The following is a 72,089-nucleotide window of genomic DNA, read 5'->3' as shown; positions in this document are numbered from 1 at the left end:
ACAGGCTAGGTATCACCAGGTGCACTGATTGCAAGAGTGCATAGGAACATGGGTTGATATTAATGGTCTTAACTCAAAATGTATATATCACACAGCTTAGATTTTTTTTGATTAAATCGGAGAGTGATGTAAAAAAAATCTGTAGTGTAAAAGTTGCACGTTCATGAAATGTCAATGTAGATAGTTTCTTGTGTCTTGGTAGCTCAATTGGAAGAGCTCTTGACTCTGAACCGCAAGGTTATGGGTTCAAATCCTGGCAAAAGCAACACAGCATATGAGTAATCTGGTTCCCTGGTGTATAAAACATTGTTACAGGTATAGACTCATTTGTTTGTTAATGTTGCTAGCCTTTAAATGGCCATGGCCAATAATGTGGTATTGGGCGCTTAAAGTTAAATATTTGAAAAACTAAACATCATTTCAAAGAAAAAGCCACCAGGCCACTAATGAGTTGTGAGTGAAGACAGGTGTGATTGGTAATGAGTGAAAGCAGGTGAGAGGGGTGGATCCAATCCATTAGAATAGAGAAGAAGTGAATATGCATTAATTAACAAAGTCATGATTTTTGTTCAGTAAACTATATTTGGACTGGTTAAATTGGGGTTTGAACCAGGGACCTAGAGACTTGCGGGTATAGACAGTGTAAAGGATAAGGATAATTCCTTTAACAGGTCCGTTCATGAAAGTCCTTGCGGTCTTGTTCCCAATGAGGGCCTGCGTGCAATTAGGGGTTTAAGAGTCTTGCTCAGGGACAAATTTCATTTCATCGACACATTTGCTGGCCTGGCCTGGAATCGTACCTTGGGCAACCAGGGCCTCTGGCTCCCTAGGCGGGCTCACTAACCACTCAGCTATGGCCACAGTACTGACTGAGCCATTCGATAGACAGAATTGGATTTCATATGTGGTAAGTTATCAATCAGCATGGGTTGCTTATTATATACATACAAGCTCATAACGCGTCACATTGTAGATCGGCTGTATGTGGTTACTGTAGGTGTTGTATTAATAATTACATCTGCAAAGTAACAAGTAACTAAAGCTGTCATCTGCTGTAATTGTAGTAGAGTAGAAGTAACAAAAATGGAAAGTAAAGTAAAAGTACCTAAACATTTTACTGTGCATTATAAGCAATGGTATTGGTACTTGAGTAAATGTACATAGTTACTTTTCACCACCATTGAGGAGCCAATGACTGACAGGCTAGGTATCACCAGGTGCACTGATTGCTAGAGTGCAGAGGAACATAGTTTGATATTAATGGTCTTAACTCAAAATGTATATATCACACAGCTTAGATTTGTTTTGATTAAATCGGAGAGTGATGTAAAAAAAACTCTATAGTGTAAAAGTTGCACGTTCAAGAAATGTCAATGTAGAAAGTTTCTTATGTCTGGGTAGCTCAGTTGGAAGAGCTCTTAACTCTGAACCGTAAGGTCATGGGATCGAATCCTGGCAAAGGCAACACTGCATATGAGTAATCTGGTTCCCTGGTGTATAGAGCATTGTTACAGGTATAGACTCATTTGTTTCTTAATGTTGCTACCCTTTAAATGGCCATGGCCAATAGTGTGGCATTGGACGTTTAAAGTTAATTATTTGAAAAACTAAACATTATTTCAAAGAAAAAGCCACCAGGCCACTAATGAGTTGTGAGTGAAGACAGGTGTGATTGGTGATGAGTGAGAGCAGGTGAGAGGGGTGGATCCAATCCATGGGAATAAGGATATCCTACTATATATATAATATAATAATATAATTACTATATAATTGGAGTAACCTCTGTCTGTCTGTCTGTCTTGGGTCGACCGGGTATGGGCTAGTATACCCGTCTTTCTGCACTGATTGCTAGAGTGCAGAGGAACAAAGTTTGATATTAATGGTCTTAACTCAAAACGTCGACACATTTGCTGGCTTGGCCTGGAATCGTACCTGGGGCAACCAGGGCCTCTGGCTCCCTAGGCGGGCTCACTAACAACTCAGCTATGGCCGCAGTACTGACTGAGGACATTGGAAAGACAGAATTGGATTTCATATGTGGTAAGTTATCATACAGCATGGGTTGCTTATTACATACAAGCTCATAACGCGTCACATTGTAGATCGGCTGTATGTGGTTACTGTAGGTGTTGTATTGATAATTACATCTGCAAAGTAACAAGTAACTAAAGCTGTCATCTGCTGTAATTGTAGTAGAGTAGAAGTAACAAAAATGGAAAGTAAAGTAAAAGTACCTAAACATTTTACTGTGCATTATAAGCAATGGTATTGGTACTTGAGTAAATGTACATAGTTACTTTTCACCACCATTGAGGAGCCAATGACTGACAGGCTAGGTATCACCAGGTGCACTGATTGCTAGAGTGCAGAGGAACATAGTTTGATATTAATGGGCCTCATGCAGCAACCATTCTTAAGAGGAAATTTCTTCTTAAACCCACTTAAGAAGTTTTTAAGAAGATTTTGGTATACTCCAATGTTTTCTTAGCTTTGATCTGTTCTTAGGTAAGAACAGAATCTACGCACACTTTCTTAAGAGGACATTTTTTCTTAGACCCACTTAAGAAGTTTTTAAGAAGATTTTGGTATACTCCAATGTTTTCTTAGCTGTGATCTGTTCTCAGGTAAGAACAGAATCTACACACACCGAAGAGCACTCTTAGGGTGGCCTTTTAGTTCTTAAGTGTGACATGTTTGTGCAAAAATAATTAATTCTCGAAGTTTCTTCAATTCTACAGTTGTATAATATAGGATTTAAATTACAATAATATTTTTATCATATCTTTAGAGCAGTGGTTCTCAAAGTGTGGTCTGGGGACCCCCAGGGGTCCTTGAGGGAGTTTCAGGGGGTCCACAGCAAACGAGGAACAGTTAATCACTTTAACCCTATTTTATACTTTGTTTGAAAATAGCCGATCTACAAGCTCACAACGCGTCCCATTACTGGCCATTTTGAGCTTGTAGATCGGCTATTTTCGAGACATTTTTGATAAATCTTGAAAAAATTTCCCTGGCAGAAAATATTTTCAGGTGGGGGTCTGCAGCCAAATGCATGTCAATTTGGGGGTCCTTGACATGAAAATGTTTGAGACGGGTCTGAAATTACAATCTAACCCAAACGGACCCGGTTGAGTTGAAGCCTAAGCCCCATACCCACCCCATAAACCCCCACCCTCATCGCCCCCCATACCCCCACCCCCATATCCCCGACATTCGCCACACCCCCATTTTCCAGTCCCCTTCCTACCTGAAAGCCCCCCTATACCCACCCGTCATACCCATCCCCATACCCCCCACACCCTATTTCCACCCCATTACATACCAAGAAGCTGCTACCTTAAAGACCCTCCATATCCACCCACCAGCTTTCAGTAATACCATATCCACTACTAACGCTACTCCTGAACATTTTTAACAGCTAATTTCAGCAAATGTACATTGATGTCTAGTGGTGATATGTTGACTGATGTGAGAGAAATAATACAATACATTCATTAATTAAATACAATAATTTGCTGTTTACTTCAGAAGTACCTCCACAGAACTATTAATGTATTTATTTTTATGTTTGAAGTCTGGTGTTCCACCATCTTTAGACTTATAGTTTAGGTATTCTTTACTTCATTCTCTCAATTTTATTTCTGTGTGTGATTTCATGTGATTTCTGTGTGCAGCAATCACACACAGGTGTGGCTGCAGGCAGAACCATGCAGTCATGCCTTATATGGGGATTGGTGGGGCGGCTCCCTATGGTAATTAGGATGAACTGGCACACCCCTTCAAGTTACGAGGATTGGGATTCATCATCATCAAGAACATAGTTACGAACAATTCTGCCTTTTAAGAACGTTTCATGAATCTGACTCAACTTCTCTTAGGAATTCACTTAGGAAGAAATGTAAGAGGAAACATTAGGAACTTATTGCTGCATGAGGCCCAATGTTCTTAACTCAAAATGTATATATCACACAGCTTAGATTTTTTTGATTAAATCGGAGAGTGATGTAAAAAAAATCTGTAGTGTAAAAGTTGCACGTTCAACAAAGTAGAAAGTTTCTTATGTCTGGGTAGCTCAGTTGGAAGAGTTCTTAAATCTGAACCGCAAGGTCATGGGTCGAATCCTGGCAAAGGCAACACTGCATTTGAGTAATCTGGTTCCCTGGTGTATAGAGCATTGTTACAGGTATAGACTCATTTGTTTGTTAATGTTGCTACCCTTTAAATGGCCATGGCCAATAGTGTGGCATTGGGCGTTTAAAGTTAAATATTTGAAAAACTAAACATTATTTCAAAGAAAAAGCCACTAATGAGTTGTGAGTGAGGACAGGTGTGATTGGTGATGAGTGAGAGGGGTGGATCCAATCCATGGGAATAAGGATAATTCCTTTAACAGGTCCGTTCATGAAAGTCCTTGCGGTCTTGTTCCCAATGAGGGCCTGCATGCAATTAGGGGTTAAGAGTCTTGCTCAGGGACAAATTTTATTTCATCGACACATTTGCTGGCCTGGCCTGGAATCGTACCTGGGGCAACCAGGGCCTCTGGCTCCCTAGGCGGGCTCACTAACAACTCAGCTATGGCCGCAGTACTGACTGAGCCATTGGATAGACAGAATTGGATTTCATATGTGTTAAGTTATCATACAGCATGGGTTGCTTATTATATACATACAAGCTCATAACGCGTCACATTTTAGATCGGCTGTATGTGGTTACTGTAGGTGTTGTATTAATAATTACATCTGCAAAGTAACAAGTAACTAAAGCTGCCATCTGCTGTAATTGTAGTAGAGTAGAAGTAACAAAAATGGAAAGTAAAGTAAAAGTACCTAAACATTTTACTGTGCATTATAAGCAATGGTATTGGTACTTGAGTAAATGTACATAGTTACTTTTCACCACCATTGAGGAGCCAATGACTGACAGGCTAGGTATCACCAGGTGCACTGATTGCTAGAGTGCAGAGGAACATAGTTTGATATTAATGGTCTTAACTCAAAATGTATATATCACACAGCTTAGATTGTGTTGATTAAATCGGAGAGTGATGTAAAAAAAATCTATAGTGTAAAAGTTGCACGTTCAACAAATGTCAATGTAGAAAGTTTCTTATGTCTGGGTAGCTCAATTGGAAGAGCTCTTAACTCTGAACCGCAAGGTCATGGGATCGAATCCTGGCAAAGGCAACACTGCATATGAGTAATCAGGTTCCCTGGTCTATAGAGCATTGTTACAGGTATAGACTCATTTGTTTGTTAATGTTGCTACCCTTTAAATGGCCATGGCCAATAGTGTGGCATTGGATGTTTAAAGTTAAATATTTGAAAAACTAAACATTATTTCAAAGAAAAAGCCACCAGGCCACTAATGAGTTGTGAGTGAAGACAGGTGTGATTGGTGATGAGTGAGAGCAGGTGAGAGGGGTGGATCCAATCCATGGGAATAAGGATATAAGGATAATTCCTTTAACAGGTCCGTTCATGAAAGTCCTTGCGGTCTTGTTCCCAATGAGGGCCTGCGTGCAATTAGGGGTTAAGAGTCTTGCTCAGGGACAAATTTCATTTCATCAACGAAGGTTGCTGACTAGATGACTCTTTTCTATACCAACCCTCACTAACCTTAACCTCAGTAAAACAACAACCTAACCTCAAGAAACACTATTTGTAATTTGAAGAATGAATGAAAGAAATGATGACCACTTCAACACATTGTTGGGGACAGGGATCGAACCAGCGACCTATGGATTCACAGGCTGCCTCTCTTCTCATTGAGCTAGAGATATGGCCTCCCTGATGGTGTCTGTTGATATCTGTATGTTTTTCCGTCCGTTATGGACCAAGCCTCTGTTTCGCTAACTACTGTAGATCACTGGTTCACAAAACATTTACCAATAAAGTTTTTTTTATGTCTCCTCGGAATGGAAACTAGTGAAAATAGTCGATCTACAAGCTCACAACACGTTGCTATCTGAAAAGTTGTTAGATTGTAGATCGGCTATTTTCACAAGAAAGTATGTCATACATAAAAAACAACTACTCTCAAAAAAGCATTTCACGTTATTGTTTAAACATTGCACATGTCTGAATTAACAGGGTCATGTTTTGTACAATGCAATTTAAATGTAAACCGTAATGAGTGGGGTTTGAACCGGGGACCTTAGGCACATGAGGCTCACACTCTACTGATCAAGCTATTCAATCCACAGCCACGGACAGTGAGAAAGGAGAATCCAACAAAACAAAACAAAAGGGCGAATGAAGTAAGTAATACATTGAAAATAACTACTCTCAAATAAGCGTTTCATTTAACAATTGCACGTTTATTCATTGATACAGTCATGATATGTGCAATGCCATTGAGATGAAGTCTGCATGAGGTGGGATTTGAACCGGCGACACGATGGTTTCAAGGCAGATGATTAAGCCATTGGACTAACAGACCTGAACTGGTGAAAAGGGAGTTCACACAGATGACACACTTTCACGCAAATTGCACAGAAATCCTGGGTTTAAATGTTTTTCAAACTGCTCAAAATTGCAGACAATCTAAGGGCGGAGCTTACTGGACAAAGTGATAGATGTGTTCCTCATGAGTCAAGGCACATGTGTAAGCATGTTTAATGGCTGTCGGCCAAACGAGGCATGACTTTTGCCTGTTTAAAGTTTGCATTTTAAAAAAATTGCTATAGCGCCCCCCTTTGACCAATTGGAGTAAGATTGGTTTCAGTGATACTTGGAATGACCCTCTACATTATTGCAAAGTTTCAAACAAATGTGAGTCTGCATGAACGTGTTAGGGGCAGACGAATAATTGTCTTAAAACTGCAATATTAATTGGCTCATAAAAGCTTAATGTTTTCACTTATGGAAAATCCGCTTGCTCACGTTTGTCGGCATAGGTCCAAAGTTCATGTGTAAAATGTTTCGTGCAGATTGCTCAAAGATCCCAGAAAGCTATAGATTTTTACTGTTTTTCATAGAATTGGAAATGGTGGGAGATCTAAAGGTCAGAGGTCAAAAGTCAGAGTGTGAAAGTTGTTAGGCATGAGGAGACGCATAAGTGTATCGAAGTGTCATGGATGTGGGTCAAACAGGGCATGAGTTGTACCTGTTCAAAGTCAATTGAGTAAAATAGCGCCACCCTTTGGCCGATAGTTGTGAGTTTCGTTTCTTCGCCGTTTGGCATAGCCCTCTACCATATTGCCGAGTTTCGTAAAAAGTGACCACGCGGTTAGGCCAGAACTGCCAAAAACGGCGGAAGAATAGTGAAAGGCAAGAGATGCAATAAGGCTTCGAGAGCCTGATAGGCCTCGAAACCTTAATGATATATCGCATCATGGTTGATGCGGTTGGATGGCATCATATGGCTGATGCGGTTGGGTGGCATCATACGGCTGATGCGGTTGGGTAGCATAAGAGTTGATGCGGTTGGGGGCATCAACTCTGAGCTTGCATCACGGTTGCATTAACACTTAGTCATGTTAAGTTTAAGTAGTATATTCCTCTATGTGGCATTAGAGGAATGGTTAAGTGCTGCCATGCCATGGCAGCTAAGGCCTTTTTAGTTCACATAAAGTTAGTATGTCCTAGCAGATTCCAGACGCCTGTCTCGGTGTGTTGGGGGAAAAGATGGGATATCGGCTTGGTCAATTGGGTTGAGGTAATCACCACTCACATAGTTTCTACCATCAGATAGGATATTCCTCTATGTGTTATTAGGGGAATGGTTAAGCTTTAGTTCACATAAAGTTAGTATGTCCTCGCTGATCCCAGACGCTGGTCTTCACTGTTTTGGGGGAAAGGATGGGATATCAGCTTGGTCAATTGGTATGGGTTTGAGGTTTCACCCCACACATAGTTTCCACATAGAAGTTCACATAATGTTAGAATATCCTAGCATGATGATCTGACAGAAATTATACGTAGCCTGCGAGTTAGTTCTGGCAGCATACACTCGAGAGAGATTCTATGGGGCTGTTACAGCATCATGCAGACCCATACAGTACGTCATACTCTGACGTGGCAGTCAGCTGTCCAATCGGGCGGCTTATTTAAGCTCACCTTCATCTGTGTTCTGTCTGCTTTGTGTTTCATAGGTGTTGTCATGCAGCATTTACTCCCACCACCACCCCAGCACCACCAGTGGGCTCTGCTATTGGTTCTGTTCCCCATGGGGGGTTGTTATGTATATATATCTCCCTGCTCTTAAAGGTTAATGATGGTTGTCTTAATTATGCTGAGCAGGGAGAAAAATGTAGCAGAGCCTGAACGCCAAAATAAAATATATTACATCCACTCTTGTATTCTCATTCTATAATATTGTTTCATATATTTGGTCTGTAATATTGGTTCAATCTATTCGTGAGTTATCTGACAGAACTAAGTACATTTACTCAAGTACTGTACTGTCTGAGGATTATTTACTTTACTGGAGTATTTCCAATTTCCAATACTTTAACTTCTACTCCATTACATCTCAGAAGTAAATATACTCCACTACAATTATTTGAACACTTTTAGTTACTAGTTAGTTTGTAGATTTGGTTCATTATTACAAAACATGCATTAACCACTTCATCCCTATATACTTTGGCTATTTGAACATAGCAGATCTACAAGCTCACAAGTTGTGAGCTTGTAGATCTGCTATTTTCAATAAACAAAAAATACATTTTGAAATGGGACAATCTGCAAAATGAGTACTTTTACTTTAAGTATATTTTGATGCCAATACTTGTGTACTTTTACTCAAGTCAATTTTTAATACTTTTACTTGTAACAGGGTAGGCCTATTCCTACATTGTGGTATTGATACTTTTACTTAAGTAAAAAATGTGAAAACATCATTGAAGAGCTCAGTGAAAACAATAACACATCATTTTCATTTCTAATTGACCATCTGTCTGGAGAGATTACATCATCACTAACATTAGCTGCTAACGTTAGCCACTTCCGTGAGCGACATGTGTGCTGTTCACCCAGCAGGTAAACTCTACCAAGCTCCATATAAACACATACAGAGACACTTAAATCATCAATAGACATATAATTTCACACTTAACAGTAGAAAGGGTTCCACAGCATTGTAACTATAGCTGGTTTTGAATGCTAGATATTTACAATGTACATTTATAGGCCAGTATTGTACCAAGTACAGTAAGTACAGTATGTACAACTAGCAACTTCCTCTACTGGTGATGTAAAGATTCTAAAGTTCCATTTTGCTACCCATAAGTCACCTTTTCAGCTGTTATGGAACTTATGGTGAACTTTTATCATTTGAAGTCATTTACATATCATTATTATTATATTCTTTAAAGCGACTGATATTGTTGTCTAGATATGGACTAGTTTGTAAATATGTCAAGGTGTACATTATTACCTTTAAATGGTTTCCAACATACTTTATGGTTGTCTTTAAATCCTCAGCCAGTCACAACAGCCTTAAAGGACCACTTCACCCATTTTCAACATTACCTTCATATAATTGGTCCTCTCTAATTTCAAGCAATATTTCAATGGCTTCTATTTCAGCATGCTAACTTTACAGGAATCAAAAGGTTGTAGTTTCTATTAGCTTGGAATTCCCATTGACAATGTCACTGTTAGGCAGGTTTCTGAACTGTCCATTGCCCACCTGTGAGACACAAAGTCTGTTGACAGAAATTGTGGCATTTTATTATGAGCATTAGTGAGGACCAATTATATGAAGATGAGTTTGAAAATGGGTGGAGTGCTACTTTAAACCTACATGCAGATTATTTAACAGCTTAGATGAAAGGCCTCTGTTAGTTTAAATAGGACAACTAGGACAAATACAGTAAGTTATAGCATAATAATGTCAATCCCCATTTACATGTTGTCATTGTTCTGTTTTAGTAAACACTAAATAAGTGAACCAGAAATCATCATAGACCAATTAGATATTTTACATTTCATGAATGTGTCTTTGAACTCTACTGTGGTCAAGTATGACTGACATGACACACACATCAATAAACAGACAGGCATCCGTTTTGCCATGCTCTAAGTCTATAATGTGATTAACAGTGTCTTGTTAAGATAGGTCACTGATTCACATGTAACACTGGGACAAAGCAGTGAATAATGTTGGATGTAAGGCTCATTACATCAGTAGGACATCAGGATGCGGTTCACACAAAAAACAAGAAGAACTAGAAAAAGTGCTCCTCGGAGCACAGGTCTCCGCCAGGTCAGGTAGGTTATTGTGGGGCAGCAATGTTCGGAATTAGCCAATCAGGATGGAATATGAAAAATTGGATGGAACCATCTTGATCACTTGACTATATGTGTACCGATTTGCATGATGTTTGAATTTGTAGGAGTAATATAAAAAAGAAAAGTGTTGCAAAATTGGCCTCATGGTGGCGCTATAATAGGGCAATGTTAAAAGGGTGGCATTTGTTCTTCAATGTAGTGCGAATGTGCGTGCAAAGTGTCGCAATCGGACGCTGCATTCATGATTTGTGGCATTTTGTTCAAAATGGGCCACTCCTGCAAACTTTAGATGTCAATGTTAGCCAATCAGGATGGAATATGAACATTTTAAAAGATCCATCGTGATCACATCATCGTGATCACATGACTATAGAGATCAAGTGTACCGATGTGCGTGAAATTTGGATAAATTCTGAAGGCTTAATATCAAAGAATGTGTTTTACATAAGTCGGCCTCCTGGTGGCGCTATGAAAGGCAAATGTGAAAAATGCAGGTCAGTTGTTTTTCCTTGGCCTCTAGGGAGTGTGCGTGCAAAGTTTCATGCAGATCGGTGCAGTTATAGGTAAAAACATAAATCGTCCATTTATAGCGCCACCATGAGGCTGATTTGAACATTTTCAAGTGGCATTTCTTCCTCGGCCTAGTGGGAATGTGCGTGTGAAATCTCACGGAAATCGCAAGCTGCGTTCATGATTTGAGGCATTTTGTTGAAAACGGAGCAATTCTGCAAACTTTGGAAGCCAACCTTAGCCAATCAGGATGAAATATGGAAAATTGGACAGATCCGTGTTGATCACATGACTATAGAGATACTGTGTACTGATTTGCGTGATGTTTGGATAAAATCTGTAGGAGTACTGTCAAGAAGTGTGTTTTGCAAAAAGCGGCCTCCTGGTGGCGCTATAAAAGGCTAATTTGAAAAATTTGGGGCAGAGGTTCTGCTCTGTCATGCAGGGAGTGTGTGTGCACAGTTTCGTTGCGATCAAGCCAACGGTGCCGGAGATTAGCTGTACACAAAATGACAGAATGACGGACACACGGACACACGGACGGACACACACACACACACGGACGGACGGACAGGGGGCAAAACATACTCTCTCGCCATGCCTTTCGGCCTGGCTGAGACAATAAAAACCAGAACAAAATAAGCTAGTGTAAATGTTTTAATACAATGTGTTTCCAGCTGAAGGACAGTACTTATGGAACACACTGCTGTAGCTGTATCCATAATGACCTGCTGAGCGTCCACCTGTTTATATAAACACTATTCTTTATACAGTGAAACCGTAATGATTATATATACAGGGATGGCTGATAATGCTGTAATCTAGTGCAGACTTAGTTGCAATATAGTTGAATATTATGTGTGTGTTGTTCGTTACACAAGTATCTGACACTTTTAACATTGAGTGGGATGCAAGTTTTTACTCTTATCCAAACAGAAAACACATTGAGTTGCTTACTCCTGACATGACCTACTCTCTCTACTCCTTCTAGATCTCACACTCCTCCCTGTGTGTAAAGAGGAGGTTTCCCCTGAACAGGAGGAGAGGAGTCCCAGTCTGGTCCAGGAGGAAGTAGAACCTCCTCAGATTAAAGAGGAACAGGAGGAGCCGATTCAAAGACCAGAGGAGGCTGATGACTCATCGTTGACATTACTAAATAGGAGGGCAAGCGGAGACACACTCTCAGGTAAACACAATCACTTCATTACTACTAATTGCAGTAACAGTTACTAATAATATGCCTGACTACGCCACCTCCTGCTTGTGGTGGGGGCAGGAGGAACCTTAGAATGTTGAACACTGTGTAATGTGACCAACTTCCCCTCAACAGGAACAATTTACAAGAGGCTTTTGTGCAAAAGTAAGCTTTGTTACAAATAGCGAGTCTTTATAACATACATGCATTTCCAAAGACTAAAATGTAAGAGCAATACGTCAGTAAAGCAATATTTATCTAATACAGACAAGTTACAATAGTGAAGTTACTCTACTCTTACTTGAACCTAACCTATTCTGGGGGAACATTTGCCCAAAATAGCAGATTTACAAGCTTAAAATGTGTCACATTGCTATTTTCTACCTCTTTAAAAGGGTATTTCACATTTTTTTTTCATTGTAATGTCTAATGTGTAATGACGACAATTCATTTTTCATTTTCAAAATATATATATAAATATTTTTATTGTTTTCAATTACAGCATTAGCAGGGCAAAATTAGACATTACCATGGCCCCAGAAGTGTTTTACAATGAAATAGCCCTTTAATAACTACATAAGCTAGGCATTTTGCAGTTAACTCTCATTGTATCTTCTGTCCAGTCTCCTTGCACCTCCCTGTGTGTGAAGAGGAGGTTTCCCCTGAACAGCAGGAGAGGAACTCCAGTCTAGTCAGAGAGGAACCACAACCTCCACAGATGAACACATTCCATGCCAGAGGTTAATATCATAATGTACTCACCAGTGCCAGCATTTTATTGTTGTTTTTTTTGTTTTTTTCATGTCGCCACAGACCTCGCTAAATAAGTTAAAAGTGCGCGTTCATTTGGTTCTAAACACACAGCGGATCTGTGAGAAACGGCCAGCGAAAACAGTTTCCAAATCCGAGCCGCCATCTTGAAGATACAGCGGATCAACGCTAAACAGTGATCAGCGAGGAGAAAAACAACAACCGAGAAAATCGAGTTTTAAACAGGATCCCAGACAGGAAGCGGATACGATCGAAAAAAACGGAACCCGAATAATAATAAAAATTCGGAAAGTGCACCTGGGGAAATTTCAATGGGAATCGGCGGTTCGCGTAGATCTACGCGATTGGCACGCTGCGGCTTTAAATAGGTTCGCGTAGATCTACGCGATTGGCATTCAATGTGTTAAAGAGGAACCAGAACCTCCTCAGATTAAAGAGAAACCACAATCTCCACAGATTAAAGAGAACCAGTGAAGCTACTTCAAATACCAGAGGAGGATCCTGGGTCAACGTTGACATTACTAGCAGTGAAAAGTGAAGATGATGATGAAAATAGAGAGACAGAGCCTCTAGCCAACACCTCAACTGAACACATGAAAACACAAACCGATGCAGAGGACTGTGGAGCATCACATCCAACTAGTGATGACCAGCTCCTCTCTTCATACTGTTCTGAATCTGACATCACTGAAGACAGTGATGAGTGGGAGGAGACCAGGGAAGATCAGTCAGCTTTAAACACACTGAAATCACACGTGTGAAAGGACAAAGATTGTCCTTGAGCAACAAGCTGTCCCAGGACTTGAAATCATCAAAACAAACTCCAGCCATGAGAAGTAACACAGGGAAGAAAAACTTGAGTTGTACAGTTTGTGGCAGAGGATTTGATCACATGAGTCATTTGAAGATACACATGATGACTCATACAGGAGAAAAACCCTTTACGTGCACAGTTTGTGAACAAAGATTCTGTCGAAAGTCTGATCTGAAGATACACATGAGGATTCATTCATACAGGGGAAAAACCCTTTACATGTGCAGTTTTTTTATGGACACATTTTTATTACGAATAAAAATCTTTTGCTTACAAATACAAAACTTTTTTTTACGAATACAAATCTTTGTTTTACGAATACAAATCTTTTATTTACGAGTACAAATTATTTTTACGAATACAAATATTTTTTTTTATAAATACAAAATGTGTTTACAAATACAAAATCTTTTTACAAGTACAAAATAATATTGGCACTAAATTGAGCCCATAGCAAAGATTCAGTCAAAAGGGTCATCTGAAGATGCACATGAGGACTCATACAGGGGAAAAACTTTTTACATGTACAGTTTGTGAACAAATATTCAGTCGAAAGTTTATTTTGCAGACACACATGCGGATTCACACAGGAGAAAAACCCTTTACGTGCACAGTTTGTGAACAAAGATTCAGTCGAAAGTCTGATCTGAAGATACACATGAAGATTCATACAGGAGAAAAACCCTTTACGTGCACAGTTTGTGAACAAAGATTCAGTCGAAAGTCTGATCTGAAGATACACATGAGGATTCATATAGGGGAAAAACCCTTTACATGTTCAGTTTGTGCGCAAAGATTCAGTCAAAAGGGTCATCTGAAGATGCACATGAGGACTCATACAGGGGAAAAACCCTTTACATGTACAGTTTGTGAACAAATATTCAGTCGAAAGTTTATTTTGCAGACACACATGAGGATTCATACAAGGGAAAACCCCTTTACATGTACAGTTTGTGAGCAAAGATTCAGTCAAAAGGGTCATCTGAAGATGCACATGACGACTCATACAGGGGAAAGGCCATTTACTTGTACAGTTTGTGACCAAAGATTCAGTCGAAAGCATAATATGAAGACACACATGAGGATTCATACAGCTGAGTAAAAGCTTTTTGTTGTCGGCTTGAAAATGCTTCGTTCAAAATGCAACTCTAAACGTCGATTTATACAGTGGATACAATGTTAGTTGAACAGTTAACATTCCTTTTCCATAGAAACTGTGCTGACAAAATTATATCATACAGATAAAACGTATAATTCAGAATCTTTGGAGCTTGCAGCTGTTTTTGCAGACTCTTCTCAAAGTATGTGTGCACCTTGTCTAATTACTAGATTCAGCTATGTCAGCCATTATATATGTTTTCGTTATGATAGTAACTGATTGTATTTGATGTTTTTATTTAAACAATATATATACTCAGAGGCCTCCCCAACATGTACATCATTTTTATAATATAGTAATATTATTTAAACAGTGTCACATTTCCATTATTGTTTTCCGTTATACAGAAGTCAGAAGGCTTTTACAAATAGAGTCACATTTGAATGCAGTGTGTTAGTTTATTCAATGTAAAAGCCAAATGTCCCGATTCACTAAGCGATTTACGACCATATTTTATACTTACCGGCATTTAAGACAAATCCTACACCTGCAGTCAGATTCATTAATGTTTTTTGGTCTGTGTTTTGAGCGTGAGGTGCGCACATTCTCAAGTCAGCTCCGAGGCTGTCTTACCTGGGATCAAATGTGCGTATGTCTTTAGAATGCTTTATTCTTCATGCCAAAATCAATTACAACAGTTAGTGGAGGTGCTAAGACCCCAAAATATGCCGTTAACTTCAAGTCATGATGCAAAGGTCCCCTTTGGTATGGAAGTACCATAGGGCCATAGGAAAACATTTATCCAAAGAGACGAGTTAGATCACCCTTCATTTCTGAAATATACACGTTTTTAAAAATGGCCGCCACCATTTACAGCAATACAGCAGAACCAATATCTTTGCTTCTGTTAAAGCTATAATAATAATATTGGTGTCAAAGTGTACATTTTTGGGGTCAAGTAATCCAATTCAATCGGTTTCCAGGCAAAAAACCCAATAATTTTCTTATTGCCATTGAAAACAGGGGTAAAATATGCACATTTTATTAGAAAAAAATGTTTTAACAGGGTAACTTTCCATTCATTTCCCCTCTAAAACTTTAATTTAGTTTTCCCTTTGGCTTGGAAGTACCTTAGGGCAATAGGAAATAAATTATCCAAAGACACAAACTAGATAAGACGTCATTTCTAAAGTATGTGCGTTTTAAAAAATGGCCGCCGCCATTTACAGCAATACAGCATAGCCCATATCTTTGCTTCTGTTAGAGCTATAATGATAATATTGGTGTCAAATGTACATTTCTGGGGCCAAGGAATACAATGAAATAGGTTCCAAGACTAAAAAACCCAATAGTTTTCTCATTACCCTCACAATGGGGGTAAAATATGCACATTTCATCAACAAAATAAGTGACAACAAGGTGACATTAAATGTTTCCCCCTATAAAAAACTTTAAGAAGTACAACCTCTTATGCAAATGCCATATGCTCTATGTGTGTCTGTCCAATCTAGGAACCCAGCCAAAAAAAGGAAAAAACAGCATCACATTCCTAACTATACACGTTGTATCAGGAGCTCCCGACAGATTTACTGTAGCTGCGGAGCTCTGAATCTGTCTTGAGAGATTAGTCTGTCTGACTGTATGTGTATATGTCTGACTGCCATCACCTGAGAGTTACACCTGTTGCTGCCACAAAACATAAATTCTGCACCAGGGACTGCGACAATTTGATCAGAGGTGACAGAAAATCTGAGACACTTTGAGGTTCAATTTGAGGTTTGTATTACTTTCTCTTTGAATACAGAACATTTTTTATGTTAGCTGTGCCATTAAAGATCAAAAAGTGGACAGAGCAAGAAGAAAACATGAAGAGTCTGTGAGCCCAGTAAAAACACAGTGCATGCATAGTGGTGGCAAGTTCACTGCACAGGTTATACTCTCATGCTCATCATCATCCTCATGTGAACAAACCACACCGTGTTTCTTCTGTGGTGAAGTTGGCAACAGAAAGGAACTAAGGAGGGCTTCCAACCTGGGATTGGATCGAAAAGTGAAATAATGTGCTCAGGTGCTGGGTGACAAGTGTCTGTTAGCTAAACAAGCTGCTGGTGACATGGTAGCTATGGAGGCAGTGCATCATTGTGCATGCCTGACTAGGCTCTATAGAAAAGCAGAAACCGCCGTTGTGACACGACAGAAAATAAGGCAACACAGGTCATCAGAGCACATGTCCTCAATGAATTGTTTGAGTCAATCAATTATTATGAAATGTAACACCACGCGCCTTGTGAGGATATTGACATCAGATCTGTGCGACTAGATCGTGGCTGGTCCCTGTTATGTTGTTTGATGATGACCTGGCATGAAAAGCAACACATCTACTGAGGTCTCCATCATCTTCAGAGCAGCTAAAATCCTCCGGGAAGAATATCTTCAGATTAAACAATAATTTACAGGTTCCTTCACAGCCTCCTGATTCAATCCCTCCCCTGCTGCGATTGTTCCTAAAGATGCTTCTGGATGAATAAGGTATTGACCAGCCAGCCCCTGAACCAGAGAAGTGCCAGGTTGATGCATCAATTGGGCAGCAAATCATTTACAACTCTGTGAAATGCAGATCCAAGAAATGTGGCAGTAGTGTTAGTTGTCACATAAGAGAAAGGGAAACATCAGCTTCACTGTATCTGGCAATGAATCTGCACCTGGATACTGGCAGTAAACACCAGGTGGATACCATGCATAAGCGAGGTATGTGTATGTTATATAGTGAAGTTTACTATTACTACTGCTAATTTGGGAAAGCAGCCAGTCCAGCAAGGGGCATTCACACACTGTCTGGGGGCTGGGGGTTGTCTTGGGCATGACGTAGACTAGTACCCCGGATGCGATGTTTTCGTTCAGTTGCATGCTACCAGCGGAATGTTGTGATTGTATCATGCTGAAGTTTACTTGAGTAGAAAGGATTATTTCACAACACCTGTGTGGTTATTCACAGTCACGATATAACAGTGTGTATCATATGATTGCTTGAAAACATTGAGTACAGTGATCAATCAGTGGGAGCAGATTGGTGTGGTGGTCCCACCTCAGGCAGTTAAGGGTGTCTTCACCAATGGTGGTTTTGACAATATTGACCACAACCCATCATCAACAACAGCCAAATCAGCCCTCCACGTGACATGCATTAGCATTCAGTAACATCCTAGTTACAGCTAATATGAGGAAGAACCTGTACAATCCTTGCCAGCTTTCTACACAACAATGGATCTGGATGTTTCACTCCAAACTGATGTTCCTGCCCTTAATACAAACAGTCATCCTCAGCAACATACTTGAAGAAGGCTCCCAGTGGTTGGAGAGAGTCAGACACCTTGTGGAGAAAGACAACCTTGAGGGTGAAGAATGGATCTCATGGGCTGCATATTATGCAAGCATTGCAGAGCGTTGTTCAGCCCCCCCCCCCCCCCATCCAGATCATACATACTGCCACTGTTCATAGTCTCCTACCAGTCCCATATGGCTTGGCTTGGCATGCAATGAATGTCCTCCTTCAAGCAATCAACTACCTAAATCCAGGTCAGACACCAGTCATGGTAGCTGATCAACCCCTATTCACACTTGCCAAAAAACTTCAGTGGAAGTTCCCCCAGACAGAGCTTGATGAGGACTCATTCCTAGTTACATTGGGGGCAATGCATACAAAGAAGATGCATCTGGAGACTGGCTGGATGGATGGCAGTGCATGGACTACAGCTCTTACCAATAGTGGTTGTACAAAATCCACCCCCTCTCAAGCTGAGAGTGGGTGGATTGGAGTTCACAAAATGATCATGTCACTTAGTGGTGGGCGGGGCCCAATCTGAGCCTTGTTTGGTTCAGCTGGGGTGGGCCTATATAGGCTCAGGTTGAACCAGCAGACAAACATTTTGTCTGAAGGGTAGAGATCCACTGCAGGAAACCCACGGCTATGTGAGCACTTCCGATGCATTATAAGTAAGTTTGTTTTCTGTTTATTAGACTTTATGTTCCTTGGTTTAATTTGCTTGATAAACATTTATGCCGGTCTGTTTATGCTTTCTGTCTGTTTAAGTTACTGATTGTTTCTGTCTTTCACTCCTATTTTAGTTAAATCATCACCACCACCATATCATCATCATCATCATATGTGTTGTACACAGACTGGCAATAAAACACCATTTCAACTCTCAATCCTGGTCTGGTCCAAATGTTCTCGTCGGCATACTGGTGTCGGGGTGTATAAGTTAGCCATGCAGTGAACTCTCTACCAAACCTAAAGACATTTTACATGGTCCTACGAACCGGACACCCCGCCACCAGATATGGACCAGACTAGCCAGAAGGAGAACGATGAGGCACCCCGCAAAGGAGGGAGGCAGAAGATAGCGCCAACATACCTGGGGGACTACGAACACTACCAGGCCATCGCCTGCCCCCTTACCTCAACACACGACAAGTCCATCTCACCCATGAGTGCGAGCGGTGCGTATGGGAGCGGCGTGTTCGAACTAGAGTCAGTCTCAATCCATCAGTCCCCAGCGCCTCCTCTACAGCCCCAACCCACGTCCCACTCATCACCTGCCCAGAGCCAGCCGGCACCATCACCTGGCCCTCTTCCCCAGTCGGTGTCAACACCTGGGCTTCCTTCCCAGCCGGCGCTACCACCCGGGCCTCCCCTCCAGTCGATGCCATCACCCGGCCCTCACCCGCAGCCGACACCACCACCTGGGCCCCATCCCCAGTCGGCGCCACCACCTGGACCCCCTCTCCAGCCGATGCTACCACTTGGGCCCCCTCCCCAGCAGGCGCCACCACCAGCACTGCAGCCCCCTATGCACCCAGTGCCGTACACTCAAGCGCACCTTGTGCCCCACACTCAGGTGCACTATGCACCCCTCCCAGCGCCCAACGCTCAGATGCACTATGCGCTGCCCCAAGCGTCGAATGCCCGGGCCCACCCATCCCCTCCTCAGCCACAGCCGTGGCCCCCAGTACTCTCCCCAGCGCCCCCTGCCTGTGCTCACCCAGCCCCTCAGCCACAGCCGTGGCCCCGGCACCTCCCCCAGAGCCCCCTGTCTGGGCCCACCCAGTCCCTCCTCAGCCGTGGCCCCCAGCACCTACTCCAGCGCCCCCTGCCTGGGCCCACCCAGTCCCTCCTCAGCCACAGCCGTGGCCCACAGCACCCCCCCAGAGCCCCCTGTCCGGGCCCAACCAGGCCCACCACAGCCGTGGCCCCCAGCACCTACCCCAGCGCCCCCTGCCTGGGCCCACCCAGCCCCTCCTCAGCCACAGCCGCGGCCCCCAGTACCTACTCCAGCGCCCCCCGCCTGGGCCAACCCAGCCCCCCCTCAGCCACAGTCGTGGGCCCACCCAGCCCCTCCTCAACCACAACCACGGCCTCCAGCACCTACTCCAGCGCACCCTGCTTGGGCCCACCCAGTCCCTCCTCAGCCACAGTTGTGGCCTGCAGCACCTCTTCCAGCGCCCCCTGCCTGTGCCCACCCCGCCCCTCCTCAGCCGCAGCCGCGGCCCCCCGCACCACCCCAGCAGCCCCCAGTGACCACCCCCTACCAGGTACCTCCCACTTCCTTTCCACCACAGCAGTGGACTTATTCAGTACCTCTCCCCACGCAATGGCCCCCCACTCCAATGCATAACCCACAAATGTACGCAGGCCCACCATTCGGGCACAAGTCCTCTAGGGTCGAGGGACCCACATTCCCGAACCTTAATAAAGAAGACCCTCACGAATACACAATGCTTAAGATGGCCCTGTCAAACCTACTGTCCCCCTGGGAAACCGAAACATACAAGTACCATATCCTGCTAGATCACCTCAAACTACCCTCAGCACTCCATATAGCGTTGGCTTATGCTCATGACCCCCAGCCTTATACCAAGGCCTTAGCCGCTCTAGACCAACAGTACGGCCAGCCTCACCACTTGGCCTTGAGAGAAATTACAGCTATATCTAGTCTCCCAAAGGTTCAACCCGGTGATTCCAAAGCCTTCCACGCCTTTGCAGTTAGGGTCCAGTCCTTGGTAGGAATGCTGCAGGCCATGGGCCAGAGCGAGGGCGCCGCCGAGCTCGCCTGTTCATCCCACGTGCAGCACCTTCTGAGTAAGCTCCTAGCCGACTTTGTAGCTAACTTCATTCGCCACACCCGTTCAACTCGACCAGGAGCCCATTACACACTGGTCGACTTTGCCGTGTGGCTCCAATGTGAGGCTGAATGCCAGTCAGTAGCCGTTCAAGTCCAGAATCTGACTACTGAAGCCCCTGTGCCACCCGGGAGATCAGCACAGAGGCCTCCCCCTTTTACAGCAACCATATTGCACGGTACCAGCCCTGACACCCCCCCATTACCCTCTACAAGTAAACAGAGAAAATCTAGAGCATGCCAGTACTGCAACTCCTCTGACCATTCGATAATTAATTGTAAAGAGTTTAAGGAGCTGAAGACGGAAGACGCAATCATATGGATAAAACAGGAAAGGAGGTGCTGGAGATGTGCTGGATCTCACATGGCTAAGAGCTGTAACCTGAGAACACCATGCCCCCTGTGTAACGGGAAACATCTAGGTACCCTGCACCACGTTAATAACAGGGGGACAGAATCCAAGGTCCTATACGTAAACCCCCAGCCCAGTTCCCCCCAGGTCCTTCTAAAGGTGGTTAAGGTCACACTACGAAATCAACATCACACCTTGGATACTTACGCTATCCTTGATGACGGTTCCCAGCTCCTACCAGCAGCATGTAAGCAACTTAAGCTTCAAGGAGACTTTGAACGGCTGCTCGTACGTACCATCAGACAACAAACTGAGGCATTAGATGGGGCTTCAGTTAGTTTTGAGATCTCACCTTCCTTTAATCCCCAGAAGACGTTCCCAATTATTAACGCATTCACCTCAGACAAGTTGTCACTGTCAGAGCAGAGCTACCCAGTAGATAAACTCAAGACACGCTATCGCCATCTACAGGGCCTTCCTCTCCAGCCCTTTTCCAATGCGCAGCCCCTTCTCTTGATTGGAGCAGACAATTCTCACCTAATAACCCCAACCAAGAAAGTCTGCCTAGGGCCACCAGGCACACCCGTAGCCCTCCATACCCAGCTAGGCTGGACCCTTCAAGGGCGAACCTTCTTCCAGGAGCATTCAGATGGCCCAGGCCTCAACTGGTGCCCCCTACGCAGAACTCAGTCGCCATGTCGAGAAATTATGGCAGTTGGACGTTCTCCCCTTTAAGAACGAGAAACTAATTACAAGATCAAAACAGGACAAAGAGGCCATGGATCTGCTGGAAACCAAAACCATCAGAGCGGAAGTTGATGGGCTTAAACGCTATGCAACACCCCTTATTCGTATCCCCAATGCTCCGAAGCTGCAATCCACCCAAGACTCTGTCATGCCCCTCTTGCGCCAGACCGAACGCCGCCTTGCCCGAAAACCAGAATTGGCCCAAATCTACTGTCAAGAAATAGATAAGTTGGTACAGGCGGGCTATGTAAAGAAACTGACCACTGAGCAAATCTCTAAATCCCTAGAGTCCTGGTACATCCCCCACCACATTGTGGAGCATAATGGTAAACACCGCATAGTCTTTAACTGTTCATTCCCCTATCAAGGCCAAGTTCTGAACGAACAACTCCTCCCCGGCCCAGTGTTGGGTCCTTCAATGCTGGGTGTATTGCTCCGCTTTCGACAGCACAAAGTGGCCATCAGCGGTGATATTAAGTCAATGTTCCATCAGATTAGACTTCTACCTGAAGATAGACCACTTTTAAGATTCCTGTGGCGTGACCTCAGAAGAGAGAGACCCCCCGATGTATACGAGTGGCAAGTCCTACCTTTTGGTACAACATGCAGCCCATGCTGTGCAATCCACGCTGTTCAGAGACATGCTCAATCCCACCAAGAGCCTAACAATGACATTGCAGCTACAGTCCTGGAATCTGTCTATGTAGACAATTGCCTACATTCACTCCCTTGCCCCCTAGAAGCCAAAGAACTGATCACAAAGTTGCGAGAGGTGCTATGCACTGGAGGCTTTGACCTCAGGCAGTGGGCCAGCAATACCCAATCTGTTGTGGACCACCTACCCCCAGAGGCTCGGGCCGACATTACTGAGTGTTGGCTGAGCCAGGACCGAACCGACCCTACAGAGGGCACTCTCGGCTTAAGCTGGCACTTTATCTCAGACACTCTAAGCTACAAGCATAGACCAGTGCTGTATGACACTTTGACAATGAGAAACGTATACAAAGTACTTGCCACACAGTACGATCCCCTTGGATTTATATCACCTTTCACGCTCGAGCCAAAGTCCTCCTCCAACAGCTCTGGATGAAAAAGAGAGAATGGGACGACCCGATATCCCCTGGAGAAATTCAGCAAGCATGGGTCGAGTGGGAGAACGAGCTCCATAATCTGGCCAATCTACACTACCCGAGATGGTATGAATTTAACGCCCCTTATCCTGTGAAGTTAAGACAACTACATATTTTCTGTGATGCCTCGGAAAGGGCGTATGGTTCTGTAGCCTATCTGAGGATGGAGGACGTGAAAGGGGGGGTTCATGTTTCATTCGTTATGGCCAGATCTCGAGTAGCTCCCAAACAACAGATCACCATTCCTCGCCTTGAACTGTCTGCGGCCCTCACTGGAGCTCAGATGGCTCAGCTCCTCCAGAGAGAGCTAACAATCCCTATTGACAAAACAGTGCTCTGGTCAGATTCCACTGTAGTCCTGACCTGGCTACAGTCAGTGTCATGCAGATACAAAGTCTTTGTTGCCAATCGCATCACTGAGATCCTAGAGCTCACCTCCCCCGACCAGTGGCATTATGTTGATTCAGGTAACAATCCTGCTGACGATATTACTCGGGGCAAACGACTTGATGAGCTGACCGGACCCAACCGATGGAACAGGGGTCCAGCATTTCTAGCTTTATCTTCCGATCAATGGCCTGCCTTACCATCTCACACCCCCGATCCAATCCCTGATTTACGCAAACCTCTGTTTTGTGGTCTCACCCAGAGTAACATACCACCCGACCTCCCTGACCCTAGTCAATTTACCACCTGGCCAGAGCTTGTAGAGGCCACCTACCAACACTTTCAGGACCCTGCTAAACACCCCCCCTCTGGTTCCTTAGCATTCAATCGGGTCGATGCTGAAGCTCTCATTCTTTCACAAGCTCAAGCAATAAGCTTTCCAGATAACCTCAAGGCACTTAAGTCGGGTAAAGACCTCCCAACCCATAGTCGCCTCATTCCCCTCTCTCCACAGTTTGAGCCCAAGCTTAACCTTATCAGAGTTGGAGGCAGACTTCGGTTGGCAGCAGAGTTAGAACCAGGAGCAATGCATCCTATTGTGCTCGACCCCAAACATGCAGTCACCCAGCTGATAATAAAGGACTATGACACTCGCCTCTTACATCCTGGCCCAGAGAGGGTGTTTGCCGAGCTTAGGCGTTCATACTGGATCCTTCGCGGACATCAGGCCATTAAGCAGCATCAGTGAAACTGTGTGGAATGCAGGAAGTGGAGGGTGAAACCTACTGTACCCAAGATGGCCGATCTACCCTCTTCCAGGGTCTGTTTAACACAGCCCCCGTTCTGGTCCACAGGGATGGACTGTTTTGGCCCATTACTCATAAAGGCTGGTCGCAAAACCGACAAAAGATGGGGGATCCTATTCAAATGCCTTACCACTCACTGCCTTCACATTGAAATTCTAACCAGCCTCGATACCGACAGTTTCTTGATGTCCCTGCGCCGTTTCACATCACGCAGAGGTCAACCTTTCGAAATTCTGTCCGACTGTGGAACGAACTTCAGAGGAGGAGCAAGGGAACTTAGCAATGCCTTTGCTGCAATGAGCCCAGCATTAAAGGAGCAACTGGGTAAGAGGAAAATTCTATTCAAGTTCAACCCCCCAAATGCCCCCCACTTCGGAGGTGTGTGGGAAAGAGAGGTGAGGTCAATCAAGACAGCACTGCGATCGACCCTGGGAGCCCAAACCGTTACGGAGGAGGTGCTTAACACTGTTCTAATAGAAATAGAAGGAATCCTCAACTCAAAACCCCTTGGTTACGCTTCATCGGATCTGGCTGACCCTGACCCTGTGACCCCAAACCTTCTGCTCATGGGGCGGCGGGACGCCTCCCTTCCTCAGGCAGTGTACAACGACACTGAGCTCATTGGTCGCCGCAAGTGGAAGCACAGCCAGATCTTAGCCGACCACTTCTGGTCACGTTTTATCAAAGACTACTTACCAAACCTTCAAACCCGCCAGAAATGGCATAAAGACACAGCCAACCTGGAGGCATCCACAGTCGTTATGGTGATGGACCCACAGTTGCCCAGAGGACTGTGGCCAATTGGAAGGGTGACTCGCATCATGCCAAGCGACGACGGGCGTGTTCGTACAGCAGAAGTGGAGATCAAGGGCAAGACCTACATCAGACCTGTGGCCAGACTAGTGGCTCTTCCGGCAATGGCCGACCCTGAACCCCCTTGCGGGCAAAAATAGTAATTCTTGAACACTGTTTGTTTCTTTTATTTGTTATTATTGTCATTCCTTTTGCGGAAGTTAGTAATGATCAAATCAATTGTATTTGATGGGGCGGCTGTACAAAATCCACCCCCTCTCAAGCTGAGAGGGGGTGGATTGGAGTTCACAAAATGATCATGTCACTTAGTGGTGGGTAAACATTTATGCCGGTCTGTTTATGCTTTCTGTCTGTTTAAGTTACTGATTGTTTCTGTCTTTCACTCCTATTTTAGTTAAATCATCACCACCACCATATCATCATCATCATCATATGTGTTGTACACAGACTGGCAATAAAACACCATTTCAACTCTCAATCCTGGTCTGGTCCAAATGTTCTTGTCGGCATACTGGTGTCGGGGTGTATAAGTTAGCCATGCAGTGAACTCTTTACCAAACCTAAAGACATTTTACAGTGGTATTTCAACTAGTGGCAAAGCTCAGTCTTTCATTGGTGTTCACCACATCTGCAGAACCCGGTACATGCAACAGGTGTCTGTAGCTGCTCTGTATGTACTCATGATGAAGGCTTATGAGCGATATTTGGAAAAGGCAACAACTGTAAATGATGAGTGGAGCCCCCTCTTCCTTGTGTCCTTTGATGAATTGCTTAAATTTCAATTATTTCAAGGGACTTGCCAGAACTGGTTATTTGCAAGTGCAAGACTCAAATTAACACGACAACCTCATTGTCATGGTAGTAAGAAAACTATTGGGGATTGGTTTTGCCTTGAAACCTAATTAATTGGATTCCTTGACCCTAAAAATGTACTCTTTGACACAATTTTTACCATTATAGCTTTAACAGAAGTAAATATGGGTTCTGCTGTATTACTTCAAATGGTGGCGGCCATTTTTAAAAACGCATATATTTCAGAAATGAAGAGTAATCTTTTTTGTCTCTTTGGATCATTTCTTTCTTAGTGCCCTAAGGTACTTCCATACCAAAGGGAAAAGTAAATCAAAGTTTTAGAGGAGGGGGGGTAAGTTACCCTGTTAAAACATATTTTTCAAATGAAATGTACATATTTTACCCCCCGCTGTCATGGCAATTAGTGAAGACTTGGGTTTGTTGCATTGAAACCTATTTAATTGAATTCCTCAACCCCAAAAATGTACAATTTGACACCAATATCATTATTATAGTTCTAACAGAAGCAAAGATATGGGGTCTGGTGTAATAGCGGTTAATTGTCGGCGGCCATTTTTTAAAAACGTCTATAAAAAAAAATAAGGGTGATCTAACTCGTCTCTTTGGATAATTATTTTCCTATGGCCCTAAGGTACTTCCATACCAAAGGGGACCTTCGCATCATGACTTGAAGTTAAATGTGTCTTAGCACCTCCACTAAGTGGCAAACCTCAAATAAAATATATGTGTGGCTAAATTTTGTCAACACATATATATATTAAAAAATAAACGATGTATTGCTTGTAGCCTATGCATGATATAGACATGATGTAGATTCCAGCGCTTTGTATTTATTTTCTAGGCTATCAGTTGCATTTAGTCCCTCAGCCTGTTTGCCAGTGTCGGCCAAGTGGGCCATCTCAGCTAAAGTGTCACTTAATAATGAAAATCAGCTATGATGCCATGTCACTGCAGAGGCACAGACGCACCTCCAGTGTCCGCTCCGCGGTATTAATTTATAATACTTTAGGCTAGGCTACTGGATATTGATCACATGAACACCACACACAATAGCCTAATACATCTTACCATATGATGAGAAAACTAGTTTATGAAAGCTGTGTCCAGAAGATCTAATTTAATCAATAAGTAATCAATAAGCTCTGGTCCATAATCGGATAGCAGCGTTCCACTTGTATGCCCTGGATTTATTTTCAACATCATCTTTTTACCTCGGTAAACGTGAGCAATGTTCAGTAGAAAAGGCTTATAAAATATCCTTTCCATGTTAATAGTCTATTATTTCCTGGCGGGGTTAAATCTTGTAAACATTACACTTTACGTTCAGCTGATCCATCTTGCAATAGTGGGACTCGCTTCCAGACAGATCAGAATGATGTTCAAGTTCTCTGTCAGTGTCAAGGCAATGCGGCCGACATCTGTAAGTTTGGACGCGACGTTAAACTCCTGCAGCACCGTTGTTGCCAGATTTTGTGATAGAAATAAGCAACCAGGTCTATGAAAATAAGCCTAAAAGTAGCCATATGAGAACTGTAAACCTTTTTTTTTTTTTTTTTTTTTTCTTAAATTTTTATCCCGCGATTTTGTAACCCTATTTTTTACACCCAGTGCCAATTGTCTATGTAATCCTGGGCACTACCTTCCCTCTGCCAACCTAGGGAGGCCAGGGCCGAGCTCATGCCTCCTTCAATGCATGAGAGCCAACTGACCTTCTTGTCACCTGACAGGGGAGAGTTTCCCTGGTTGGACGTAGCGCGTGGAAGGAACACGTTATTCCAACCAGTTCCCTTCCCCTCCATCAGGCGCCCCGGCTGGCCAGGGGGAGGCAGTATAGTGACCAGGATTACTGCATGTTTTTGTGAGGGTACCTACCCTAGGAGACACGGGGAGAACATGCAAACTCCACACAGAAAGGCCCTTTCGCCAACCCCACCTAGGGTATGGGCACTGATGACGCGGAGGAGAGAACACGCCCCCAGCGCCCACAGCGTCCCCTGCGGGAATCGAACCCAGGACCTTCTAGCTGTGAGGCGACAGCACTACCGACTGTGCCACCGTGCCCCCGAGAACTGTAAACCTATATATATATACTGTATACATTGAAATGATATACTGTATACATTGGAGATAGACAATCTACAAGCCAATCTACAAGCTCACAGTGCTTCGTGATGCAATGTGTTGTTAAAATGTGGAATATTTGGAAGATTTTTTAAACATTCTAACAACACAAATCTGGTAAGGGGCTCCAGCTGGCACAAAACATTTTCAGATGGGGGTTATAGGGATAAATTAGTCTACATATTAACTTGGGGGTCCATGACATAAAAATATTTGAGAAGCACTGGTTAAAATAATTGAACAATTGTGAAGCAAGCCCAAATACAACTACACTTTAGAAACAAGCCCAAAAAAACGCAACCTACAACTACCAATATTTACAAGCAGCCGAATAAGCGGACATGGCAACACTGTTCAGCACGGTGACGTTGAAGTTGGATGCTGTTGGATGCAGCCTTCCAGATAAATCATGTCCTACACCTGGTCATACACACGTCTCAGGGATATACGAACCCCTTTGAGAATTGCACATCAGTTTGTCAGTACCAAAAATACGACCTCCTTTACAAACTTTATTTACCCCATATTTACGACCAGCTTAGTGAATTAGGGCCAATGTTCTGTTACTGAAAACATCTGGGTGGTTCTTATTTGTTTACATCTGAGTGGTAATATTTGTTTACAGATTGTCTTTATCTTATATTATACTCAAAACAATGATGATTTACAAGGAGCGTGGCAAATACAAACAATTAAGGAAACAATTTTCAGAAAAGAACATAAAGTCAAGAATTGTGTTTCCCGCAAAATTGAAAGTATTCGATAAGGACGGTCAATTCAAGATGTTTGATAACCCGCACGTCGTAGCAGAGGGGTGTCGTGAGTGTGGCGTTACGGTGAAAGTCCCAGCGGACAAGATGGATCTGGAGTCTGCATTGCAAGCAGCGGGCTGGCAGACAGCAGGCTCTGGGAGAAGAAAAATGCCAGAAAATGAACTGATGACAAGTGTGAAATCATTATTGGATTCTTTGGATCGACATGGAAAAGACGAGGGTTCTCTGGATACAAATGGAAAACAAAAGGACTAGAGGTATGGAATTGCAGAGCAGACAAATGTCCAGGGGGGGATTCCCTCCCTGCAGAGCCGTAGGAAGCCATTCCCAGTTGGGGGGGATATATTTGTACCGGCCCACGTTCGGGACATGCGCACGCGTAGCGTGCGCAAAAAAATCGGTTCGGGACGGTTCGGGTGTCTTTGTGCATTTTACAGGTCGGTTCTGGAGTGTGCAACAATGTTATAGCATGCAGCGCAGCACGGACATACTACATACACGCACACACACTACCACCAGGACACTAGGCCGGTTCGCGGTTCCCGGTTCGCGGCCTCGCGGCCCACGGGGGACGGATCCCCCCCGTCCCCCCCCTTTCCTACGGCCCTGCCTCCCTGTTGATAGATGTATACGTGATAAATGACTGAGTCACCGAGTCAAATCCTATTGGGATCTGATATGGAACAGAACATGTATGATTTAAATGATGTAGACCCGGAGAGTCATGTATTTAATCATATTAGTGACACTTGTAAATACTATACTGATGATCAAGTTAAGGACGATATTGAACTGGACAATTCATTTTCACTTATTCATTTCGGAGATCAGGGATTATTTGGATACATTTGAGAGAAAATTTAAGGTGATTGCTTTATCTGAGACGTGGTTGAAAGAAAAGAGAGGTTTTGATTTTAATTAGAAGGGTTATGATTATGAATTATTCTTTACCAATAGGGCTAACAGGAGGGGTGGGTGTCGCCCTGTTTGTCGATAGTGACCTGGGGTGTAGAATGGTTGAAAATATGACGACTAAAATGGATGATTTAATGGAATGTTTAATGGTCGAAATAGAGCTAGAACGGAAGAGAAACATCGTCGTCATGTGTGTATACAGAACACCTGGGTCTAATGTAGAAATGTTTAAAGACAATCTGGAAGAATTAATGAATGGGTTAAATGAAAACAAGACGTGTTTAATTTGTGGAGACACGAACATAGACCTTATTAATGCATTGAAACATAAGGCTACATCAGATTTTTAGGACGCATTATATAGTAGATGGTTCTATCCATTAATCACCAAGCCCAGTCGAATTACAACAACTAGTGCGACATTAATTGACAACATTTTTGTATTAGAGAGCAATATTAAAAGCGGATTAATAATAAATGACATAAGCGATCATTTACCTGTATTTGTAACATTCAATTGTCAAATAAAACGTAAGAAAGAGGAAAATTGTTATGAAAACGTGAGGGTTAGAACAGAGGAATCAATCAATAAGTTCAGAAATGACCTCTTAAATGAAAAGTGGGAAGGCGTGTTTGTGGAGGAGGTAAATGTGGCATATGAATCTTTTGTGAATTGTTTTCTGTCACATTATGATAAACATTGCCCAATAAGACAATGCAAAGTGAAAATAATTATAGTAAAAAGCCTTGGATTATAAAAGGTCTACAAAACGCAGGCAAAAATAAAAACTAACTTTATAGAGACATTGGTGGTTTAATAAAAATAAGTTATCTTTACATTTGAAAAAAACTAAGTTTATGATTTTCTCCAACCTGAAAAAGGATGAAATATTGCTCTCTATAGATGGCGTGAATATTGAAAGAGTGTATGAATTTAGGTTTTTGGGTGTTATATTAGATGACAAATGATCATGGAAAAATCATATAGCACATCATATTTTAGCCGAAGTGGCTAAAAGTGTTTTTATTTTGAACAAGGTAAAATATGATTTAGATTTACTAAGGATGTTGGGTAGCACTTGCTATGCATCCCATGTGTATAACGCATTATACACATACTTATAAGGCATTGTAATACTTATCATAATCCGTTATAATCACATTTATAAGATCTTATAAATAATCATAATGCTTCATAACCATAACTTTGACACATTATAAAGCTTATTATAATGACTTATAAGTTCAAGTATAAATGGATTGTATTATGCTTATAACACGTGATGATTACAGTTATACATATTCATAACAACGTATAATGCAATCATAACACATTATACAACATGTTATAATGACTTATAATGTCAAGTATTATAATACTTCATAATTGCTCCCAACTTTGTAAAACTTGCTATGCAACCCAAAATTAATTCTCATAGTTATAATCAATTGATAATGCTCTGTTATAATGCCTTATTATCATTTATAATGCATTATAAGTGATAATAAGGCATTATAACAGTGATTAAAATACGTTATGACAGTGAGTATAAGGCATTTTAGACATTATAATACAGCATTATTAAATGATCTTAAAGTAACAAATGGCCACTTATAATAACTTATGATCTTAGTGTAATGCATTATAACAGTAATTATAATACATTATTACAGTGATTTAAAGGCGATACAAATGTAAGAATAACATCTTATAAAATGATCATAATGTTACAAATGTTCACTTTATAATAACTTATAATCACAGTATAATGCCTTATAAGTGATAATAAGGCATTATAAACGTGATAATAAAGCCTCATCAAATGATCATAAAGTAACAAATGACCGCTTATAATAACTTATAATTGTAGTATAATGCATTATAATAATGCATTATAATAATTATGACACATTATAACAGTGATAATAAAGCATTATCAATTGATTATAATGGATTATAACTATAAGAAATCATTTGGGATGCATAGCAATTGTTACCAGTTTGGCAGCAATTATGAAGTATTATAACACTTGATACTTATAAGTCATTATAAAATGCCTTATAATGTGTTATGGTTATGGTAATAAAGCATTATGAGTATTTATGAGCTCTTAAATAAATCTGATTATACAGGGTTATGAGAAGATTATAATGCCTTATAAGTATGTTCATGATGCATTATACACATAGGATGCATAGCAAGTGCTACCGGATGGTGTATTGTACACTGGTTTTACCATATTTTATTTACTGCTTGGAAGTGTGGGGCAACACATATGAGAGTAACATCATTCCTTTGGTTATGTTACAAAAAGGAGCTTTAAGAATTATGTACAAAGAGGATTTCAGAGCACATACTAACAGACTTTTTATTTTATCAGGTTTGTTGAAAATAATGGATTAAATTGACCTACGAACATTATTAGTTGTGCACAGAGCGAACAATAGAGGGTTGCCAAAACAGTTACAGAAGTTATTTGTGTTGAGCTCAGAGGAGGAGGATCACAGAAGAAGATATGATTTTAAACATCTGTTTGCTCGGACGACATTAAAACAAATGTGTATCTCTGTTACAGGTATAAAGTTATGGAATGCGCAAAGCAAGGACTTGAAGGGTTGTACAACAATGTTTCAGTTTAAGAAATGGTTCAAAAGGGGGAAAATTATAAAGTATGAATTGGAGGGTTAATTTTTCATTTACATAAATGTTTTGCTTATTTCTGTTAAATTTTCTAGTACTTTTGTTATTTGTTCTCTCATTTTCGTTTTTTTTCTGTTTAGTTTACTCGTTATTTTCTGATGAATCATGGTGATGTATTGGTTGGTAGGATATTATTTGATGATTTTAATGGTACAAAGGGGCAGGTACAAATAAGATTTATCTTCTTCCTGTTCCTTTTCAATTATGGAATGTACAAAAAGTTAAAAAATAAAAATAAATGTATGTGATCATGTAAAACATAATTGAAATAAATGAAATGATAATGATTCTCCTTTGGAGTGACAAGGATTGACAGGATCAGAAAGGACTACACTAGAGGATCAGCCCAGGTTAAAATGTTTGGGGATAAAACAAGAGAGGTGAGGTTGATAGTTTGGACATGTACAGAGGAGGGATGAGGCGTACAATGGGAGAAGAATGCTGAAGATGCAGCTGCCAGGCAAGAGGAGAAGAGGAAGAGGAGAAGAGGAAGGCCAAAGAGGAGGTTTACGTATTCTGTGAGAGAGGACATGCTGGAGTGACCGAGGAAGACGTAGAGAACAGAAACAGATGATCCGATGTGTCAACCTCGATTTGTCGAAAGAAGAAGATAAATTATACAATGCTAAAACTGAGAATAATTCACATTTTGCTTTAGAACCAAAGTTTATATTGTTTTATTGTTCTTCAGATACAATTGTTTCTTATTTCAGTTTAGTTTACTAATCAGAATTTTCTGCTACTTTCCATTTTAGTTTTCATTCACTAAAATGACCTTGATGTGTCCTTCTGGGTCAGATGCAGTGCAGGATGAGGAGGTTGAAGGAACCACTGTTGAGCCCATAGCTCCTTCCTGCACCAGGTACTTTATTTATTACAGATTACACAATTACACAACATCCCAGATTTAGTCACTAATCATCACATTGCCTGCTTGGCAATCCACTGTCCTTATCTCTTCTGCTACCTTGTTAGTTCTTTCATATTAAATGATGTGTCCTACTCTTCTCTCTGGATCAAATCAGAACAGTCTATTCCAAACATATTTTCAGTAAAAATGACTTAAAGGAGCACTTCACCCATTTTCATATACTTGGTCCTCACTAATGTTTATTAAATTAAGGCACAATTTCTACTCGCTCTGCATCTCATTAGTTGGCTATGGACAGTTCAGAAAGCTGCCTACCAATGACATCATTGATGGGGATTCCAAACTAATAGAAGCTACAGTTTTTTCCTTCCTTTTAAAGTTAGCATGCTTAAATAGAAACAATTGTTATTGCATTCATTCATACAAAAGGGGGAAAACGTTTTTAATCATGTTTGAAATGACCAAACCTGTCTACCAATGATGTCATTGGTAGGCAGCTTTCTGAACTGTCCACATCCCTCCTCTTAGACACAGAACGTTCGGTTACGCTGTAACCTTTGTTCTCTGAGTGAAGACACTATCTCTCCACCCAACATATTTCATATGTATGGGGAACAGGGACGTGTTGGCCACTGGGAAATTTGGGACAATTCCAGACAGGCCTCTCCATTCCAGGCCGACCAGGCCGGCCGTTAAAAAAAAACGGCCAAAATTAAGAACCGGCCGGCCGGCCAAAATCCGAGCCTCTCTATCTGAGATTCCCAGGCTGAATTAGGGGCCCAGCACGTCCCTGATGGGGAATGACCCCACCTTGCATAAAACATGGATATTTCTTTAGGACACACCAGTCCTACTGGCACGCCCAGCCCTATATAAGGCCCAGCTGTGCGTGATTACACTGGTTTTACTTTGACCGACACTGCTGCCGAGCGACATCGAGGTGGAGAGATAGTCTCTTCACTCAGAGAACTTACAGCGTAACCGAACGTTCTCTATCGTATCGAGACTATCTCTCCACCCAACATTTTTCATATGTATGGAGAACTCTGTAAGACACCTCGTGAGGAAGCGAAGCAGTCCCAGAACCCCAGAGCCAACACCAGTGGGCTCCGAACCAAGGCCAGTGATCACAGGGGAGACGGGCCGCTCAAGCCAGCCCGCCAGACGCAAGGCCGACTCGACTAGTGAAGGTGACAGTGACACCTACCGCTGAGTAGCACATAAGACCGACTCTCCAAAGGGAGCGGATACAGCCACGTTCAGTCGGTAGCACCGGGTGAATGTAGACGGAGTCGACCATGTTGCTGCTGTGCGGATCTCCGTCAGAGACGCACCATTCCACAGCACCCAGGAGGCCGCCGTCCCACGGGTGGAGTGTGCCCGCACCTAGGCGGCACTGTTACTCCTGCCCGCTTGTATGCCGGCTGGATCCTTACTGTGATCCAGCGGGTCAGACTAGCCTTTGACAGTGGTCTAAGCACTCCTGCTTCAGCACCCGAAGAGCTGGTCCGTTATTCTGTGGGCCCGTGTGGCCCTGATGTACGACACTAAGCTCTAACGGGGCAGACTGGGGACAGACTCTGTCTCCGTACTCCACCTATCTGCATGTCAAAGAGAGGACAGAGCTCAATCACCTGATTTGGACATGCCTCTGAGAGAATTTTGGGGAGAAAGGCCAGGTTGGGGCGTAAGACTGCTCCTCCATCATCCAGGCCTAGACCTGCAACACTCCAAACTACAGAGCTTGCAACTCCACAATTATCCTTGCAGATGCGACTGGTGAAGGCCATGTCCTGCTGCAGAGCCCAGCACACACTCAGTGATAGGGTGGTGGCTGCCACACCCATGCAGTAGAACCTGATAAATGAGGACGGCGTCGAACAGGAGCCGTCACACAGATCTCAGATAGAGGGGCACCTCGCCAGAAGGCCATGAGGCCGCAAGGCCCTGTGTGCCTGTTGGGGCTGGCCTGCCTGCCCACCTATATTCCTGCTGGAGTGTTTCTCAACCCAGTGAGGGAGCCCAGTTTTGGAGACCATCTGCCCAAGGCAGTCAGGTCTACACTTTCAAGGCCCTGACAGGGCCCAACAGTGACTGCAGCCCTCTTCACCACCCTGAGGAGGGTGGGAAGGGTGCAGTTCAATAGGCTGACTGGCTCATATTCTGATCAGGCCATAGGGTGGAATGCAGGAATATATACCAGCACCACCCAAGCATCGCCATGTAGGAAGCAGCAGCATCCCTCATGCACCGACAGGGACATTCTTGTAGCTGCGTTAACAGCAAGAATGCTGTCTCGAGAGAAGCCATTGCAGCCCCAGTGTTCACGGCTCAAATGGCTCATGCCGCCAATGGTCTGTAGCACACCCGTATGGTGACGCCTGCAAATTCTCTTGTCGAGGCGCTTGCCAAGTGCTGCCGGAGCCTGGCCACATCGTTGTGGCACTGCTCCTCTGAGCAAGCACACACCAGCCGGTCATCCAATTTTGGATGCGAAGGCTCTCCCGACGCCAAGGCCCCAGGACTGCGTCCAAGCCCCTTGTAACAAGCGCTGGGCTACTTTTGCTCTCTTTTAGGATTTTGTTTGTTTTACCTACTAACGAGCCACGATAGCAACCCCAAGAGGGGCGATTCAACGCTGGCTCTCTGAACTGCACACTGCAGTGGGTTAAATAGGCTGCCAACACTTGTAAGTAGTCTTCTCATAGACAAAATCCATCTCTACAGACCTGTCCACACCAGGCAGGGCAGGTAAAGAGGTGGAGCCATAGCTTGAGCTTGGCTCACACAGCTCTGCCACCCTGGGACGTGTAGTCTCTTGGGCTGAAGTGGAAACGGCTGGCCTCTTGCTGTGCCACACACCATATGTGGTGCGCTCCGCTTGTCCCTGACAGTACAGATGCGCTCCGCTGGAATCACCAAACCCGGTTCTCCAGCGAACTACGCCACAGCCGCGTAAACCGACCCAGTCGGCGATACGCTGTATAGTGTGCAATGACTGATTCAGGGGACCCCTGGCAGACCCAGCGCGTTCTGTCTAGCGTCACTGAGACCAGATCCACAGACAGAACTCCGCCACGGACACGTAAACCGACCCAATCGGTGATACGCCGTATAGCGGGCTATAATGGCCACCCAGGTTGTGTTCGACAGACCACCAGCGCGCCCCGCCAAGTGTTTCCACTGACGGGACTCCGCCACGAACGCGTGAACCGGCCTAGCCGGTAATACGCCGTATATCGGCCTCTAATGGCTGCTTTATGTGTGTTTACCACATTGTGTGCCAAAACCGTAAATATACGGTTTTGCAAAAAGTGACGATGAGTGCCAAAAAGCCCCAAAAAAGCGTAAATATATGTTTTTTTTACCTTTGTCTTTTTTTCTTTTTTTTCCATAAGGAGGGGGGGGGGGGCTAGCGCAGCCCTGGAATCACCCATGAACACTCTAAGAAGTAAGGGACAGATGGATCACTGTGCCAAAAAATCGGGCTCCCATCCGCTTCCATTCTATCTCCTTGCTAAAAACCTCTGTATCGCCTTTTGATTGATTGATTGATTGATTGAAAATTTTATTAGGCAAAAGAATGTAAAACAACACAGTTACATTTATAATGCTTTTGTCTAAAAGGTCCGGCCAAAAAAGTCCTTGCAGACTTGTTTCCGTTGGGGTCCTTGAGTTAATTTCATAGACATATATAGTAGCAACCAAACAGTTCAAAAATCAACATGAAAATACAGATAATACAGAAAAAATACCACTATGTACAAAAAAAGCATTTAAAAAATATATGTACAAAAAAAAGGGGGGGGGGGAGCATGGAAAAATAAAAATTATATACAAAAAAAGCATGAGGAAATACAAAATATGTACAAAAAAGAGGAGGGGGGGGGGTCGTCTGTCTACAGGGAAACTGGTACTAGCTCCTCTTTCGGCCTCCAGAAAGATGGGTTTTTAGGGCTGTTTTGAATGAGCCCAGCGAACTGCATTTTTTGAGGGATGGGGTTAGACTATTCCATTCCTTGGTGGCTGTGCTATAGAAGGAGAATTTGCCCATGTTTGTTTTATGGGTGGGTGGTACCAGATTGTTGTTTACGCTCCCTCTAGTTTCGTGGCTGTGGGTGTCACTAACGTTTTCGAGGTATTTATACAGATATGCGGGTATAGGGGGCATATCGGGCAAATCTGCATTTACAATTTTGAAGACCAGACCCATTTTTAGTTGTTTAACCCTGTCTTCCACCCTGAGCCAGCCTAGGCTGGCAAAGTGAGTGGGAGAGAGGTGGGTCATGGGTCCCAGTCCGAGAAGTAGTCGGATCAGTTTGTTTTGGGAGGTTTGAAGCTTAGTCTTCAGTGACACTGAGGTGTAGGAGTACCAAGAGGAGCTAGCATAGTCAAAAAGGGGCTGAATCAGGGCCCCTGAGAGGGTCCTGAGGGCCTGAGGGTTGACAAAAGAGGAAACTCTGCCCATAAATCTGGTTCTCTGGTTTACTCCTTTGACCACCTTTGCTGCCATGCTTTCACCTGTCAGGTATTTGTCAAGAATACATCCCAAATAGGTAATCTCTTCTTTGCTAGTGATGATAGTGTCATCGACTTTGACCTTGAAGTCATTTACCTTCATTTTACTGAGGGAATGTTTGGTCTTGTTTGGCCTTAACTTTTTACAGTGGGCAAAACGAGTCATTCTCGATGCGCGATCGCTCTGCAGTGGTGACTCGCATGAGACATGTTGTTGTTCCAGGCTTTAGCCAGGACCATCGCGCACCCTGCACACATGCATTGTTTTTCATGGATTGCTCGTCGTGGAGTCTACAGCTTTAAACAGCACAGCGCAGCGCAACGGTGAGATTTCTGGTACCGAACGTAATCTAAAATTTGGGCACCCAATGTGTTAACAGACCACCAGCACGCCCGCCAAGTGTTTCCACTGACGGGACTCCACCACGGACGCGTGAACCGACACAATCGGTGATACGCCGTAAAACGGGCTATAATGACTGTCCACACTTCCACCAGCTGTTTCCACTGACGGGACTCCGCCACGGACGCGTAAACCGACACAATCGATGATACGCCGTAAAACGGGCTATAATGACTGTCCACACTTCCTTACTTGTTTGTTTGTTTGCTTACAAACGAGCCGTGACAGCAACCCAGAGAGGAGCGACTCAACGCCAGCTCTCCGAACTGCACCTTGCAGTGGATTCCAACGGCTGCCAACTCGTAAGTAGTTTCTCCAAAAAATAACTTTCAAAAAGTTTCTGTTCTTGATAAGGTTTGCTCTACACTTTTTGCTCAGAAGACCCACGTCTTAGACTGCTCAGTGGAGATCAAAACATCTGTGTAATCACGCACAGCTGGACCTTATATAGGGCTGGGCGTGCCAGTAGGACTGGTGTGTCTTAAAGAAATATCCATGTTTTATGTGAGGTGGGGTCATTCCTCATACATATGAAATATGTTGGGTGGAGAGATAGTCTCGATACGATAGAGAACTAGAAAAAGTGCTCCTCGTAGCACAGGTCTCCGCCAGGTCAGGTACGTTATTGTGGCCTCCTGGTGGCGCTATAATAGGCCAATGTGAAAAGGGTGCCATTTCTTCTTAGGCCTTTCACGGCAATCGGACACTGCATTCATGATTTGAGGCATTTTGTTCCAAATATGTGTTTTGCTAAATTAGACCTGCTGGTGGCACTATAACAGGCCAATGTGAAATGGGTGGCATTTCTACCTCGGCCTAGTGGGAATGTGCGTGTGAAATTTCATGGAAATTGCAAGCTGCGTTCATGATTTCAGGCATTTTGTTCAAAACTGACCAATCCTGCAAACTTTGGAAGCCAACCTTAGCCAATCAGGATGGAATATGGAAAATCGGACAGATCCGGGTTGATCACATGACTATAGAGATACTGTGTACCAATTTGCATGACGTTTGGATAACATTTGTAGGAGTAAAGTCAAAAAATTGGTTTTGCTCAAATCGGCCCCCTGGTGGCTCTATAACAGGCCCATGTGAAAAATTTGGGGCAGAGGTTCTGAATTGGCATCGAGGGAGTGTGTGTGCACAGTTTCGCTGCGAGCGGGCCAACGGTGCCGGAGATTAGCTGGTAACACACGGACGGACGGACGGACGGACGGGGGGGGGGTAAAACATACTCTCTCGCAGGCCTTTTGGCCTGGCGGAGACAACAAGTAGACAGAAATTGTACCATCTTATAATGAGCATTAGTGAGGACCAGTTAAAAGAAGTCCCTTAAAGGGACAGTTCGCCGATTTTGATAAAAATCCTATTTTTATGAAGTCTAGGACCCCATAAACATGATCCTGTTTTTTTTTTGTGTTGTATCTGTGTTTTTAGATTTTTGATCCGTGAGACGCCAACCATAGTGTCAAATGACGTTTTCAGAAGTGTCTCACCTTATGTCCGCACTACATGACTGCAGGTGACTACAGGTGTAGTTCAAATCCAAACCAACCCCCATAGCTCAAAGGACCGTCCCCGAAGGTGTCGCCTAACATCTTGTTCAACCTTCTTTCCCCACTCGGCCACTCCCATTAGCTACCTCACATGTACTATCATGGCGTCTGCAAATATATCAGAGTTACACTTTGGTACCCGGACCCACACGGGCAGTGAGGAGCAACAACCCGTCGGGGATGTTTCTTAGTGGAACTGACAGAATGTACACGGACCATGGACGGTGGACGCTTGTCTCTCGAGTAAGTAAACATGCTGTAAAGTTGCCACTATCACTATAATCTCATGTTGTATCCCTCGGGTAGACTAAACTAGCTCGTGGAGCCGTGGCGTGAACGGAACGTTTGTTATTGTTGACTTTGACTGTAGCCTCGGAAACCCATGTCTTTTTTTTGGAACATGACTGTCGTGGCGGAACTTCAACCTGGTTGTGGCACTTTCTCCATTCACAGCCCTTTCATCTACATAAACGTTCATATTTCAAATATGAAATTCCTACCCCGTGGCCACAGATGTTCCAATTGGAATCGGATGGGTCTAAGTACCCGTATCTTCCGTATTGTTCAATAAAAAAACATTTAAATCCGAACGGTGGCCATTTTCTCTTAGATGTATCAGAGTGCAATATACATCCCAACCGATAGGGTCGCAATTTTGATTTTGCGTGATTGAAAGCATAAGAAGAAAATGGCCACCGATTGGATTAAAATGCTTTTTATTAAACAATACGGAAGATACTGGTACTTAGACCCACTCGATTCAAATTGTAACATCCGTGGCATGAGGTCAGCACTTTATAGTTGAAATCTGAACGTTTATGTAGATGTACGGTCTGTACATGTAGATTAGAAAGTGCAAACACCAGGTTGAAGCTCCGCCATGACTGTCATGTTTCAGAGCTACTGAGTTTCATGACGTCGGCGGGCGGCTGGTCCCAAAAATAGCAGATCTACAAGCTCACAACGCGTAGCGGACTCGACACTTTGTGAGCTTGTAGGTCTGCTATTTTTGGTGCGCATGCAACTAAGAATAAATTAGGTATCACGTCGGATGATATCCATGTAAACTACAAGTCTAATCTAATGTGTTCTTTCCAATGACACGACAGAAAGTTGTGATCAGCCTGCAAAAATGAAGGAACTGCAGATGAAGACCTGGGACAACAGCCATATTTTTTTTTTTTCTAAATAAAACGGTTACATTTACACACTGCTTGCTCTACTCATTGGTATATTCTACATTGTGTAAGCATTTATAATGACAAAATGTATGTACACCCAATTCTATAAGGGTTCTTTTGAACTGTTTCATGATAGGAGATGGTCTTTCATTTGGCAGAATGGTACATAATTACATGACTGTAAGCATTACAGATATAATAGTGAAAAACTCTTGTACATTCTGTTAGTGTTTACTTCTACATGTAATCATAATTTTTCTGGGGACCCCAGCACATTGGATTCAACTTTACTGGTCTTAGATACAATAGGCTATAGTAAAACCTAATATTATCCATATACACCAATTGAAAGCATGAAACAGTATCATTTGAAAAAAAAACAACAAAAAAAAAAACGATTAGGCTGTGTATGACAAGAGTATTTGAACATTAGCATGTCATCGATTCTAAAGTAATGGCCATCATGTGTTCTATAAGTTTAGTCCAAAGAATATAACTGGAAATGACAGTGAAACATTATGTTCTCAGAAATAAGGAATCACACATGACATGAGTATGAAACGTTTTGTTTTATTATTATATTGTTGACTATGCCTCATCGCCATGGATGTCCCAACTATAGATGGATGTCACCAGCACCAGACTGTCTTCATGGTGGGAACTGGGAAGGAATGTTGAACACACACACACACACACACACACACACACACACACACACACACACACACACACACACACACACATTTGCGCTACTCTGCTAATTTACACATGATATTTAGTTTGCTAAAAGATGCAATCAATACAGAACACAATACAACAGCAGCAAAGATTGAATAGTTTCACGGAACGGAACATTCAAGTCTATTCAGTGTTGCCAGATCTTGTGAGAGAAATAAGCAACCAGGTCTATGAAAACAAGCCCAAAAGAAAATACCTATGCCAAGAGCACTTGAAACCTAGACATGGGCTATTTGAAAATTGCCGATCTACAAGCTCACAACGCGTAGCGATGTGACGCATTGTGAGGTTGTAGATCAGCTATTTTCTAAGAAATCTTCAGGGAAAAAAGCGCTAAATGTATGGAATATTTTTGAAACATTTCAACAACACAAATCTGGTACAGGGGTCCTTGGCAGAAATTATAATTTCAGATTAGGGTCCGTGGACAAGTACACAATTATTTTATTTATGTATTTAAAAACAAGCCCAAAAAAGGTAACCCGCAACTACCAATATTTACAAAGTCCCAGAGTCGCTTATAATAAGCAGACATGGCAACGGTTGATGTTGACGACAACATCAACAACATGTGTTGATGTTGTTGTAGTGAGAACTGGGAGGGGTAAGTTACAATGTAGACCACACCCCCACGCAGCCTTCCCTCCCCACAAGGAGGGGCAGTGCCCCAAAGCATTATGGTCATTGTAGTAATGCAGCAGTCCAGTCAAACCCCAGTCAAAAACACATACTTCTATATTAGTGGGGCGGCGTAGCACGACAATCGTTCACTTTTGTGATTAAAGCGCCAAATTTGGTAGAGGTGTTGATTGATATATTGGGAACCAATCTGGATATTGGGCCATCACAAATTCTCACCCTGGTGGGCGTGGCAGCCATTTTTCAAAATGGCCACCAGTGGTTGATCAAATCTTCCACATTTTTGTCCTAGTAGGCCCAAATGTTGCTCAAGTATTTGAGTATGAAGGTGTGTGGGTGTGTTCATGCCTAAAAGGGGGCGTTGCAATGGGAGTGAACTAGATAACAGCAATATTATGGGAGAATTGTTCAAATGGTGATACAAGCGGGATATTTGGTAAAAATCTTCTTTGGAGATCACGCTTCGATTTAGGAAACCAGGCCACTCTTAAATCAAAGATGGCAGCCTTTTTTCAAGATGGCCGCCAAAATTAGTTTTTGCATTTTTGCATATCTTTGCCTATAATCATTTGAGGTCAATCACCAGATCACAAAATAGCACTCCCATAGTATGTTTTTGAACATTTTCAAACAGGAGTTACCATTTATAATCATCTAAATTAAAACTTTTCAGAAACACGCCCTACAACTGTGCTCACAGTCAAACTTAGTGATTAAAGCAAAACAAAATCTCATGAATGAACCTGTACAAAACTAAATCTGCATGCCGTTTCCAAGCCGTACAGCATCATGGCTGGTCCCCCTCCCGTCTTATACATCTTCCCTCTCACTGGTCACTGGTATACTTCTGTTACGAATAACTCCTGACACTTTCCTCCATCTGTTTCCTCAAAGTGCTCCTTCCATCTTCTCAGCACACTGTCTTTGGTTGCTAGAACATTTCCATCCATCCTTTATCACCTTAACCTGTTGCTCATCCTTCCCATCTCAGTGCCAAAAGGTGCAGGTCCTTTTCTCCCTCCTTGGTGTCCAACCTTTCATACAACTACTCATACTCCATTCCTTAACCCTCACCACCTTTCTCTCTGCCTTACCCCTCATCTCTTTGTACTCCTCCCTACTTTCTCTCTGGCTGCCTTTCTTATCTCCTCCCTGAGCTCCACACAGCATTGTTCTATCTTCATCTTCACACCAGCCATGCTTGAGTAGCCTACTGCAGGCTCCAAGGGCCCAGCTTCCTGCTTTGAAATAGTCTATATAGGAAGTCAAAGTTCATATGAATGGCCAGTAGGTTTGCTGTTTTACCCCTGCTGATGTCAGAATGATTTTTTCTCCATTCAAGTGGATGGGTTTTAGACTTGATTTAATTACCTTAATAAACATTGTCATAAATACTATATGCTTCCAGTCGCTAGTTTAAAGTCTTCTTTCAATCACCATGATATGCGTTTTGGGAAATTATGGTCCCGTTTATTTTTAAATTGATGATACAGTAGGGTATGCTGGGGGGCGGGATGATTTGATTGACAAGCTACCCAACCAATAGCATACTTCCCGGTTGCGCAGGATATGACGCGATATGACACGATATAGAAAGATGGCGGATTTGAAATTCCTGAACAATCGGCTTCATTTACGGTCTGTAGAAACCAGTGGCGTCACTTTGTCCATACATTTTTACAGTCTATGTGCTACTCATACGCTGGCACCGTCAACGTAAATGGTAACTCCTGTTTGAAAATGTTCAAAAACATACTATGGTCGTGCTATTTGGTGATTTGGTAATTGACCTCAAATCATTTTAGGTAAAGATATGCAGAAATGACTTTGGTGGCCATCTTGAAAAAAAATGGCTGCCATCTTTGATTTATGAGTGGCCCGGTTTTCTAAATCGAAGCGTGATGGCCAAAGATGATTTGTACCAAATGTCCCGCTTGTATCACCATTTGAACAATTCTCCCAAATGTTGCTGTTATCTAGGCCACTCCCATTGCAACGCCCCCTTTTAGATAATTAATATGAACACACCCACACACCATACTCACATACTTGAGCAACATTTGGGCCTACTAGGACAAAAAATAGGAAGATTTGATCAACCGCTGGTGGCCATTTTGAAAAATGGCTGCCACGCCCACCAGGGTGAGAATTTGTGATGGCCCAATATCCAGTTTTGTTCCCAATATATCGATCAACACTTCTGCCAAATGTGGCGCTTTAATCACAAAATGTTACGATTAGGCTGATATATCGTGCCACGCCGCCCCACTATATTGTTCTGGCCATAGGGTGCAAATTTCAAAATTTGCTACTGTTGTCTACTACAAATATTATTAACATTGAGTGACATTAAGTTCCCAGGGGTGAACTGCTCCTTTAAGCTTTAAGACAGATTCATGTCTATGGTGTTTAAATGGCCTTACTCTGGATAAGAGATAAGATAAGAGTCCATAGATAAGAGTAATCTATAAACAAAGGACATTACAGCTAACATTCATCTCCTGCATTACTTATCTCTCCCCTCTGGAACTGTTAACACTGTGATATTCAGTTTACATGTTATGTAAATAATATGCTATTGTATTGTGCACTATTTTGCTAGTTAAGTGTGCCTGCCATGTAATGGCAAAACACTTATTGAGATCCGCCATACTTATAAATATTTAATATTTAACGCCGCAAAAGTTCGGTCGTCCGTAAGCCGCACGGTTTACACTACCGCCGCAATATATACATCAAAACGTGCGGCTTGGTCGGGAATGATGTGCTCGGAAATGAATTTCCGTTACGCGTTGCAACGTTATTCAGCAGAACGTAGCTGTAGCTTTGGAGTCAGAATCGCTATGCGACCTGTGAAGCTACAGCTACGTTCTGCTGGCAAATGTAAACACACTGAGCCGCTACTTCCTACTCCCGGTCCGTCCGCAGGATGTTTCCCACACCAGATTCTTGCCCCAGTAAATTCCCGCGGAAACAGGTGGATATATTTGTTCGCAGACCCCCATTTAGGGGGGGGGTAGGCAAAGTTTCTGAGCATTCTGGGCACTTTTTAAAACCGGAAGTGAATCGATCCACTTCCGGGTTGCACCATTGATCTCCACACCCCTCAGAGAGTGTGTGGGTGATAATATTATTTATTTATTTTTAATTAGGGAAAAAAAATTCGGGGGGAAAAAAAACACGGGGTCCACGGACCCCACTTTGATAACCAGTTGGACGTGTGGCCCTACTCCAAAGGATACATGTACTAATGATAACCCCACCCTCCTGCCATAAGAAACCTTACTCTTGTCCCTATAGTAGGGGGCACTAATTGAAAAATCGTTACGCGGCGGATAAAAGCATGAAATTTGATACAGATGTCCCTTGGGTCATCCTAAAACATCCTAGAAGGGGTGCCCAAAAACATCTTAAACAGGAAGTGAGTTATGGACAAAATCCAAAATGGCCACCTAAACTGTTGACCGTTGACTCAAAAGACACCAAAATAATCTCCAAAAAGCATAAAATGTGGCACACATGTCCCTTGGGTCATCCTAAGACATCCTAGAAGGGGTGCCCACAAAAATCTGAAACAGGAAGTGAGTTATTGACCAAATTGAAAATGGCCGCCTAGTGTTGTCGATTGACTCAAAAGACAACTAAAGAATCTCCAAAAAATATAAAATGTGTCACACATGTCCCTTGGGTCATCCTAAGACATCCTAGAAGGGGTGCCCAAAAAAGTCTTCAACAGGAAGTGAGTTATTGACTAAATTGAAAATGGCCGCCTACAGTGTTGGCGATTGACTCAAAAAGCCTATAGAATCTCCAAAAAGCATACAATTTGGCACATATGTCCCTTGGGTAATCCTAACACATCCTAGAAGGGGTGCCCAAAATAATCTGAAACAGGAAGTGAGTTATTGACTAAATTGAAAATGGCCGCCTACAGTGTTGAAAGATGATGCAAGATACCTAAAGAATCTCATAAAAGCATGAAATGTGGTACAAATGTCCCTTGGGTGATCTGAACGCATCCTACAAGGGGTGCCCAAAAAGGTTTTAAACAGTAAGTGACCGCCTAAAGCAGTTGACACAAAAGAAAACATAAAGGGACGTCATAAAAGTGTATAATTTGGTACGTACATTGAGTGCTTCTTAATATATCCTAGAAGGGGTTATTTATTTGTTTGTTTGCTTGTTTATTAAACTTTTTAGGAAGGGACCATGTTGAAGAAATTCTAAATGGCTGTTTAAACAGTTGACCATGGCAGTCTGCATATTATGCAGACTCAATACGACAGGTTATGCAGTGCATAACCTGCCGTATTTTGTAGTCTACCTTCTGTTTTTATTTCTACATCACTTATTTATTTTACTTTCTGCATAATTTTTTTATTGTACTCTTTGAATCTTCTTTATTTATCTAACTCTCTGCATATTCTTATTTATTTTACTCTGCATCTTATCTTACTCTGCATATTCTTATTTTACTCTCTGCATCTTATTTATTTTGCACTCTACATCTTCTTGCTTGTTTTACACTCTATCTTCTCATGTATTTTCTTCTTGATCATTACTGTTTTTTTGTGATTAGTGTTTAGTAACTACATTCATGTGTGCCATTTCGCAATTACCAGCACATTGGCATAATGCTCTGCAAGGTAACCCAGCATCCCGGCATCTACACTTTCTCGAACAGAAGGGCTCAGCTTTGCAGCCACACTTGAGTTCTCTATAAACTTAAGCAGCCTCTGGCAAGAGTGTCCATAAAGGTGTCCACGAATCAGCGACTTTAATCCATCCATATTTGTCAGGAGATGGTAGAGATTGCATAGCTTTCAGGCTTCTGGACCAAATGCCAGATTGGCTGCTCGATTTGAATATTGTAGCAGTGCAGCCCGTGTGGGAGGAGTGTTTTCCATTGAGAGACTATTAAAACTTTTTTTTGGCACCCTTTAGGATGCATTCAGATCACCCAAGGGACATTTGTACCAAATGTCATGCTTTTATGAGATTATTTTTTATGAGTGAGTGTCTTTTGCATCATCTGTCAACACTGTACACGGCCATTTTCAATTTAGTCAATAACTCACTTCCTGTTTCAGATCATTTCAGGCACCCCTTCTAGGATGTCTTAGGATGACCCAAGGGACATGTATGCCAAATTATATGCTTTTATGAGATTCTTTAGTTGTCTTTTGAGTCAATAGATAACACTGTAGGCGGCCATTTTAAATGTTGTCAATAACTCAGTTCCTGCTTGAGATTTTTTTGGGCACCCCTTCTAGGATGTCTTAGGATGACCAAAAGGACATGTGTGCCAAATTGTATGCTTTTATGAGATTCTTTAGTTGTCTTTTGAGTCAATTGACAACACTAGGCGGCCATTTTCAATTTAGTCAATAACTCACTTCCTGTTTGAGATTCCTTTGGGCACCCCTTCTAGGATGTCTTAGGATGACCCAAGGGACATATGTGCCAAATTGTATGCTTTTTGGAGATTCTTTTGGTGTCTTTTGAGTCAACGGTCAACAGTTTAGGTGGCCATTTTGAATTTTGTCCATAACTCACTTCCTGTTTAAGATTTTTTTTGGGCACCCCTTCTAGGATGTTTTAGGATGACCCAAAGGACATCTGTATCAAATTTCATGCTTTTATCCGCCGCGTAACGATTTGGCCATTTTTGGTGGTTAGTACCCCCTACTACTACCCATCATCATACATGCCCCAATCCCCCATCTCTTGCACATCCCCACCCCATCCACGTGTATCCTATAAGGCTACTGTTTTCTTCATTTAAAAAACAAATTAATCTCAATAGGGATATTTTTAGGAGAGGAGAGGACCACACAGTGTTAAACAGTGTAACCTGCACTCTTAACCGGATCTGTAAAGTTTTTTTTTTAACATGGGTTTGAATGGGGGACTAAAAGGGGGCATGGCTACGTGGTTGGGGGTCCCCGGACCCCTCTTTGATAACCAGTTGGACTTGTGGCCAATTAGAGGAGAGGAGAGGACCACACAGTGTTAAACAGTGTAACCTGCACTCTGAACCGGATCTGTAAAGGTTTATTTTTTAACATGGGTTTGAATGGGGGACTAATAAGGGGGCGTGGCTACGTGGTTTTGCCGATTACGTTGCCGTGGTAACGCGAAACGTTAAGAAAAGTAATAGCCTGGTTGGACCGGTCGTTCCGCACGTTTTGATATATACATTGCCGGGGACGTGTAAACCGTGTGGGAGGAGTAGCATTTGGGGCGCCGCGTGTGGCCAAAAGGGGCGGGTTTCGATTTCTTTTGCGAATAACGACGCAATGGTAACGCGTAACGGCAATAAACTTCCGAGCACACTATTCCCGGCCAAGCCGCACGTTTTGATGTGTACATTGCCGGGGTAGTGTAAGCTGTGCGGCTGTTACGGACGACCGAAATTTTGTTGGGATAAATATTAATAAGTATGGCGGAATACAACAAGTGTTTTGCCATTACATGGCAGGCACACTTAATTACCAGTAGTCACTGAAAGCTTTTAAGCCATAAAGGATTCTAAAATGATAAACCTTTCTCTTCTTTCTCACACCCCTAACTTCACCCCCTACTTCTCAACAGAATCATTTCTGGGAGGTGATTCCTGCTCCCAGAATCAGCAGTAGAATGTCTCCTGCTCCCATTGGATGGATTCATGAACCTGTCCTCACCACACAGCCATGACGGTCACTTTGGACCAGAGGACCATAAGAGCATCAGTGAGGTTGACTGTGACTGTGGTGACCTAACACAGGTTTTGGAGGAGACTTGATGAAGAGAATAGAAGAGAAGAGGAAGGATTCCTCCAACCAGTGTCCTTGAAACAGGCAAATAAAGGACCAGTTCACTGTTCCCTGTAGGTCTCAATGTACGGTGAGAAATGGGGGTCTTTTAGATCTGACATGACCACCACGTTGCTTCTAATTGCTTAATGTAAAGGAATGTTTTGAGCACTGAGAGAACTGTTTCGTTACAAAACACACATCATTACTCACCTTTGCATTTGACTGTATTGTGATGGTTGAGTTGTGTATTCTAGGTTTTACCAATGTGTTCAGCACAGACTTCAGAGTGTGTTAAGTCTAACAGGTCTAACATGTTAATGTTCAATATATGCATTGTGGTGTATAAAGTTAATGTTTGTTCCTTAAACACTGAACCACTTAAAGGAGTAGTTCACCCAAAAATGTACTTATTTTCCATCAATTACACACCCCATGAAGCATTGAAATCATGGAGATCTTTTAGTTTTTGTCGTGTTCCTGGGCCAATAATTTGATGACCGGCGGTCTCTCCGGTAGAAGACACAAAGAGTCTCCTTTGAGTCTCCTACCGGAAACAGTATCATTTTTCCATCATCATCGCCTTTCATCAAATTATTGACTTAGGAATGCGACAAAAACTAACAAATCTCCATGAATTCAAGGCTTCATGGGGTTTGTAATTGATAGAAAACAAGTCATATTTTGGGTAAACTACTCCTTTTACCAAAAACATAAAAACAATAATCATTTGTATTGAAAATAGTGACTTTGTAATCTCACATGAGCTTATATATATTTATTTTTTTCAAAATATATTTTTTTCACCTGGGTTAAAGTGTTTGCAGAAATTAGCTTGAGTAGTTTAAACGTTGCAAAAAACTGTCCAATACAATTCATTATATCTACCAGTGAATTATACTTGAGTTTAAGTTCAACTTTAATTTCAGAGCATTGGCTTGTTTTGTTGTCTCTCATTTCTATTTTATTGTTTTATTTGTATTTTAAGTATTTGAGTTTACATCCAGTTTTACATCCTTGAATAAGTTTGAAACCAATTCTTGTTGTTTGCCTAATAAAATTCAAGATATGTTGAATATAGTTTGTATCCCCAGGGTTGTTGTTGTGCATGAAAGACAATGTGCATTAATTTAAATAATTGCCCCCCCCCCCCCTTTTTTTTTAAATAGGGTGGCAGGAGTTTTACTTCAATGATTATAAATGCAGACCCTACTAGATCCGCATTTTACTTTTATGGTTGTTGTTAGAGTAGGCTCCCTCTGGTTATTGCTGTCTTTCTATGTGCTTTTAAATGGCTTGCTTGAACTTTTTCAGAACACATGTTAACATGACATAATGGGTCTATAATGACACATTGATACATAAATAGATCAATATGTGTTCTAACATGACATAATGTGTCTATAGTGACACATTGATACATAAATAGATCATTGATCTATGTATGTATCAACAAGTCATTATACTGTAGACGTGCACATTATGTCATTTTAGACCACATTGATCTAGCCAAACATAGCAGATCTACAAGCTCACACTGTCATCAGTTCACTGATGAACAGTGCTGTCAAACAAAGAAATCTATGAAAAAGTTTAATATGAAACACAATTGTATACAATATGTGATGGGGGTCCCTGCTTCATCTCTCTCTCAGCTAAGGGGTCCTTGCCTCCTTGGCCTAAAAAAAACGATGAAGACCCCTGACTAACCCTAACCCTAATTCACAAAAGGAAGATTATATTATTTATGTATCAACAATCTATCATTATCTACACATTATGACATGTTGGATCACACTTCTGTTGTCAGTGCTTTTATACTTTCATCATAATTCACACAATGAGGATGTAAAATGTTAATAGGAAGCAAAATATTGTAAGCAGAACTCATAGATTGAACTCCATGGTTTTTACTTCCACCTTCTGGATAAAAACGTTAAATACAGTTTGGGGCATTATGGTAGAGCAGTGGTTCTCAAAGTGATCCAGGGGTCCTTGGAAGGGGGTTTCAGGGGGTCCCCAGCTAAATGTGTTAATATAGTAGCACAATCAGTTTAACCACTTTAACCATGGGTGTTTTACACTTCGGCTATTTATCTTTAAGATGTTGAAAACCCATTAAAACATTGTGGGGGGAAAACATCTTCTCTTATGGGGGTCCCTGGCACAAGGTCTTATCAGATGAGGGTCAGTGGCTACATGCGTATTAATCTGTGGTTGAACATCTTCAACCACAGACAGTCATCTCAAATGCAAAGTCTATACTTTGATGTTAAGTTGTGTCATTTTGAACCAGGTGGTTTTAATACATATCGTTGCTGTCGGGCAGAAACCTTGTATCTCCGTAACACAACATAACACAACATAAATGAATGTCCTACTTTAGTCGTACAAGAGTGTGGCACAAAGTAACAAATACAGCCAATCTACAAGCTCAAGGGTGTCACACTATTGATGCTATTTTAGAAACAAATTGAATGTGAAAGTGCTCAACTGTGTCTGTGGGTTTTATACAGTGGTGGAAAGCAACTAAGTACATGTACTCAAGTACTGTACTTAAGTACAATTTTGAGGTACTTTTACTTTACTGGAGTATTTCCAATTTGCAATACTTTTACTTCTACTCCACTACATTTCAGAGGCAAATATTGTACTTTTACTCCACTACAATTATTTGAAAACTTAAAGGTAGGGTAAGTGATTTACTTTGGTTAAAATAAGTGTTAAATAGATGTATATTCTGAGAGTACTCATTAATATAGAGTGTTTGTTCAGTAAAAGAAGTCTCCCATGTCTCTCCAGCTCTTTATTAAACAGAAAATGCATTTTCGGTGCTCTCTCCTGATTGGCTTAAATTGTGTCACCTACCTGAAAATGTACTAGTATTCTGTTTACTAAAGAGCTGGAGAGACCCTGTGACCAAACAAACGATCTGTAGCAATGATTACTATCAGAATATAGTACTTTAACCTTTTTAACAAAAATAAAATAAATACCAAAAAATACCACTTACCCTACCTTTAAGTTACTAGTTACTTTGTAGATTTGGATTATTATTACAAAACCAGTTCAGCCCTATTTAAACTTTATAGTGATCTACAAGCTCACAAGCTTGTAGATCACTATAAATCACTATATGTGAGCTTGTAGGTCTGCTATTTTCAAAGGATTTTTATACATTTTATTCATTTGAGTACTTTTGCTTTCGGTACTTTAAGTACATTTTGATACCACTTGTACTTTTACTCCAGTACATTTTGAATTCCGGACTTTTACTTTTACGTATTTCTACATTGCAGTATTCGTACTTTTACTTAACCCTGCAAGACCCGGATATATTTCTACTTGTAAAAAAAATGTTTCAACCTTTCAGATGGTGTTGTAGGAGTACTTTGGAGAGGAAAATATAATGTTTTTAGAAAAAAATAGTTTTCGTAAGGTTTTATTGAAATGTTGTAATATTACAACATTGGGTCTAACGGGTAGCAGAATTTCCTATAGGCCATTTTTACTCACTGCCATAATAACATGGCAAATGTCTATATACTTCACTAAACAACTTAAAGGACAACTTTGTTTTTTTACAACCAAGGTTTATGTTTTAGATTGTAATTAAAGTAAATAAAAGATGAGTGTTAAAATATTTAAATATACTGCTTTCTATAGTTTTAGCGATTTTTGCGATCTGTCCGGTGGCTAAATATGTCTTTTTTTACACAATGACCCGGCGATTTCTTTATTATTATTTACAGTAGCTTTTCTAGCCCCCAATAACTCACATCTGGCCATCAAAGACCACCGTACCTTTTTTATTGTGTAAAAAATACATATTTAGCCACCGGACAGAATGCCCCCGTCCACTGTAAAAAATATTGCGAAAATTGCTAAAACTATAGAAAGCAGTAAATGAAAAAAAATAACACTCATCATTTAAATTTACTTTAATTACAAGCTAAAATATAAACCTTGGCTGTAAAAAAACTAAGTTGTCCTTTAAGGGTTCATTTATATGGTTATGGTTTATTATTTGGCCTCAGAACAGTATACATTATGAATAATATTTGGCCTCAGAACAGTGCATTATGAATAATAACATCAATAAGCCATATTTTAAGATTTTATTTTATTTTAGTCGATGTCCACATCACTCTCTCCATTCATTACAATATCCAACACATCTCTTGCAGTGAAGCGAGGCTCTCTCCTTGCTTGTGGCATTCTGAAATGAAAATAAAGACATACCTTTAGTACATTAGTACCACATCTCACTGCAGGTACATATTTCACAAGTCACACAATACTGTCTGGCCAACCTATTGTGCTTTGCTTATCCTCACGAAGGCTAAGCACCATCATCACTGATGGTGCTTAGCCTAACAAAGGGATTGAGGATGGCTGTATGTGGGCAATCCCCAACACCCATCACATGAACAATGATGAGAGTCTTAACTGGGCGACTCCCATATGAACAATTACCATACACTGATTGCTAATCACAAACATTACCAAAATGTTTTGCTAAAACATTATAGGCAATGAAATGTTATAAGCTAATGCTGTATGCAGTATATTTGTCTCTATATATATATAGTAATGCAATGTGGGGGAAATACACATATAACTGTATAAATGTATTGTGAAAACGAATAAGTCTCCACTCCACTCCACTCTTCCAGATGAACAGGTGCATTGCTATTTGCTACCAGCATGACCCAATGTTGTAAAAATACAACAAGTATAAAGCATGCTCTAATTTACATTTGGGGGATATCTTTCACAATAACAACATATGTACATGTTCTAGACATTCTAATGTTCACCCAAAAAATTATTACAGACATTTTACTTACTTTTTTTGTGAGGAATCCTGTCCAGTGAAAAATAGATTTTTCTTCCTTCAAGGATTTTCAAGTTCCAAGTCTTGCCTCTGTGGGGGATATTTATATGCAAATATCCTGGCCAATGACATTGCAAGACTAAACAATAGGATCCAATGATGATGTTTAGGTGAAAAAATAACAGGAAAACATTTTTTTAAATAAAATACAAATGTTGTATTATTACAACAGCGGGTCTTGCAGGGTTAAGTAAAACATTTTAGTACTTTTTCCACCACTGGTTTTATACTGTACAAATATTGAACCATTGAAAAGTATTAACAAGAGCTTTGTGATTAAATAAAAACTACATTGGATCCACTGGAACACAGGTTAAAACATTTGTTTTTACAATTGTGTCCTGATAAGTAACAGTTTTGGTTTCCACCTGACAGTGACAATATCATCTTTAGTTTGTGTTTTATTGTATCCAAGAAAATTGTGAAAAGAGTGAGAAATTAGCATTTTGATCATTGGTTGTGATTTTTGTGTCTTTAAGAAACATTACCTCAAGGTTCTGAAACTATAGAGTCAAAGAGATGGAAACATAATCATTATATTCACCCTGATTCATCAATCCTGATGTGTGTGTGCGTGCGTGCGTGCTGTGGGTGTCTGTGTGTGTAAAAACGGATAAAACCAAGACACACTCAGTGTAGTCCCATTTAAATGATTTTAATGATCAATGTTTGGACAAGTTGTCTTCATCAGGATGTGTTGTTGTACAAACATTTACACTGATTTTAACCAAAACAATTCAAAACTAGTGAACATAGCAGATCTACAAGCTCACAACATGTAGAGCAGTGGTTCTCAATCTTTGTAATTTCAAGGAACCCAGTTCCATTTGTACACTCAGTGTTACAGACCTGTTACAGGTCCATTTGGTTCCATTTGGTTTCATTTGTACACTCTTAGGGCGGATTCAGACTGGGTCCGATTGATTCGAACCGTTCCTGAGTACGATTGGCCTCTCCCAGCTGGCCAGTATTCACATTGGCCAAGATTCTTCCGCACCCGAGACCATTTCATTTAACAGTAATGGTAAATATGTGCCTCATGGGGGCGCTGTTGAATATGGGGCTTTGGGAGATAGAGAATGTCATTCACAGAAGAAGAGTCACTTGTCAGAGTGTAGAGTGAATAATAAAGTTTGACTGTGTTTCTGACGTTGTCTTGAGTTATAATAATAACAACAATTCACAACCAAAGCAGTGTGTGCGTTGGTCTTTGAAACCTCAAAATGTAACGTCGTCTCTCGCGTCTCTGTTATTATCAATATGATAGCGACGTCACTGATGCATCCTTGGTATTTTAGCAGTGACGTCACCGACTAATCCTTGGCATATGTATCCTAGTGGCAGCGTTCGCTACACATGTGTTTTTTGTTTATGTTTTTTCACGGCTCGCGCTACTCAAACACTAGCGGGATTATTATTTCTTGTCAACATTCAAGTAGAACTATGAGAAGGTATAACCCAGCTAAAATAATGTGTCATTATAAAAATATATAAATGATATATGATTAGCAGTCCACTTCCTCCTGTCAGTACGGATGGATTCACATTGCAGCGTTCCGTTCCCGAGTCCGCAGCAATCGGACCAGAGACTACCGGACTACCGTTCGGGTACGGTACAGTGATCCGTTTCGGGGAACGATACGCAACGTTCACACTATCACAATATCTGCCAAGTGGTCCAGGGTGCGCACCCCGGACCATTACATTACATTACAGTCATTTAGCAGACGCTTTTATCCAAAGCGACTTACAATAAGTGTATTCAACATAGGTAGGGAACGAAAACTACTAATCACCAGAAGTCTTTAGTGCATTTTCTGCAAAAACAAGCAACCAAGAGTATACCTAGCGCTAAGGTAAAAGTGCAATATATCAGCTACCTATTTCCTTAAACAGATGAGACAAAATAGCGAAATCAAATGAGCATGAGCTAAAACAAATAAGTGTATCGACTAAACAAGATCCAATAAACAATACAACAATAGAAAACAAGCGTTCGTACAACTAGTTAACAACAAGTAGGTCAGGCAAGTTGTATTGACCATAGTGTGAATTCGCCCTTAGAGTTACAGATCTGGAAGTGACCATTTGGAACCCCCTCAAGGAACCCTGAGGGTCCCTGGACCACTCTTTGAGTACCACTGGCATAGAACATTGGTCCATATGGTTAAAAAAAAGCCAAACAATAAAATTGGACTTAACTGGTTAATGATCAACAATTATAGCTTTAATTAATAACATGATGATTCTGAAATAAATTGTGCACAACGAGTACTTTTACAATGTTTTACTGCTTCTTCTCTGTGTGTGTTTAGCTGCTCTCTCTCTCTCTCTCTCTACCAGATCTTACACACCTCTGCTGTATGTCCATCATAATGAACCCATATCCCTGCATAGAGAGGTTGTGTGAAGGTAGTGTGAACTGTATGGAGGAGGGTCCTTGTGTCAGTAACCCTGTAGAATAACAGAGTACCTGCACTGTGATCCAGGTACACTCCCACTCTGCCTCTGGAGGAAACACGCCATGACAAATTAGTAACAACTTTGTTGTGTCTGAACGTGTAGCCTTTATCAGAGTGACGTAAACACCAGGACTTGTCATTGTCTCCAAAGCGTGAGAAATCACCCTGTCTGTTGATGTCTTTATAACAGACTGCTATACCAACCCCTCCACTCCATTCTACTTCCCAGTAGTACCTCCCACCTTCACACAGACTCTCTCTACACAACACCTGCCACCAAGAGGTGAATCTCTCTGGATGATCAGGGTAACCATGGTGTTGGTGTGTTCCAGTCACCTTCCTGTTCTCCTCTGACAGGGAGAGGAAGTTGTATATTGTGTTCAGATCCAGTGAGAGTGAACAGGAATCTGTGAGAACAACACATGACAAAACATCACAACAAATGAAAACCTCATGAATATTATTGTTTTTATAGAGTTTCGAGTTTCATTGTGATGGGGGGGGGGGGGGGCTGGGGGGTGTGACACTGGTGTGCAACTAACACAAAACAACATAGAAACAACACACAATGTCTATCTCTCAAATTGTACTATACTTGTGGGCCTCACAAGTATAGTAACACACACACACACACACACACACACACACACACACACACACACACACACACACACACACACACACACACACACACACACACACACACACACTTCTATTACTATACTTGTGAGGACATCAACATTTAAGGTTGGTTACATTTTTACCATTCTTTTTAACCATAACCCTAAAGATGAAAATAGCTGATCTACAAGCTCAGTGACTGCAACACATCGCGCTATAACTCCAAACCTAACCCCTAAACCTATAACTTCTAAATGACTAATCGTAACTGCAAATGATCCTCACAATTTCTCAAATTCTACTATAATTGTGGGGACATGTGGCACCCACAAGGTTAAATGAAAGAAAGAAACGTTGTGCAACTCTGTTTCTCTCCCTGAATGTTAAATGTTATATCTCAATACAATGTTGCTGCGTGTTGTTGCAGATCTAAAAGCTTGTGAGCTTGTAGATTAGCTATAAAAATCAAGTATAGAATAGGGCTTACGTGATTAATGTATGTTTTGTAATAATACATCCGCAAGCTGTCACATTATTGTAGTGTAATAAATACAATATTTGCCTCTGAGATGTAATGGATTAGAAGTATAAAGTATCAAAGAATGGAAATACACAAGTAAAGTAAAAGTACCTCAGTATAAATCAAATCTATAGTATACACATCCCTGTTTAGTCCTAGACCTGACTTCATCACCAACATTCTATTATGTTGGAAGAATCAAACACTGCAGACTCAGGTTGTCACCTTTTTTCATTGAACCTTGTGATCAAAGTTTACATTTATATTGATTAATTCATACCAAGCCGCCCTGCTCTACAAAACTGTTGTGGCTTTCTTTCTCTCTCTCTCTCTCTCTCTCTCTCTCTCTCTCTCTCTCTCTCTCTCTCTCTCTCTCTCTCTCTCTCTCATCATAACAATTCCCACCTTGGTGCAACTCCAACAGTGCCCACTCGAGTGCCCACTCTGTGTGGGCACTCCCTTGGCTCTCGCCAAGCTGCTCTCGCGGGGCAGAAGTGGGCCTGAGGCCCTCACAGGGATTTCGAGGTTAATACATGTTTCTTTGTACTTCGAAAGAAAGACGAACCAAGGGAATTAACCAGATTCTTACTGTGAGTAGTGGACGTAATGGAAAAACAAAAACAAAAGTGGATTTGAGTGGATTCGGGTGACTAAAATAACTTGCTACTCATGCATTATTTTCATATTTACACAGTGGTGGAAAGTAACTACATTTACTTTACTCAGGTACTTTTAATTTTTTATTATTATATGTATTTCCAATTTTCAATGCCTTTTGCACTTTTACTAAAGTACATTTTGAATACGGGACTTCTACTTACAATATATCTACAGTATTGATACTTTTGCTTTGGGAGTACATCTTCCACCACTATATTTACATGTACATTTTAGTTTTTATGTTTTGGTAAATGATATATATAGTATTTAAGGATTCAGAATTTGTGATTAAGTCATTTTTGTCAATAACTTGTCTTGATGTATTTTGCTGTTCCTGTAAAACACATAATTGCAAAAATAAATATCGTCACATAATAAGAACTCGTCAGTGGTAGCGGGTTGGGGGGGTATGGGCCACGCAAGGCCGAACCGCAACTCCAAAATGGATGTTTAAACTCAACTGTTACAACCATACCCGTTTAAAGGGGATTCTTGTGAATGAAAACACATTAGACTTATAGTTATTATCATCTTCATTCACAGAAGGATGTGAATGAGTGAATGTCACATGCTGCTATGTATACGTTCATCTACATAGCTGGATGTGTGATACTTTGATTTTGATTTGAATTCACACTTACGCTTCCTCACACCTGGTTGCAGCCTGCACTCGCCACCATGTTCGACTCTGGGGGTGGAGGACATACAAAGTGAATGGCTAAAATAATAGAAACAATAATTGATAATGATTTTTCAGGATGAAACATTAAACAATATTGTACAGAATCACCCTATGATTTCCCTACATAACTAGAACACATTTACAATGAGCAGTTATCTGCATACCTCAGAGTCTCCAGTGGTAGAGCAGAGAGGAGATTTACTCCGTCTCCTAGGTGATTGTAGTCTAAGTCCAACACTTTGAGATGAGAGTTGGATCTCAGAGCCGAGACCAGATAAGAACAGCCTTCCTTTGAGACCATACAGCCTGACAACCTGCACGCACGCACACACACACACACACACACACACACACACACACACACACACACACACACACACACACACACACACAGGTTATGTCAATACAATGTTGCTGCTTTTTCATAACAAAAGGACCTTTGCTACGTGAAGCTGAGGGCTCAGACTCAGTTTGTTTGATGGGGCTTGGTCCTTATAAAACTCAAGTGGCCAAGTTGTCTCAAGAATAAAGAATCTCTGTACTTCACTGTCTAATGGCTGTTGACCCAAACTGAGTAAAGAATACAAAGTTTATTTCCAACCTTTTTGTGTTTCAACAACTTTTGGGTGCTACGTTCCACCTCCAACTTACACTAGCCCATGAAGTGAACTATTATCCAATGCGTCCCCTTTGACTGTTTGAACACACACAAGGCAGAGGTTTACATATCAGTCACACCCACTCCATTTTAAAGCACAGTTTAAATCCTGATCAAAGGCCTGCCCCCAGGAAAAGCTCCTATCCAAGTATTTTGTGAGATCTGCTGACAGATTAGATTGTGCATGTGGGAGCAGATAAAATAGGTAAAATAAGTGAAGTGCGGGAAGTAGTAGCTGAATGGCTGGGATTCCTTTTTACCTACTACGTGGCCACCTAAGCTGCTACTGTTAGGCCGATTAACTGTGGGGTTAAGATAATCATGGCAGCCATCAAATCATAAAATAATGAAATGCCTGGACTAAATAAGTAGTAGTAGTGCATTTCAGTATGAGATATTTATATCTCATACTTAAATTAGATTTTATTTTTTATTTTTGTACATAGTGGTATTTTTTCTCTGTATTTTTATGTTGATTTGAGCTGTTTGGTTGCTACTATATATGTCTATGAAAATAATTCAAGGACCCCAACGGAAACAAGTCCACAAGGACTTTTTTGGTCGGACCTTTTTAGACAAAAGTATTTTTTTACATTCTTTTGCCTAATACAAATTTCAATCAATCAATCATAGGAAGAGGGGAAGTAGCTGTTCATTCAGGAATTTTCTTTTTCAACCTACACTTTAACTGATAAGCAGATTAACATCTTTTTTGCTTTGTTTTTATTAGGACAAAAACAAAGATTTTTGGTAATTAATCGAAACGTTTTACTTTTCTTTTTTTTTTTTTTAACACTTTTATCTTAATTTGATTTCATCTTAAGTTTTTTGAGTTAAATGGATTTTTTCATCTTTACATAGATTTTCTTTTTGATTAAGATTCTTTAATTTAATGTAATTTTGATTTGTCTGAATGGGAAACACTTTTTAAATACATTTTTGATCTGGTAATTGATTGAAACTCTCTAATTTTGTTTTAGTTCAACATAATTATTTTATTTTGGACAAATCAGTCATTCATGCTACTTTCCAACTTTCACCAAAATGTAGGCCCAAGCGAGAAACATGTTCAGATGTTCAGATCATTATAATCAGATTTATAATGTGTTTGTAAGGCATTATAACACTTGCTATAAATGTTTATAATCATGCATAACAACGTATAACAAGGTTTATGAAGCATTATAAGTGCTGTTTATAATGCATTATAAGCTCAGAGGAACAGCACATTATAACTACCAGGTAACACTTTATTTAAAGGTTGGGTCTTTACTGCATTATAATCACATTTATAAAGCATTATAATGCACTTATAAGGCTTCATAACACGTGTGATATATGTTTAAAATTATGCATACTCTGTTTACACAGAGAAAAGGCAATATTCAATAAATAAAGGGTTCAACGTAGTGAACATTTTATATTGTCTACTATAGCTGCACATTATTGTCTCCGCCAGGCCGAAAGGCATGGCGAGAGAGTATGTTTTACCCCCTGTCCGTCCGTCCGTCTGTCCGTCCGTCCGTCCGTCCGTCCGTCTGTCCGTCCGTCTGTGGACAGCTAATCTCCCGCACCGTTGGCTTGATCGCAGCGAAACTGTGCACACACACTCCCTGGATGCCAATTCAGAACCTCTGCCCCAATTTTTTCACATGGCCCTGTTATAGCGCCACCAGGAGGCCGCTTTTTGCAAAACACATTTTTTTCACAGTACTCCTACATGTTTTGTCCAAACATCACGCAAATCGGTACACAGTATCTCTATAGTCATTAAACGAAACGGGTCTATCAGATTTTTCATATTCCATCCTGATTGGCTAAAAATGGCTTCGGAAGTTTGCAAGACTGCTCCGTTTTGAACAAAATGCCTCAAATTATGAACACAGCATGCAATTTCCGTGAAACTTTGCACGCACATTCCCACTATGCCGAGGAAGAAATTCCACTTGAGATTTTTCTAATCAGCCTCATGGTGGCGCTATAACAGCCCGATTCGTGTTTTTACCTATAACTGCACCAATCTGTGTAAAACTTTGTATGTGCACTCCCTAGAGGTCAAGGAAAAACCTTTGCCCTGCATTTTTCACATCTACCTTTTATAGCGCCACCAGGAGGCCGACTTATGTAAACATATTTCTTTACATTACTCTTTCCGATTTTATCCAAATTTCACACAAATCGGTACACATGATCTCTATAGTCATGTGATCAAGACGGATCTGCCTTAATTTTTCATATTCCATCCCGATTGGCTAAGATTCACATCTAAAGTTTGCAGGAGTTTAGAACAAAATTCCGCAAATCATGAATGCAGCGTCTGATTGCGGTCAAACTTTGCACGCACATTCACACTATGTTGAGGAACAAATGCTACCATTTTAACTTTGGCCTGTTATAGCGCCACCAGCAGGTCTAATTTAGCAAAACAATTTTTTGAACAAAATTCAAACCCTCAAATCATGAATGCAGTGTCCGATTGCCTTGCAAGACCTAAGAAGAAATGGTAACCTTTTTACATTGGCCTATTATAGCGCCACCAGGAGGCCACAATAACCTACCTGACCTGGCGGAGACCTGTGCTCCGAGGAGCACTTTTTCTAGTTTCATTTGCATTGTTGCTTATATATGCACGTGCACCAGCTGAAATTGGTTGAAAAGGTTAAGGAATACTGACCTGATGGTCTTCAGTCTACAGTCTGGACTCCCCAGTCCAACAGAGAGGCGCTTGACTCCCAAATCCTGTAGATCGTTGTTACTAAGGTCCAATTCCATCAGGCTGGAGGACTTGGAACTGATAACAGATGATAACGCCTCACAGCATTTTTCTGATAGATTACAGCCACCCAGCCTGAAGAGAAAAAAGTTATAAAATCATATATTTAATATCATATAATATAAAGATGAAGATTTAGGTTAAATGTATCCAGTTATCAGTTCACCTACAGAGCGCTATTTGAGGCTTTGACCGCTGGCAGCAGCATCAGAAGAGCCTCCTCTGAAGCAGAGTATTTCTTCAGGTCAAACACGTCCAGCTCCTTTCCTGATGACAGTAGCACGAAGACCAGAGCTGACCACTGAGCAGGAGAGAGTTTTTCCTTGCAGAGACCTGAATTCAGGTACTGTTGGATCTCTTCCTCTAGAGAATGATCATTCAGCTCATTCAGACAGTGGAACAGATTGATTGATCTCTCTGCAGAGGGATTCTCCCTGATCTTTTCCTTGATGTACGCAACTGTTATGAATGTCTGATTGGTCTGTGATCTTTTTCCTGTATGTTTCAACAGTCTTTGTAAGAGTGCCTGATTGGACTCCAATGAGAGGCCCAACAGGAAACGGAGGAACAAGTCCAGGTGTCCATTTGGACTCTGCAGGGCGTTGTCTACAGCAGTGTGGTGTAAGTCATTTAAGTTGGATGTATCTCTAAACACACCACGGAGCATAGGCCACAGGACAGGGGTTGACAGTTGGTTTACACCAGCGTTTTTGTATTTGAGGAAGACATAAAGAGCAGCCAGAAACTCCTGAACACTCAGATGGACAAAGCAGAACACTGTGTCCTTGTACATCCCACGCTCCTCTTTAAAGATCTGTGTGAACACTCCTGAGTACCATGCAGCATCTTTTAGGTTAATGCCACACTCTGTCAGGTCTGCTTCATAGAAGATCAGGTTGCCTTTCTCCAGCTGTTTAAAAGCCAGTTTTCCCAGAGACAGAATGGCCTTATCTGGATTTGAATAACACTTTCCATGAGTTCTGTCTTGATACTTGGCCTCCTTTTGTTTGTTATGAAGCACAATGAAGTGGAGGTACATCTCACACTGGGTCTTTGGCAGCACTTTCTCCTCTTCACTCAACATGTCCTCCAGAACATTAGCAGTGATCCAACAGAAGACTGGGATATGGCACATGATGTGGAGGCTTCGTGATGTCTGGATGTGTGAGATGATTGTTCTGGCCTGGCTCTCATCACGGAATCTCTTGAGGAAGTACTCCTCCTTCTGGGGGTCAGTGAATCCTCTCACCTCTGTCACCCTGTCAAAATAATCAGAAGGGATCTGATCGGCTGCTGCAGGTCGTGTGGTTATCCAGATGCAAGCGGAGGGAAGCAGTTTTCCCCTGATAAGGTTTATTATCAGCACATCCACTGAAGTTGGCTTTGTGACATCAGTCCAGATCTTCGTCTTCTCGAAGTCTAAGGCAATCCGACACTCATCAAGGCCATCAAAGATGAACAAAACATTGTACTTGTTAAGATCAATGTTGTCCATTGTCCATTCTGTGGTTTCACTAAAGAATGGATGAAGAAGTTCCACCAAGCTGTGATTCTTCCCCTTTTCCAAATTCAGCTTTCGGAAAGTGAATAGAAACATGAAATCGATATCCTGGTTGGTTTGGTTTTCTGCCCAGTCCAGAATGTACTTATGAGTTAAGACCGTTTTCCCAATGCCGGCCACTCCCTTCATTATCACTTTTTGGATTATCTCATCTTCTCCAGGTAAAGTTTTAAAGATGTCCTTGAATTTGATTGGTGTTTCTAGCCTGGGTGGTTTCCTGGATGCCATTTCAATCTGTCTGACTTCATGTTGTTTATTGACCTCTCCACTATCTCCCTCTGTGATGTAGACCTCTGTGAAAATCTGATTCAGACGTGTTTTTTTCCCTACTTGTGTCCACTCAAACACACACCGAAGATTCTTCTTCATATTATCCTTGAGTTGTTGTTGGCAGCTCAGTTGAGTTTCTAAAAGACAAAAGCACAGACAACATTGATAATTGCATGTTTTGGTAAATGTCGTCCTCAGAGGTCTTGATAATTCTAAAGTTAAAAGGGTACCATGTGTCTGCTGCTGTAGCTGCTGAGCTATACAGTCTTCCATTTTATGTTTAATGAATTACAGTCAACCTTTGCCAACAGCACAAGTCAACTGTCAAGTGGCGGTACATTTTATGTAGTCATGTGATATTTGATCCAACTCCATAAAGATGTCATTAAGTCCTGGTGACATTTGTTTAATACAATATAATGAGTAAAAATTACTCTACCCAGATTACTTCATATCTCACCAATGGCTGTAAATTGCAAACCAGCTGAACCACCTGCATGAATTTCAGTTGAGTCTTTTAATGGAAGTCCAGGTCCTGCATAAGGAGAGGAGGATAATGAAATGAGCTCTGTGAGTGGACATGACACTCTTGTCATTATCTAGGGAGAATGACATTCATATCTTCAGATCTACCACATTAGCCTGGTAACCAATGCGTACCTTGGCTCCTGGAGCTGACACTGGTGCTTAAGTTGAATGGGCCACAAAAGTGAACACATTACTTCAGAATGAGTTGTTTTGAAGTAATTATTTGAGAACAAAAGACTCCAGATAACCTTAATGAACAACCTTTAAAAAAAGCTTTTTGTGAGTTTATTTTGTATTTCATAGTTATGTTTCCCCTCATTGGATCACTCCAATGTGGGTATCACTCCGCAGCGGAGGGATACATTCGAGGTAAGGATTAACTGATTCACTACCTTGCGCACCTGTGCGTGCGTGGGGGTGTGGCCTCCCCTATATAGGCACACCACACCCACGCACGCCTGCTTTTTCATTTCTCGGCGGAACATTCAGGTTCAAGGTCGGTAAGTGAGCAGAGAAGGTATGTAACCTCTACTATAGCTCAATTATTTCACATCCAAGTGTTCTCAGTGGCTAGGTTTAGCCTGGAGCTGCTAACTTTGTAGCCCTCCTCACGAGAACTCTTTATTATTGTGCCGTGTGTACCATTTATGCTGGTTGCTAAATGTTTGTAGCGCTGTTAGCGCTGGTTAGCAGCCGGCTGCGCTAACCAAGCCTCAGCTTGTACTAGCTTTGCTAGCTGTTCTGAGGTCTTTTTGTGCTTTCTTTCCTTGTTTTGCAGGAATCCCAATTAAAGGAAATTCTGCTTTATATTCCAAGGTTTGTATTTACAGTCAGTTTTACCATAACCTGGTGCTGACTGTTATTCCCCTTAGCTGACAGGCATCTCCATAACCTGGAAGCCTGGTCAGTCTGTTGTGCTTTATATTTCAAGTTTTGTGTTTTCAGTCAGTTTTACCATAACCTGGTGCTGACTGTTATTCTCCCTTAGCTGACAGGCATCTCCATAACCTGGACGCCTGGTCAGTCTGTTGTTTGCTGACTACATTTATTACTGTTTAAGAAATAAGTGTATTGTTTTCAGTTACAAGCGTGACACAGGTGTAAGACCCTTACGGGGCGGCCATTGTCATTGGGCCTCTCCCCTGGTAATTCCCTTACCGGGTGCAGTGCATAGGGAGAGGTGACCCTGCCACGGCGTGCCAGGTGCACGGGTCCACTACAGGATGTCAGCCCTTTGTGTAAGGTGCAGAGAGGACATCCCACCTGGGGATGCGCCTGCATCTTGCATGCACTGCCTGGGGCTGGCCCATGCAGAGGAGGCGGTGAGGCGCCCTAATGGCTGCCTGTACTGCACAGTCTTCTCTGAGCGCCTGAGAGTGGCCCGACTGGGGGCCATGCGGGCCTGGGTGGCTCAGGCCTTGGCTCCAGCTGAGGACCGCAGATCTCTGCCTCCCTCTGGTGTGGTGAGCCGTCATCACAGTAGTCCTGCCCGCAGTGCAGGCGGGTGTGGAGAGCAGGCCTGGCATCAGCAGGTGGACGCTGACCAGGGAGACGACATTCTCTCAGTGGAGGCCAGTGAGGGCCTTTGGCTGGGAGATGACGCCGGCACTGTTAACCGCAGGTCCGAGCAGTCAGTGGGGCCCTCTGAGGGGGGCAGTGACCGTCCTGATGTGGCCCCTGCCATGCAGGAAGGGGTCCAGGACCTTGTAGAGAGGATCAGAGTTACCCTGGACATTGCCCAGGAGGGTCCTCCGGGCAGCCCGCCAGTGGTGCCCATATCTAATGCCTTCAAGGAGGCCATGATGGAAGGCTGGGCTGAAAAAAGAGGCCGCTTCCACTTTACCTCTGATTCGGGGCCATGGGCTTTCATGGCAGAGCCTGATTCCCTTGGCCTCCGGGAGTACCCAACCATGGACTCCATGATTGCAGCCATGGTCCTGCCAGATAAGGACATCATTGGCAAAACCCCCCGTCTTAAGCCTGGACCTCCCAGGACGTTTGACCATGACCTCAAGACGGTCTATGGTTCACTGACAGCGGTGGGACGCCTGTCTAATGCAGTGATGCTCCTCCATGCCTACCTGCAGAGCTTGCTGCCCCAGGTCACAGGGGATAGAGGACCTCTCACTCAAGAGGTGAAACTGGTCTCTGACCTGATCGGCCAGATCCAGAGAGACATGGCCCGGGCTAATGGGAAAGCCTTGGGCCAGATCGTGACTGCTAGGCGCCACCTTTGGCTGGCACAGACCAAGCTGCCTTCCTCTATGCAGAGCACGTTTGCTGACCTCCCCCTGACCCCCGGTGTTACCTTTGGGCCCGGCGTCGATGATATCTTGCGGCAGACGGACAGGGTCCGAAAGGATCGGGAGACCCTGAAACATTTCATGCCTCCACCTCGGGTCCGTGCCCCTCCTTTCAGGCCAGGCCGACCGGACCGAGGTGGCCCTCCACCGTCCAGGAGGACGGCAGAGTCCTTGCCTACTCGGCAGCCCTAGGCTGCGCCACCTAACCCGGCTCAGAGGCGAGTCGACAGGCGCAGAGAGGAGGACCGCCTTCGGGGACGCAACGAGACTGGAAGGCCCAGACGCGCCTCTCCTAGGGGGGGCGGGCCACAGCAGTCAACCTGACGGTGTCACCGGCCTCGGCCGCTTCTCCCAGGCCATAAGGGCAATCTGGGAGGAGCGGGTGGAGTCCCCATGGGTTCTTTCTACCATGCTCCAAGGGTACAGACTCCAATTCCGAGGCCGGCCGCCTCCATTCACGGGTATCCATCCTACGACAGTGGCCGACCCCCTGAAGAGGGAAGTGCTACGGAAGGAGATATCCGTACTGCTGGACAAGGACGCCATCAGGATACTACGGCCGCTAGAACGGCTAGGTGGGTTCTACTCGACCTATTTTGTCATTCCCAAAAAGGGCGGGGGGCTTCGCCCTATTCTCGATCTGCGAAGGGTGAATCGCTGGCTAAAGCGGTTAAAGTTCCGTATGCTTTCCCCAGCTTGTGTTCTTCAGGCCATGTCGAAGGGCCTATGGTTCACGACGATCGACTTGAAGGATGCGTATTTCCAAATTCCCATCCATCATCCTGTTGGAAGTACCTCCGGTTCGCCTTCGAGGGGACGGCTTACGAATTCATGGTCCTTCCCTTCGGGCTTGCGCTGGCGCCACGGACATTTACCAAATGCATGGTGGCAGTCCTCGCGCCCCTGGCAGCCAGAGGTCTGACTATACTAAACTATCTGGACGACTGGCTAATTTGCGCTCACTCCGAGGAGGAAGCGAATTTAGCCACACACAAGGTTGTGCTCCACATACAGCAGTTGGGGCTGGTGTTGAACCACGAGAAGAGTCACTTGACTCCATCCCAGGCTGTGACATTCATATGGATGTCTTTGGATGCACAGACAATGAGGGCATCTCTAAGTAAGGGTAGAGACGATCCTCTCATTCCTGAGCCGCTTTCAGCGCGGTCAGAAGGTGACAGTGTGGGAGTGCCAGCATCTGTTAGGCTTGCTAACAGCGGCCTCACTGCTGGTTCCTCTAGGCCTGCTCCATCGCAGGCCTCTACAACTGTGGTTCAACTCCCACAGATTTCACCCGAAACGACACAGACATCGTCGCCTTGTGGTGACAGCACAGTGCCTGAGGGCGCTGTCGAGGTGGCACTCACGCTCCTTTCTACGTCAAGGAGTGGAGCTGCACAGGGTGTGTCGCAGGGAGCTAGTGTGCACGGACGCCTCCCTGGCAGGTTGGGGAGCAGTGCACAATGGCAGGTCAGCGAGTGGCCAGTGGAAGGCCCCGTGGCTGGACAGACATATCAATGTCTTGGAGCTCAGGGCAGTGCACCTGGCTCTTCAGAGTTTCCTCCCGTCCCTAAGGGACAGACATGTGTTGGTGAGGACAGACAATGCTTCAGTGGTGGCCTACATCAACCACCAGGGGGAGGTGAGATCTCCCCGTCTGCACAGAGTGGCAGAGAGGTTGCTCTTGTGGGCTCATGCGCATCTAGCTTCTCTACATGCAGCGTTCATTCCTGGGGCTCACAACACAGCAGCGGACATGCTCTCGAGGGCAGGGCCGCAAGAGGGGGACTGGCGCCTGCACCCTCAGGTGGTGCAGCAGCTGTGGATGAGGTTTGGCCAGGCCCAAGTGGACCTCTTTGCCGCCTCAGGGAACACTCAGTGCCCCCTCTGGTTCTCAGTGACGGGGCCTCCGGGACCCCTGGGACTGGATGCTCTGGCCCACGACTGGCCAGAGAAACCGCTGTATGCATTTCCTCCAATTCCCTTGATCCCTGCAGTGCTGGACAGGACCAAGCAGGCAGGTCACAGGTTGATACTAATTGCCCCGTTTTGGCCGAGGTGCCCATGGTTCAGTCTCCTGTCGTCTCTCCTTGCAGGGACTCCATGGCAGAGGCCCGACCTGCTCTCGCAGGCCGGGGGGACCCTGTGGCACCCCGAACCACGGCGGCTCAATCTGTGGGCCTGGCCCCTGAGCGGCGCCAGTGGTCAGAGCTAGGCCTCCAAGAGGGGGTGATAGCTACTTTGCAGGGAGCCAGGGCTCCTTCTACTAATGCAGCATATCACTTGCGCTGGCGAATCTTTAGTTCTTGGTGTAGTTCTAGCTAAGAAGGTTGTTCGCTGGGATCTGGACATTGTTTTGTCAGCCCTTACTAGGCTAGGCCTCCATTCGAACCCCTTGAGGCTGCTTCGTTGAAGCACCTTTCTTTGAAGGTGGCCTTTCTGCTAGCAATCACTTCCACCAAGAGGGTTGGTGAGTTGCATGCTCTTTCAGTAAGCCCTGAGTGCTTCCAGATGGGGCCTGACCGGAGGAGTGTGGTCCTTCGACCAAATCCTTCTTTCTTGCCGAAGGTCCTGTCTGAGGGGTACGTCAACAGTCCCTGGTCTCTATCTGCTTTCTCCCCATCTGCAGACGAGGAGGGGCATGGTGTTCTGCTCCCAGTGTGCTTTGCCCTGTAAGGGCTCTGCAAGCTTATGTGAGTTGCACGCAGTCGCTGCGCAGGACAGACCAGCTCTTTGTGTGCTATGCAGAGCGGGTCCTGGGGTCAAGTCTGTCTAAGCAGAGGCTGTCCCAATGGATTGTGGACGCAATCCAGTTGGCATATGGGCTGGCTGGTAGGCCTGGGCCAGTTGGTGTGGTGGCTCATTCCACCAGGGGAATGGCCACATCTAGTTCCACTCTCTGAGGTGTGTGCCGCAGCCAGTTGGGCCTCATCTGCCACCTTTGCCAGATTTTATAATATCAACGTGGTGACACCTAATGCAGTGGTGTCGGCAGTTCTGGGCAGCTCCTCCTGACCTCACAGACGAGGCGGCCAGTTCGGGGTAGGTTCTATGCTTTCAGTCTTCTTGTTGGCCTGACTGTTCCTACCTCAACCACCAGGTGAATCGGGTACTTCTATACCCACATTGGAGTGATCCAATGAGGGGAAACATAACCGTGGTTACCTTCGTAACCTTCGTTGTCTGTATTTATACAGTATACTGTTCAAGATCTTTTGAAAATAGCAGATCTACAAGCTCACATGATTAGTAGATTGGCTATCTTCAAATAGCCTAGATATATAGTTTTAAAGTGATATTGATGCTTTTTAAACACATTTTGCTAGGGACCCCCTAGAGCCCCCAAGGACCCCTGGCCGTCCCTATATCCCACTTTGAGAACCACTTCTTTAGAATTAGACTAATTAACATAATGGAGGACGCATCGCAACTGCTCTCTATTGGTACTAGACGTGTCTAGTAATGAACCTGTAGCTGAAGAATATTAAGGCTGTTGCATGTGCTGTTCTCCTTTAAAATTAAAGTGACACGTATTCTGAAAATGAAAACGAAAACATAGTCTCCGGCCTTCAGCCATCCGGCCTGGCGGAGACAAAAAATAGCAGTACATGTGATCTTACCAAGGCTCTTCAACAGGTGGGGTTGATGTTGTTTAAGGGCATCGTGAAATGCTTCTCTAACTACTGTTCCACCTGGATCTAACACCTTTGTATACAGTGTCCTCATTTGGTCCATGCTTGTCTTCTCAGCTTGAATCCCGGCATAGATCTCAGGATGGACCATGGTTCCTAGACTGTCTACTATAGGCATGACTGTGGTGACCTTTTGAATCAACTGTGCCCTGTGCTGGATCACAAAATGTGCTGTTTGCAAGAGAAAAAGAGAGTGGTTGACATAAATGTATCCCAGAAAATTGTCATTATGTGAATGCAAAATAAAGCTCTCTGCATCTGTACATCCCGCCAACAACAGTAGTGGAACAACTAGTACATTCATAGTTTGGGAATATGATATTGAGTATGTACATACTGGTAAACAAAGGGTAGCACCAGAAAAAGCTCACCTTTTCCTGCATCCATCTTTTCTGAAGTCAAGCCATCACCAGCACCCTGTTGTACACAGTCATGTTATTTTAATCATATCATGCCTGAGTGGTTCAACATTACATCTTGTATTTAGCAATAACCACTCCATTGCATCAACATAAACCTTCTGTATTCTCTCAATACAATATTTCATTGGGCATTAGGCTTAATTTATACTTCAGGATAAACAGTAAATCGTAAACACATCATTCAACCGGTTTCAAATGTCAAAATGATAATAAATATGCCAAATATATTGTCAAATATTTCAGTAGAATTTGAATGACAACTTGTGGAGACTGGAGACATAGAAGTTAATTAATATTGCTTATTTTGGAATTGACCTAGGTTGACCTAGGTTGACCATTGACCATAGGTCGAAGTGAGGCAAATTTGTCACGTTAGTGGATGTGCTGGAATAATTTCACTTCTCTAGTATCCAAGGCAAAAAGAAATCCAATGATTGTTGGATGTTTTGACTGTAGGCCACTATTGACGAAAATGTATGTGAGGTCATGCTAAGAAACCACACACCTTTTTTCCAATGATGACCGCACTTTTTTTAACACATTGACCGCCGGGCCCGTAGTTCTACGGGCCGTTAAATCCAACGGTTAAGCGCCGATCCCGTAGCCTACGGGCTGTGGTGCTTTTTCCTTTTTTTCGATTTTTTTTTTTTTTTTCAATTTTCTAGGGGGACCATTTTCAGTGTAACACCACCCGAAGTCAAACGGAAGTGCGATCCCGTTTTTTGTTTCCCGTCTGCCTCCATTCTAAGTCGTACACAAAAAGCCCTGTAAACCTGAAACCTAAAATGTAGTTTTTCATCCTCGCATTTCCCATGTTAACATAAACGGTCAGAACTCAAACATGGCGGCTCCGTTTGACACGTGGTTTGGACTGGTACACGCAGGGAGATGTCGCCGATGTAAACAGACCGTGTACGGCTCAATCTTAAGGATTTTAACAAGATCTATGGCGACGTGAAAAAAACAAAAAACAACAAT

The 72,089-nt window shown here is 42.7% G+C and overlaps 1 protein-coding gene and 1 long non-coding RNA gene across 2 annotated transcripts in view; both read right to left on the bottom strand.

Moving 5' to 3' along the window:
* Window positions 1-35,573: 35,573 nt before the first annotated feature.
* On the bottom strand, window positions 35,574-64,258 carry LOC308088289 (protein NLRC3-like; the record flags this gene model as incomplete). Its single annotated transcript, XM_080432690.1, has 7 exons — window positions 62,506-64,258; window positions 62,237-62,410; window positions 59,069-59,218; window positions 58,864-58,910; window positions 56,433-56,828; window positions 35,963-36,142; window positions 35,574-35,686 (listed from the first exon to the last, which is right to left on the bottom strand). The coding sequence occupies exons 1-7, from the start codon at window positions 64,122-64,124 to the stop codon at window positions 35,574-35,576; spliced, it is 2,679 nt and encodes an 892-aa protein (XP_080288816.1). The 5' UTR covers window positions 64,125-64,258.
* Window positions 64,259-70,622: 6,364 nt separating this feature from the next.
* The window catches only part of LOC308088385, a 1,972-nt gene continuing 505 nt past the window's right edge, over window positions 70,623-72,089 (bottom strand). The window contains exons 2-3 of the long non-coding RNA XR_013933438.1: window positions 71,061-71,106; window positions 70,623-70,860 (exon numbers count right to left, since the gene is read on the bottom strand). This is a non-coding gene — a long non-coding RNA (uncharacterized lncRNA). The remainder of the gene's footprint in view (window positions 70,861-71,060; window positions 71,107-72,089) is intronic.

Source organism: Gymnoscopelus braueri, assembly GCF_963280865.1.
Source record: "Gymnoscopelus braueri genome assembly, chromosome: 7".
Taxonomy (NCBI): domain Eukaryota; kingdom Metazoa; phylum Chordata; class Actinopteri; order Myctophiformes; family Myctophidae; genus Gymnoscopelus; species Gymnoscopelus braueri.
This window is presented reverse-complemented; position numbering and strand designations above follow the sequence as displayed.